General features: G+C 49.2%; 2 protein-coding genes across 2 annotated transcripts in view; one reads left to right on the forward strand and one right to left on the reverse strand.

Moving 5' to 3' along the window:
* Positions 1–247: 247 nt before the first annotated feature.
* Positions 248–29029, reverse strand: C8H8orf74 (chromosome 8 C8orf74 homolog). The gene is made up of 4 exons (XM_052645413.1): positions 28982–29029; positions 27270–27462; positions 1202–1605; positions 248–484 (listed from the first exon to the last, which is right to left on the reverse strand). The coding sequence occupies exons 1-4, from the start codon at positions 29027–29029 to the stop codon at positions 248–250; spliced, it is 882 nt and encodes a 293-aa protein (XP_052501373.1).
* Positions 29030–70154: 41125 nt separating this feature from the next.
* Positions 70155–71250, forward strand: part of RP1L1 (RP1 like 1) — a gene marked incomplete at its 3' end in the record, with an annotated part of 8865 nt that continues 7769 nt past the window's right edge. Inside the window, exon 1 of the mRNA XM_052645235.1 lies at positions 70155–70751. Within this exon, the coding sequence (XP_052501195.1) occupies positions 70155–70751 (597 nt within the window). The remainder of the gene's footprint in view (positions 70752–71250) is intronic.

Here is a 71250-nt window from a genome sequence, read left to right on the forward strand (position 1 = left end):
CCAGCAAGATGATACAGAAAGTGCAATAGATGCTGTGTCTTCCCTGTCCCCACCTCCTTCACCCACGTAACTCAGTTACGCAAGAAACAGACATTCAGCAAGTACTGCAGCCAGGACTTCGGTGTGTTTCTTTTAATCACTAGAAACCTTTGACCTATTGGGTGCTGAGCGCATCACATAATCCTTTCATAACTGAAAATGGCTCTTCCTCAATCAGAGTTTTCAGACCGTAGACATCAGGGGCCTTCTACTTCTTTGCTTTTGCTTTCTTCCCTTTGTTGGTTTTGGACAACTTAAGAGCTTCGTCTTGGCCTGACTGACCAGCAATGGGGACCAAGGGAGGGATGGGAGCGTTGAGGTTTAGAGTCTTCTTCTGAAGTTTCAGGTCCAAAATATCAAAGGTTATCTGTATCTCATACTGCAGCAGCTCCTTGAGGCACTCTATCTGGATGTGAATGGCCTCATTGATGAGTTTCTCTAGCTCCTGCAAGAAACAGAATGTGGCTGGTAAACAGGGTCTGGGGAAAGCTGAGGCCATCTGCAGGCAGAGTCCCACCACAGGTGCCACTTCTCAACCCAGCTGCCTCCTTTCTCAGTGTGCTGGGACCTTCTATCCCCCTGCTCCCCAGACTTACTCTCTGTCCATCTCCACCCTGCTCTATGCCCCAGGAGGCTGACTTTTAAGAGGTGCATCAACCAGCTCCATTGACCTGTCGCTACTGACTGGGTTCAGCCAGTGGGAGGCCCTGGCAGAAGATCAGAAGGCGGGGAGAGGAAGAAACCTCCATGGCCCTTCCTTCATCCCCCAGGCCTCCATGAATGCCAGCTCTGCAGGCAAGCAGGGCACTGTGGGAGTCTATGGTGGTTTGGAACTGGGGGCTCCTCTGGTGGAATCTGTGCTAGAAAGAACTTGGACTTTGGGGTCAACCAGGCCTCAGTCCAAATGTAAACTCGACCACATGCCAGCTTGGGGACCTTGGGTGATCAGTTAAACCCTCTGAGCCTCAGCCATCTCATCACTAAAATGGGGACATGAATTGTATATCTGAGGGATGTTTCATGAGACATGTGCACAAAGCCTGTGCCCTCCTGCGCCCTCCCAGGGGGGAGGACCCCAGGGTCCTGCCCGCAGGTTCTCTTGGCGGGAAGGGACGTAGACTGGGGCAGGAGAGCCGCCCCCTGCCCCACGGGCCCCTCTCACTTCTCTGTTCAGAGTCTGGTGCTGCTGCCCAGGCAGCCTGGAGAACGTCTCCCGCAGCAGGTGCTGCTGCTCTAGGCGCAGGGCCCCCTTCAGCAGCAGCATGTTGGTCCGCTTCTGCACCTCGGCCGTGCTCAGCCCCTCCAGCTGCTGCTCATGCTTCCAGACTTCCCGGTCCTTGCCCTCGGCCAGTGGGAGCGGCTGGGGCGGCGTGCACACCTCCAGGTTAGTAACAGTCAGGTTGACATCCCGGTCCTGGCCCAGGACGTACTGATAGAGTTTGTAGTGGCGGATGAAGGTGTTATGGAAGTAGTCACACAGGGCCAGCAGGTGGGTGGTGTTGAACTGCCCCTGGTAATCTCTGAGCTTGTTTCCCAGGATTGTCACGGCCTCAGTGATGGAGCAACCTGGGGGCACAGAAGGGCCTGGTAGCAAGTATGAACCAGACCAAAGCAGCCAGGATGGCTGATCAATGTGTGCTGACCCCAGAGACCATGTCCTACCAACTGTTGTATGTCACCATTGTTTAGGTTGAGAAAGCCATGGAGTGTATCATGTTTCCCTTTTTCCCTTGGCTCCTGGGAAGCTCAGGGGGCAATTTTATGCAGTAACTTACATTTATCCTATTTTTTTCTTATATGATTATCCCACTCCTTGCCTATATTTTGACATTTAGCTCTTGTTTTAAAGGCTTATTTCAGCTGTGCTTTATGCTATTTCCACTTCAGACCCTTCAGGAAGGAGTGAGAGTATAAAAGGGATTCTGATATGAGTGGAGTGTGAGATGGTTGCAGAGACAGGGACATTATACTGGCCACTTGGGTCACTGACTTAGGCAAGTATTGTTTAGACCATGTAGAGGTCAGCCCTGAAGGTAGCACTGAACAATGCTCCTTGGAGGATAAACCATCCTCTCCCATCTTCTTCCTTTCACATCTCTCTCTTTTTAATTTGTTTACTTTTCAGCCGCACCGTGTGGCATACAGGATCTTAGTTCCCTGACCAGGGATCGAACTCATGGCCCCTGCAATGGAAGTACAGATTCTTAACCACTGAACCACCAGAGAAGTCTGCATTTCACGCCTCTTGCTCACAACTCCATCAGAGGCTCAGGGTAAGAGTGTGGTCAGGAGGGCAGGACTCTCCCCAGCATATGATTGCATCTCAAGACAGAGGTGGTTCAGTAAAGGGTCTTGCTGAGTGAGGTGTGTGGCCTGTGGACAGATCTCTGGCAGGGAGAGGACAGGACAAGTGACAGAGAAGGACCCTGGACCCTCACACAGATGCCACCAGCAGGGGCACCGTGAGCTCAGCCATGTCTCTCTCGCCCCCTGACTCAGTGGCAGCTCTGCAGGACAAAAGCTTGGGCACAGACAGGGGGATTCCACAGCTCCCGCTATGAAGACGGAGACCAGGTGCTGCACACAGGGAGCCTGGCTTTTCTCCTGGGGTGGAGGCCAGCCTGCTTGCAGATCCCCCTCAACCGGTGACCACCTTCTTCAGGCCCTGCCAGAGTGCCCCTGGGCCTTCAGGAGGGGCTGTCTCTGCCTGGCCCATAGGGCTATTTCTCAAGCCCTCCCCACCCACTGATTCTGCCTTCACTTTGGCTCCTCAGTCCTGGCTCTGCGTGAGTGTTATCACCTTAACTCTCCCCAGAGTTTGAGAGCAGGGCTTTACAGAAACGTTAGCACACAGAGCACTGCTCCACCTTGAGCCTCAGTAGAAAGTGCTGTGAAGCGTCACTAGGATGTAGGCTTCAGGCTCCCAGGGGAGATCAAGCCCATCTATTCCAAAGGAAATCAACCCTGAATACTCATTGAAAAGACTGTTGCTGAAGCTGAAGCTCCAATACTTTGGCCACCTGACACGAAGAGCTAACTCACTGGAAAAACCCTGATGCTAGGAAAATTTGAGGGCAGAAGGAGAAGAGGGTGACAGTGGATGAGATGGTTGGATGGCATCACTCATTCAATGGACATGAATTTGTGTAAACTCCAAGAGATAGAGAAGGGCAGGGAAGCCAGGCGTGCTCCAGTCCATGGGGTCAACAGACACAACTGAGCTACTGAACAGCAACTCCTGGGGGAAGGGAGAGCCTCTCCATCCTGCAGAATTAAAGGTTAGTGGGCTGTGTTTTCCCTTCCTTTCAAGGCAAATCAGCAACTCCGAGGTCCAAGATAGTACCCTGTCTCAGCATGGGGTAGGGGAGGGTGCTGGGCCTCGATGATGGACACAGCTCTGTCTCCTCCTAGTTGTGACTCTTGGACCACCATTGCCTCAGATGTAAAATGGGGAATAGTCATGTTTACTTCACAGGATTGTTAGGGGGTCAAATGGGATGGCGTGTCCAAGTGCCTTATACAGAGCCCACTGCAAGGCAGTAGTCAATGAGCTCTAGGAAAAGAAGTGTTTGTTTCTGCACTGTGAGAAAACTCTCCAGGCCACATCTTTGCATCTCTCCATAGGCCTTTCCATTCATCCATCCCTCTCTCCATCCATCTGTCCACCAGCCGAATGTTCACTCATCATCCGTTCATCCATCTCTCCATTCACCTACCGTCCATTCACTCACTATTCCGTCACTCATCTCTCCACCCAACCATCTTTCCATCCATGCGTGTGCGTCCACCCATTTATCCATCCACAATAAGTTTGTCAAGCTGTTACCGAGGGCCTATTAATCACCGTCTATGGGGTCGCATAGAGTCGGACATGACTGAGGCGACTTAGTAGTAGTAGTAGTGTGCTAAGTTCTAGCAACATTAGGATGTTTTATTAGGCACATCTCTTGCCTTCAGAGTTCTCACAGGAGAGATACACAAGCTGATATTGACACGTGTGTAAAAAGGGACAGAATCAGGTGACGGGGAATGCTCCGTTGAGGATATGGGTTCTCCTGGAGAGGACGAGACTTAAGCAGCCTCTCAGAGGCTGAGTGGGACTGAGCCAGGAAAGATTATGGGGGAGGCACGGCGTGGGTGTGGCCTGAGCAAGATCCAAGGGGCAAGGAGCCACATGGCACGGGGCGGGGGGAACAAGACTGCGTTTGTTGTCCTTGGCACCTGTCGGGGGAGGCGGAAAACCGCATGTTGAGTGGAGAGGTGGGAGGAAGGCAGATGGGAGGGCCGTGAGTGCTGTGTTAGAAGCCAGGGCTTTGTACTCCAGGCAGCCCAGGGCCTGCCCAGGGAGACTGTGGTCATGTGGCAGCCTGCGGGGAGACTTCGGCCCAGCCCAGACAGGAGGCGCTGTGGCCCGACAGTGCCAGGTCACCAGGCACGGGCAGCAAGGGCAGACGTGAGCGGCAGGACCGATGGTCGGGTGTGGAGGGGGATGGAGGCCTGCCTGACTCACAGCCTTTTCCTGGGGACCCTTAAGGAGCAGGCGGGCCACCAAGAGGATATGGCACAGGTGGGACGTACCTCTGTTGTGACCCCCGCCCTCAGAGAGCTTCCAGTCTGGGGGAGGAGGAGACAGGTGGGCAGATGACATCCCGTCTTTTTTTTCAGCCCCAGCTCAGCGCTCTGTGCTCAGTGAGGGCCAATACATATCTAGTGAGTAATGGACAAACTGACATGTGGAGTGTAGTAACGGAGCTACTCACTTATCCCTTCAACAAGTGTTCATTAGGGGGCCTTCCTTCCATGGCTCAAGAACTCATCTGTGGTCCAGGAAGGTGGTGGAGTGCTGGGGGAAACACACACAGTATAATCGTGCTCAGGGCTGCTTAGTGCTGGGTGGGCACACCGTGGAAAGAAGGGACTTTCTCAGGGAAGTCAGGGAGCAGGTCCCTGAGGCAGTGGGGAAGGAGCTGGGATGGGCTGTGTCAGAGGGAATCACTGAGCAAAGAAAGGCGGGAAAGGAGGAAGCAGACAGGAGAAGCGGCGTGTACAAAGGCCCAGTGGATGGAGAAGACGCGGCTCATCTGAGGAATGGGAATGCTGAGGACTTGGGACTGGTAGGCTAGAGAGCAGCCAGTGAGGCCCCTGGTTCTCACAGGGGTCTCCCAGACCACCCACCCCACATCCCTTATCAACTGGTTACCTCGCTGTATTAAGCAAAAGTTGAAAGTTAAGTTTACTGAAAATAATCTTAAGGAGTTAATTTTGCCCACTGTTTTCCCAGGAAAATAACAGTTTTGAATGACATTTTAAGAATTGTTTGCATTGCTCTTGTCACGATATATTTATATAAATTTTTCAGTACTCTTGCCTGGAAAATCCCATGGAGGGAGAATCCCTTGGAGGGAGGAGCCTGGTAGGCTACAGTCCATGGGGTTGCAAAGAGTCGGACATGACTGAACGAGTTCACCTCACTTTTCTTTGCTTATATAATTTGACAATTACAAATTAGGTACATAAATAAGCTACATTAAAAGTTACTCAGAAAGTACAATTAAGTTTGATGTTAATCATTTTTCAATTTTTAATTTAATTTTAAAATGTTATTTACTCATCTTTAACCTTGCATTGAATATAAAGAGTAAGCTTTATAATGTATAAAGCGGATATACATATAGAATATAATCAGACATACAGAATACCTATGTTATTGAAATTTGATGAGGTTGGGCAATTAGGGGGAAAAAATCTCTAAAACGGCTTCTCAAAAGGCTCCAGCAATCCCGCTTCAGAGTACACATCCAGAGAAATGAAACCAGGATCGTGAAGCTGTGGCTGTACCCCCACGTTATTCGCAAGAGCCAAGGTATGGAAACAGCCTGTGTCGGGTCAGGTCTGTTGACAGATGAATGGTTAAATAAACTGTGATTCACACACGTACAGTGGAATACTATTCAGCCTTAAAAAAGAAGGGAATCCTGTCATTCGCAACAACATGGATGGACCTGAAGGACATTATGCTAAATGAAATAAGCAAGACGCAGAAGGACAAATATTGCATGATTTCACTCGTATTTGGAGTCTAGAAAGGTGGGACTCGCAGACGCAGAGGGGGACACGCGGAGCTGTGAGTCAAGGACAGAGCTTCAGTTATACAGGACGAGAAAGCACTGGAGATGGGCCACAGAGGACGTCCCCACAGCTAACAACACTGCTCTGTGTATTTGAAATGTGCTGCAAGAGTCTATCCCGAGTGTTCTCACTACAAACGGGAGTGGTGACTCTGTAAGGCGGTGGATGAGGAAATCATGGGGTGTAACTTCAGCACTTATTTCTCAATTATTGACAAACTGATACATTTTAATTTGTCAGGAGACTCAGGTTCGATCCCTGGGTTGGGAAGATCCCCTGGAGAAGGAAATAGCAACCCACTGCAGTATTCTTGCCTGGAGAATCCCATGGACAGAGGAGCCTGGAGAGATATAGTCCATGAGGGTCGCAAAGAGTAGGATATGACTTAGCAACTAAACAACAACCACCCACCCAGAAAAATAAATAAATACGACAGCTTCTCAGGGAAATGATAGTGATAAAACCACGTGGGTGGAGACATAGCTCTGGCAGCTCCAGAGCAATGCACTTTCCTCCCATTTCTAATCGAGCCCCATAGCTTCCCACCTGTGTCACAGAGACCAGTGACCCATGCATTCCTTGGAGTGTCTCTTGTGCCAGGAAATAAGCTGGCTGCTGATCCTGGGGTCCCCTTCACCCCTGAACCTGTGCCCCAGGGACCAGCGGGAGCCCTGGGTTCCATACAGCACCCCCTCCCTCCCTATATACACATGCTCCCAACCATCTCAGAAAAACAGCCCCTGACTCCAGGGTGGGGTCTGGATGAGAACGGCTGCCTGACTTCCGCCAGAGTTACGAGGCAGACTGAGCCAGAGAACTCAGACCTTCACACCCAGAGGCCACCACAGATTGACCAACTGGTAGAAGGCTGGAGCCAAAGCCCCATAACACTCTTCTCTGCCGAGAGACCATGACACCTGGCGCCTGGTCTCTTCCTGCAAAGACATGAGCTTTGCACTGCTCGGATTCGCTGGGCATCTGTTCTACTCTTTTTTGCTTTTGTGGAGGGATGGATAGAAAATGACAGTCTCTGGCTTAGTTCTTTTTCACTTTTTTGACCATAATACTGCACAGCATGTGGGATCGTAGTTCCCCAACCAGGTATCAAACCTGCGCGCCTTGAAGTGGGAGCGTGGTGTCTTAACCAATGGACTGCCAGAATGGAGTCCCTGTTCTTTTTGTATGACACTTGTGTACACGACATAATGACATAGCAAGAACTGAGGATTCCTGCAAAAGCAACATGCGAGCAGGTGCCCAGGCTTAGGGCAAAACCAGGCACCAGGAGAGATGTTCACACGGGGGAAATGTCCTGACCCAGGTTGCTGAGTGTAGGAGCGGGGGAAGCTTTCCTTCAGGGAGGTTGTGGAGTCCAGTGTGGGACAACGAGGAGGAGTTTGGCGGGAGTCGGTGGGAATAGGCAGTCCTGACGGAGGGTCAGCAAGGGCAGAGACCAGAGGCGAGTGGAGTGCACTCTGGACGCGTAAAGGGACCACACCTGGTTTGGAGTTTCTGGGAAGCAAAACTGAAGTCTGAGGGTCTGATCTTGGGGACAGAGGGCTTGAAGGCTTCAGTCTGCAGAGGGCAAGCTGTATAGATCATGTGAGGGCACTGGACTTCACCACAGAAGCTGGGCTCTTGTACTGGAATTCATGAAACGTGAGGACATCCAAGGAAGGCTCTCAGGACTGACCGCGGCCCAGAATTGCATCTGGAATTTTGCATCCATTTTTTTTCTGAGGAGAGTGTCCACAGAGAGAATCGTCAAATTCCTAAAGGAAAGGTTAAGAATCTCAGCTGAGAGCCCCGGGCCACTCGGAGGCCTTAACTTGAGAAGTGAGATGCTGGGTGGGTATTACGGAAGGACAGCGTGTAGGCCACTCAGAGGCCTTAAGTTGAGAAGTGAGATGCTGGGAGGGTATTTCTGAAGGATGGTGTGTGCAGGATGATGGAGAAGGCCAGCGAATGTGTCCCAGAGTGTGGGTAGCAGTGTGAGGTCATTGGTTTCTAATGCTCAAAGCTGGACTTCAGGCCTGTGTGGAGGCACCTGTAGACTTGAGGAGGTGAATTATGGAAGTTTTTCTGGGCTTTGCAGAGCTGAACTTGCCGGAGGGTGCTCTGCTCTCCTCCTGTCTGGCCAGGCAGTACCTGCGTGGAGCTGGGGTCACCCACACCCTCCCGATGGGGGCAGCCATCACTGTCCCATTCAGCCAGGCCAGCAGCCAAGCACGGAGCCCAGGTTTGAAGTGAGAAGTCCTTGGGCCCCGTCGTGCTAACACCCACAGGTGTCCCAGCTGCCTGTCATCCTGGCAGATGCCCTCCTACAGTCTTGGCCATGACCTCAGCCATGAAACGCAAGTGTGGGCCTTGTCCTGGGTGGAATTCTAACTTTCAGTCCCAAGACACTCTTTGGACCAGTTCTGGTTTTTAGCAGAGGTTGTCCAAAGCTGGATTACAAGACACGCTTGGCCCCTGGACCACCCTCCGTTTAGTCTTGAGCCGAGAAGCCCCCGATGGCTCAGAAAGCTAAGGATTAAGTCTCCCGGAGAAGCCTCCGGCTGCCAGGCGGCCAGATCTGTCCTTGCAAGTTGCTCTTCAATTACAGGGAGTGGCTGGCTTCATTTGCATTGGCTGCTGGGAACTTCCTGAAGACGGTCCCCAAGGGCCTGGAGGCCAGCACCTGCACGGAGCTGGTGGGAGTCGGGAGAGGAGCTTGCGGAGAGCGTGGGTGGGATGACAGCCTAGATGCTCCAGAATCAGGGCAAAGGGGCACGGGGCCTGGACCAGGCGGGCTGGGCTCCCTCACTACCTCCCACCCAGACTGTAGGATCTGGGGCTGGGCAAGGGGGAGCACATGGAAGGGGGGGTGGGGTTTGGGAAAGGAGAAGAGGAGCTGCTCCTTTTGGGTGGGCATGAGGGGGAGAATCCAGGTGCCACTGGTGGCCCCTGACAAACCAGTTTGGTTGCCCCCGCCTTGGCTGCGAGGGGAGGAAACCGGTCAGGCTGCAGCCCGACCTGGCTTACAGTTCCCAATACCTGAGCTCCTGCCAGGGCAGCCTGGGACGGTGGGAAAGCGGAGGAAAGCCAGGACCTTCCGCCCCACCCCGATTTGGGGTCCCGAATGCTGCCCCCGACGGCCCCCTTTCTGCCCTTGACAAGGTTCTGCCAAACTCATCCACCCCAGGGTGCTGGTGCCAGCTCAGAAGAGGGTGTGTGTTTTCTTTGGGCAAGAGAGGGCTCTTGTTCAGGGAGTTCCCTTTGTTGGCCCGCATGCCCTGGGTCATCTCAGGCTCTGCCCAAGTCCTCCCGGCAAGGTGAGCAGGTATAACCACCATCCCCACTTTACCTTCGAGAGAAACTGAGGCTCTAAGAGGTCAAGGGATATGCTGCAGGGCACACAGGTGGCCTTAGTGGCAAAGAACCAGCCTGCCAATGCAGGAGACATAAGAAAGGCAAGTTCAGTCCCTGGGTCTGGAAGATCCCCTGGAGGAAGGCATAGAAACTCACTCCAGTATTCTTGCCTGGAGAATCCCATGGACAGAGGAGCCTGGTGGGCTACGGTCCAGAGTGGCAAAGAGTTGAACCCGACTACTGAAGCAACTTAGCACGCATGCACACACACAGCTGGAGGGTTGCAGAGCCGGAGTTCCAACCCCAGCCTGACCTGCGGAGGCCTCTTTCAGCATCCAGGTTGACGTGGCTTGGACTTGCTTAGTAAACCCTGGAGATGGACACTGGAAGGGGCCCCCAACACTCTCGGTCACAGTTTTCCAAAGGTTGTTTTGCAACAGGTATTCCATAGAAATGCGTGGCCTTGAATATAGGTTGGAGCCAGGGAAATTAAACAGGTGTCCTTTATATGCTCATGAGCACAGCAGAGTATGCTAATAAGCTCAGCAAATGGTCAGAAAGGGTTAAGTCTATGCAATATTTCTTAGATTTATTGGAGGCAAACACACACAGATCTTGGACGTATATCGAGTTCAGTTGCAGAGCACTGCAGTGAAGCAAACGTTGCAATAGTGAGTCCCCTGAATTTTTCGGTTTCCCAGCGCTCATGAACGTCATACTTACATTGTCTGTAGTCTTAACTGTACAATAACACTATGTCTAAAAGATAGTGTGCAACCCTTTCTTTAAAAAATATTTACTTCTAAGAATGCTAACCATCACCAGAACCTTCAGCGTGGTGTCATTTTTTTTGCTGGTGGAGGGTCTTGCCTGGACGCTGATGGATGCCACCTGACAGACACCAAGACCACAGTACCCAGGATCCGGTCACACTGCACCTTGCCCGCCACGCGCTCTGTTCTCAGCCACCATGCAGAGTTGCAAGGAGGCCACCCGGGAGCCCAGGGCAGCCCCTGGCCTGAAGATGGCCTTGACGCTGGGGCTGTGCCTCAGAACTTTCTGTGGTTGTAAGAGCAGAGACTGGGAATTCAGGCGGCTGTGGGCTCCTAGCTTGTTTCTGCTTCATAACTACTTGCATGATGTATTTTGCCTCTCTCTGTGGCCATCGGTGTTCTCATCTGTAAAATGGAGGCAGTAAAACCGTTTAACTCGTAGGGTTAGATGTGAGCATAAGGGACGGAGCTCCCACAGTGCTTGGTACACAGTGCGTGCATACTTCACTTCAGTTGTGTCCAGCTCTTTGAGACCCTATGGACTGTAGCCTGACATGCTCCTCTGTCCATGGGATTCTCCCAGGCAAGAACACTGGAGTGGGTTGCCATGCCCGCCTTCAGGGGACCTTCCTGACCCAGGGATCGAACCTGTGTCTCTTACATCTCCTGCATTGTTCTGTACACTGCGCCACCTGGGTACAGCGTGTTCTGTACCACTAATGCCACCTGGGAAACCCTGGTATACAGTGGCACTCAATAAATCATCAGGTTGTCATCATTGTCATCGTGACAATTCCAGGCATCCCCACTCCCCGGGGGCTGTTCCAGGACAAACCTGTCTTCCCCAAGGACTCCGCAGACTCCTAGAGGCTGGTTTTTCTCAATCCACTCTCTCCTAGGTCTTTACCTGGAGACTCTCTCTTCCTTGCTGGGGGTGGGGCATGGGATGCTGATGTGCTTTCTCTCCTAGCCACACCGGCTGCTAAGGGCAAAGGATGGCTGGGAGTTGGCTGTCTCCAGCTAGAGGGTTGCAGAGAACAGAAGAAGAGGCAACCCTTCTGGTCAGACCATGTAGTGAGGACCCAATAGTTCACAGCTCTCCCCAGATCTCTGGAGTGTTCTCTTCTCTCCCTGCTACTGTGAACTTCTCAGTACCTGCTGGAAAGGACTAGATTTCTCATTTCCAAAGGATCTTTCCAAAAAGCTCCGGACATGTAGTTGCTGCCCAGTATTCAGCTCTTAGTAAATAATAATAAAACCAGCCTGCACGGGTGTGCTACTTTATAGATTTAAAGCATTTAATTATCCATCAATTTATTTAATTGGTCACAATCAACATATGAAAGAGGTAATTGCTGCCATTTAATAGATGAGGAAATTGAGGTTTAGTGTTTGCAAGCAGAATCAGGGCTCAAACCCAGGTTCTCCAGCTCCAAGAAGTGTGCCTCCGCTACTGGGGTATTTTTACGGTGAACAGAAGACATGGACTGCAGAGAACTACAGTACTCCCACTAGAACTTCTTGATTTTAATCTTATTGTGGTAAAATACACACAACATAAAATTTGCCTTCTTAACCATTTTTATGTGTACAGTTCAGTGGCATTAAGTCCATTGTCATTGTGGAACGATCACTACCACCCGTCTCCAGGACGTTTTTCATCTTGCAGAACTGAAACTGTATCCATTAAACACTACCTTCCAATTTCCCCTCCTCACAGTCCACCGAAATCCTTTTCTATTTTCTGTCTCTACACATTTGATCACCCTCAGTTCAGTTCAGTTCAGTCGCTCAGTCGTGTCCGACTCTTTGCGACCCCATGAATCGCAGCACGCCAGGCCTCCCTGTCCATCACCAACTCCCGGAGTTCACTCAGGCTCACATCCATCGAGTCGGTGATGCCATCCAGCCATCTCATCCTCGGTCGTCCCCTTTTCCTCCTGCCCCCAATCCCTCCCAGCATCGGAGTCTTTTCCAATGAGTCAACTCTTCAGACCTTCTATAAGTGGAATCATACAGTATTTGTCTTTTTGTGATTGGTTTCTTTCCTTTAGTAGAAGGTCCTTAAAGTTCATCCATACTGAAGCCTGTATCAGAATTTCCTTTCTTTTAAAGGCTGAATAATATTCTATGTTATGTATAGACCACATTTTGTTTATCCATTCGTCTGTTGATGGGTTACTTCCACTGTCTGGCCACTGCTGCTATGAACGTGGGTGTACAAATATCTGTTCCAGTCCCTGCTTTCACTTCTTTTGGATGTATCCCCAGAGTGGAATTGCTGGAACATAGGTAATTCTATGGATGGGGTAATTCTATGTTTAATTTTTTGAGTGAGTGCCTTAATGTTTCCCCCCATTCACTAAATTTTTGTGTTTATCTTAAAGAAAAACCAATAGCCGCATTAAAGGAAAAATCTACCCATACATTAAGATTTAGAAAAGTTTTGTTGTCCTTTTAGAGATTTCTTCCCTGTTCACTTTCTTGCAACTCAAGGAGCAAACACAGGATCAGGTATTTTAAAGATTGTTATGAGCTTTTGCCTAAGCTCTTCTCTTTGTCCATGGTGGTCCTCTTGCCTTTTCTGCTCAGCAAATACATCCTTCACCATCCTTCACCCCTAGTCCTCGAGAAGTTGGCTACTGCTAAACAGCTTTGGCAGGAAGGACAGACTCTGGTGCCAGGCAATCTCAAGGTTAATACTGGTATTATTTTTCGCTGTGTGATGATTTGCAAGTTACCTAACCTCTCTGAACCTCAGTTGCATCATTGTGAAATGGGGACAGTAGTACCCACCCAACCGAGCTCGGTGTGAACATTAAATGAGATGATCCCTGTGGAGAGCCTGCGCATCACGACTGCTGAGTGGTTGCTTGCTCTTCCCCACCCACTGGTGCAGAGCTCTGCCCATGCTGGCTGGAGGATGGCTGAGTGAGCGGAGCAAGGATTAAGCTGACTTGGAAAGGTTCAGAGGTCAGAACAGGAGCCATCAGATGGAAGCCTCGGAGAGACAGATTTCAGTCCAGCAGCAGGGAGAACTTTCTAGAAGTGAGAGCTTTATCAGTGGAGGACTGAGCAGGCAGTTAGCTGGTATGTGGTGGTGGTGGGAGGGAGGGAGGTTTGAATCAGGTGACTTTTGGGATCCTTTTGATTCTAAGCAGCCATGGTGATCTCCACCAAGCTCATAGTCCCACATTCTAGGGTGAGGTGGGGGCCTCCTGCAGCCGCCTCAAGTTTGGTGAAGGGCCGCTGACTTTGGATCTTCATCCTCGTACTCTTCATCACCCCCAAGGTGAAAATGACCATGTAACCTCACTGCCTCAGGGACAGGGCACTGTACCAAGACTAATATTTGGTGACTTCATACCATTCTTTGTCCCCTCTGCCGATGGGGGACTCAGAGACCGACCAAAATCTCCAACCAACCGAGGAAAGCCATGGGAAGTTAGAGGAAGGGCAGGGGATCACTCCAAAGGGCCAGAAGTCTGGTCCCAAGGACACTACTACCCCCCCCCACCCCACACAGGGAGCACGTCCATGCCAGAACACATCAGCTGATGCTGAGGGTGCAGTCTCACTCCTGGACACATACCCCGAGAAAACCATGATTCAAAAAGACACACGCACCCCAATGTTCATCATAGCACTACTTACAACAGCCAAGTCATGGGACAACCTAAATGCCCACTGACAGATGAATGGATAAAGAAAATGTAGTACAGATAAATAACGGCACACTACTCAGCCATAAAGAGGGATGGAACTGGGTCATTTGTAGAGACTTGGATGGACCTAGAGACTGTCACACAGAGTGAAGTAACTCAGAAAGAGAAAAACAAATATCGCACATATGTGGAATCTGAAAAGCGGTACAGATGAACCTTTTTGCAGGCCATGAATAGAGACACAGACGTAGAGACTAGACGTGTGGATTCGGGATGGGGAAAGGTAGGGTGGGATGAATAAGGAGATTAGGATTTACTACAGACACTACCATGTGTAAAACCTAGAGCCAGTGGGAAGCTGCGGCAGAGCCCAGGGAGCTCAGCTCGGTGCTCTGTGATGACCTGGAGGGGTGGGAGGGAGGGAGGTTCAAGAAGGAGGGGATATATGTATATATAGCTGATTCACTTCATTATACAGCAGAAGCTAACAACACTGTAAAGCAATCACACTCCAATTAAAACAAATAATGTCTCTGACACAAGGTCACAGTGAGGCTGACAGATGCTACATGTGAAACCGCTGAGATTTCTGTTCCTTCCTCTGCAGCAGGTGCAGCCTCCCAGGAAATGTTCCAGTGGCACCTTGATTTCTGGCGGGCTGACCGGTTCAGCCCCACCTGGCGGTTTCAGCATCATGGGCTGTATTAACTCAGTGTCTCCCCTACCCCTAGCCATTCGCAGAAGTCCTCACCCCCAGGACCCCAGAATAGGCCTGTACTTGGAGACAGGGTCTTTACAGAGGTAATTAAGTTTAAATGAGGTCATGAGGGTGGCCCTAATCGGCTATGACTGATGTGTTTACAAGAAGAGATTAGGGCACAGACACACACAAGAAAGGCCACGTGCAGTGTATAGTGAGGAGATGGCCATCGGCAAAGCCCGAGAGGCCTTGGAAGAACGCAGTCTTGCTCACCCCTTGACGCTGGACTTCCAACCTCCAGAACTAGAGAAAATACACTTCTGTCGTTGAAGCCGCCAGTGTGCGGAACTTTGTTACAGCAGTCTGAGCAAACGAATACACTCAGGGGAAGATCTCTGGGATAGAGCTGCCCCTTTGGTAGGGAGTTTGAGATGGACATGTACACACTGCTGTATTTAAAATGGATAACCAACAAGAACTTAGTGTATATAGCACAGGGAACTCTGCTCAACATTATGTGGCAGCCTGGATGGGAGGAGGGTTGGGGGAGAAAGGATACATGTGTATGTATGTCTGAGTCCCTTCCCCGTACACCTGAAACTGTCACAACATTATTAATCAACTGTATGCCGATACAAAATAAAAAGTTAAAAGAAACAAGAATTGCCTCTTTGCCCCAAGAGATGGTCTCCTAAGATCTCAATAGTGCCCTCTGTGGGAACGTCCATTCTCCATCAGCAAAGTTGTCTCCAAGGGTTTAGTCCGAGGGGTGTGGTGTTTGGGCTGCCCAGGAGAAAGCCGCTAGACTGACAGGCTCTCCAGAAGGCAGGGGCCACCTGCTCTCTGCAGCGCTGGTCCTGAGTCACTGGAGGTTCCCCCACGTGGGCAGATGCTCAGGGGCTGGCAGGGTGGCTCCTGGGCATGGCTGTGAGTGCGCTGGGAGGAAGCATTCGTGCAGGGAGCTTGGGGGAGTCATTGCCCCCTCCCGCCACCCTACAGCTGCCTGGATGACATTTCCTGGAGAGTCAGGAGTGGCCGTGGGTGGGATCACAGATGCCGGGGCCGTTAACAGTTCACTGGACCCTTGCCTCCACTGACTGGTCATCAAGACCCACTGCCTCCCAGACTCATGACTTGGGGACCAGGTCAGCAGGAAAGAGGTGTTCCCCAGCCCAGATGTGCAGAGGAGGCCGGTGCTCACCAGACGTTGATGATGCCAAGAGGCAGAAGCTGCAAAGTGGCTCCAGGGGTGCTGGGCAGGTGTCCCCAGGTCCCGGGTGAGCTCGGGTGCCTCCAGCCCTCAGTTCCCCGCGGAGCGAAGCCTGAGTCGGAGGAGGCTGCTCCCTGCTCCCCCCCTCTGCTGCTATGGACCCACTGGAGATAGGAAGCTTGGGGTCTCCCCAGCACCCTGCATCTCTGCAGCTCCCTGAGGTCCCCAAATGCCCCAGTATCTCTCCCCACTCCTCTCCTGGAGCTGAGGTAGGGTGTGCAAAATCTGCCACTTCCTGCGGTTTCCTCCCACCGGGCCGGAGCTGGCAGGCTTCTGTCCCTCTGCGCTGAGAGCGGTGACTTCACCCTGGGCCCCAAGGACACGGCAGGATAGGATCTGCCCAGGGCTTCCCGGAGCCTGGTTGAGGATGGGCCAACACAAGGACTCTTTCTTCTGGCTTGGAGCTGAGACCCGAACACGCCGGTGAGCCGTTTGCCGGAGCGGAATCAGCTTCTGCTTTTGAATAAAGGGCCACCCTTTCCCTCTCGATTCTGGGGCCCCGATTGGGCCTGGAGATAAGCTGAGCTGGCGGCCAGCCTGGCGGAGCTCTGAATCACTGTTGTGCAAACATGACCCTCCTTAGAGGCTGCCAGCCAACTTTGTTACCTTGTCTGCAAGCAGAACTCAACCACCACAGCCCCGGATTAACTAAACAAAAACAAACAAAAAAAATCACCCTCAGAGAAGCTACCTTCCAAGAAGAGTGACAGCCCAGTGTGGACTTTAGCTGAAACAGAAGCTTGAAGGTGAGCTGATAGCCAGTGAGAAGCCTGGCTGTTGGCATCTCGCACCCACAACCTGTGATGGGTGGGCCAGGCCTGGGGGCAGGAGGCAGGCAGGAGATGAGATGAGGCACGAGGTGAGAAGGACTATAGCTCATTTGGAATCTGATCTGCCTGCCCCTCACGGCCTGGGTCCCCTAACAAGGGGAATGAGTGGTGAGTACTGGGGTCTCCTCGCCTGTGTGCCGCGGGCAGGGCAGCTGTCTCACAGGCCAGTCTGGACCTCCCTTCCCCCGGCCCCTGACTTGAACCCAGCTGCAGCCCTGCCTGCAGGGAAGGAGGAGACAAGATATGGGCCAGGCAGCAAGCCCCCCACTCTCAGGGGTGGGGATGAGGGGAAGCGTGCAGCAACTTCTGGTCCTGGACCACCAGTCTCTGCTGTGTGACCCGCTTCACCTCCACGCCTGGTTGGGGGGCTGGCCTTTGCCAAGCACTTCCTGTCTGTCACGCTATCATCCTCTGCAGGCCTGTGTCTTTTTCCAACCCCACTGTGAGTTGGAACTCTTATGGCCCTCGTTTTAGAGGTTAGGAACTGCAAGCCCAGAGAGGCAAACTGATGGTTTCAAGGCTGCACAGCAATACATGCTGGAGATGGGCTTGACCCCAGGTGTACGGACTGGAGAGTTCGGTGCCTCCTGGTTCTGCTGCGCGGCCTTTGGCCAGGCCCAGACTGGGCCTGGAGCTGATGCAGAGTGAGAAGGAGTGCCCTGGGGTGGAAGGCACTCCCAGCTTCAGAGGACTGAGGTGCTTGTTCATGCCCTTGAGTGTCCTGGGATGGGGTTCTGGGAGGCAGTACAGACATAGCTGATGTCTGGGCTGGCCTGGCTGCCTTCTGGAGTGGCAGATATCATCTGGTTGGTGCCGTGGCAGGGCTCGAGTGCACGGGCCCAGCTCAGGAGGCAGAGTTGTAGGGTGGCTCCCACCTGTGGGGTTCCCTGCTGCAGCCCACTGTCTGCACCCTCCAAGCCCGGAGCCAGCCAGGTCGACACTCCTGGCGGGTCAGTTACCCGGGGCGGTCTTTTCTGCCTCCTTCCTTGCACCCCCACTTCGGGGGTGAGTCTGCCGTTTGCTTTACTTCAGGTCCTCTGCCCATTGTCCTGCCCCTTTTCTTCTGATGCATCTGAGGAGAAAGGGTCTCGGGGCCATCTCTGCTGCTCCTGAGAAAGGGCTGATGACTTCGGTATGTTTGGAGGCTGATGAGAAGCAGGTTCCGCATGAAGCATGCCTGGCCGCGCTTGATCAGGCCATCTCAGAATCACATCACCCACCTTGAGTCTCTGGGTCTTTGTCCCTGTGGTCCCTCCTGAAAATAAGAGCCAGTCCTCACCGAGCCCCTCCATGTACCAAGAGCCACGCTGGGGGCTTCATCTTCATAACCTCAGTCCTACAAATTGGGTGCTCTTTTTCGTTTTTTCCCTTTTGATGTGTAATCAGAGGCTCAGTGGTGGTGTGGCTGCCTAGGACCACGCGTCCTACAAGGGACTGAACTAGGATTTGAGTCTTCCGTCTGGGCTCGGAGCCTCCAGGTGAATTATAGCTTCAACGAGTCCAATTTCAGGCACTGGGAGCCCTCCCAAGAGCGTGTTCCTACTTGATATTTGTAACAACCAAGTTTCACAAACTTTGAGCGGATTTAAAAGTAAGAGGAAGATCTTGTAAGCTGGATGTCCCAGGATCAAGATTTAAAAGCTGCCAGAAGGAGGAAAAGACGGGTCAACAGTGACAAATGGAATCAGTGGGGATGATTGTTAAGTCCTGCATGTGTATTCCATATCGCCAAGTGCAAGGGCAGGATGGGGAACACGACTATGGGCAGTGCACTGCCTGCCCACTATGACTGTGACATTGATGCTGACAAAGTAAATGTGCCCATAACAGGAGCGTCACCACCAGGATAAGGGTGATGGTAAAATCCCTCATCACTGCACCAGTCAAATCGCAGGTTGTATTGTGTTGGGATCTGGATGCCATATTTTGAGAATGATATTAACAAACACAAGGATGCTCAGAGAAGGGCAGCAAGAGAGGGGGCAGGATGAAGAGGTGGGGTAGAGGAAGGAAAGTGAAAGTGTTAGTCACTCAGTCCTGTCCAACCCTTTGTGACCCCATGGACCGTAGTCCACCAGGCTCCTCTGTCCATGGAATTCTCCAGGTAAGAATACTAGAGTGGGTAGCCATTCCCTTCTCCAGGGGATCTTCCTGACCCACGGATCAAACCCAGGTCTCCTGCATTGCAGGAAGATTCTTTACCATCTGAGACACCGGGGACACCCATGGGGTGGAAGGGTCTATAGACATGACATCGTGGTAAGAATGATAAAAATGATAAAATGCACTTGGGGTTGTCCAGTAGACATGTGAAGACACGATGATCAGAGTATATGAAGGCCATTAAGTATTTGCAGGGCCCACCCACTGCTTCTAGAGGACAGGCTTTGGGCATGTGAGTATTAATAGAAGGTGTCCGAGGAGGGTGTCACTAGATATGAGGGGGAATTTCTAATAACGAGAGTGGCTGTACAAAGGAATGAACTTCCTCAGAAGGAAGGAGCTCCCTGTTGCTTTACAGTGCCATCAGAAGCTAGGAAAGCCTTGCTGGCTTGTTGAGGGGGAGTCCCTTCCATAGAGGGAGATGAGTTTTCTGATCACTAAGTCTCCTAGTAACTCTGAGGTTTAGGAGTCTAGAGACATAGATAGATCATGTATTGGCAAGGTATACATTAGCCAGAAACACTGCAAGCGCCAGAGCGATCTAATCTCCTTGGTTTGAAGTCGGGTTTGCATCATCGTCGACTGTTTCTCAAGGGCTCAGCCTGTGGAAGGCTCTGATGGAAACTTGAAAGAGCCCGAGTTCCCACCTGCTCGGGGCTGACATTCTTCTCCTGCTCATCACTGTTTGTTCTGGCCTTGAGCCACGGCAGAGCTCAAACCACAAGGCTGAACCTGGTACCCAGGCATTGCTGTGAGCAGCGGGGAGGGGGATCCAGAGGGATGCCAGGACGGCTCCAAAGGGCGGGGGGTTGTCTGCGGTGGGATGAAATTTCCTAAGGATCCCTGAAACCAGCCCCCGAGCGCTGCACGTCTTGCTTCAGCCTTTGGGCTGTGATCACTGGGTTGGAATGCTGGCCTGGAGGACAGACACGGAAGGGTGCCCACCTGACAGCCCCAGAAATAAAAAGAAAGGGCTGCATCAAGTGCACGTAAGATATTCCATAGGGAACACTGAGTGGCTTGAAGTGGAGGAGTGATGGGATTTTATTTGTGTCTGAAAAGAATCACGGTGCGGTTTGGTGAACGGATGCACGATGTGAAAGCAGTGAGCTGGTTGAGAGATGGAGATAGGTTAGGAAGGGTGGTGGACAAGGAGGCGGTGAAGAGAGGCTAGGATGCTGAGGTGCAAGACATCCTTCAGTAGGTGAATGGACACATCAGCTGTGATACATCCAGACAATGGAATATTATTCAGTCCTTAAATGAACTATCCTGCCATGTAAAGACATGGAGGAAACTAAAATGCGTATTACTTGTGAAAGTTGTCAGTCTGCAAAGGTGACAGACTGTAGGATTCCAACTAAATGACAAAAGGCAAAACCTACAGAGGCAGAGGAAACATCTACTTTCTACTGGTTGAGGGGGAGGGAAGGAGAATGACTGGACTTGGAGAATTCCTAGGGTAGTGAAAGCATTCTCCATGATACTGTAATGATGGATACTTGCCACGACACATCTGTCAAAACCTGAGAATGCATAACACCAGTTCAGTTCAGTTCAGTTGCTCAGTTGTGTCTGACTCTGCGGCCCCAGAAACTGCAGCACACCAGGCCTCCCTGTCCATCACCAACTCCCGGAGTCCACCCAAACGCATGTCCACCGAGTCGGTGATACCATCCAACCATCTGTCATCCCCTTCTCTTCCTGCCTTCAATCTTTCCAGCATCAGGGTCTTTTCCAATGAGTCAGTTCTTCGCATCAAGTGGCGAAAGTATTGGAGTTTCAGCTTCAACATCAGTCCTTCCAATGAACACCCTGGACTGATCTCCTTTAGGATGGACTGGTTGGATCTCCTTGCAGTCCAAGGGACTCTCAAGAGTCTTCTCCAACACCAGAGTTCAAAAGCATCAGTTCTTGGGCACTCAGCTTTCTTCACAGTCCAACTCTCACATCCACACATGACCTCTGGAAAAACCATAGCCTTGACTAGATGGACCTTTGTTGGCAAAGTAATGTCTCTGCTTTTTAATATGCTATCTAGGTTGGTCATAACTTTCCTTTCAAGCAGTAAGCGTTTTTTAATTTCATGGCTGCAATCACCATCTGCAGTGATTTTGGAGCCCCCCAAAATAAAGTCAGCCACTGTGTCCACTATTTCCCCATCTATTTGCCATGAAGTGATGGGACCAGATGCCATGATCTTCGTTTTCTGAATGTTGAGCTTTAAGCCAACTTTGTCACTCTCCTCTTTCACTTTCATCAAGAGGCTCTTTAGTTCTTCACTTTCTGCCACAAGGGCTGTGTCATCTACATATGTGAATTTCATCAAATCCTGAAAGATGACGCTGTGAAAGTGCTGCACTCAATATGCCAGCAAATTTGGAAAACTCAGCAGTGGCCACAGGACTGGAAAAGGTCAGTTTTCATTCCAATCCCAAAGAAAGGCAATGCCAAAGAATGCTCAAACTACTACTACAATTGCACTCATCTCACATGCTAGTAAAGTAATGCTCAAAATTCTCCAAGCCAGGCTTCAGCAATACGTGAACCATGAACTTCCAGATGTTCAAGCTGGTTTTAGAAAAGGCAGAGGAACCAGAGATCAAACTGCCAACATCCAATGGATCACTGAAAAAGCAAGAGAGTTCCAGAAAAACATCTATTTCTGCTTTATTGACTATGCCAAAGCCTTTGACTGTCTGGATCACAATAAACTGGAAAATTCTTCAAGAGATGGGAATACCAGACCACCTGACCTGCCTCTTGAGAAACCTGTATGCAGGTCAGGAAGCAACAGTTAGAACTGGACATGGAACAACAGACTGGTTCCAAATAGGAAAAGGAGTACGTCAAGGCTGTATATTGTCCCCCTGCTTATTTAACTTCTATGCAGAGGACATCATGAGAAACGCTGGGCTGGAGGGAGCACAAGCTGGAATCAAGATTGCCGGGAGAAGTAACACCAGGTGCGAGCCGCAATGTAAAGCATGAGCTTGAAGTGATAATCACGTATCAATGCCGGCTCATCAGTTAGAACACACGTACCCTCTCTGGCGGGGGGTGTTGGTCATGGGAAATGCTGTGAGTGTGGGTTGGGGAAGGCAGGGTTTCTGTGGGGAATCTCTGTACCCTCTGCTCTATTTTACTAGGAACATAAAACTACTCTAAAAAGAACGTCTATTAAAAAATAGTACAACCTGAAATCATAAAACTCCTAAAAGAAAACAGGTGAAAGCTCCTTGACATTAATCTTAACAAATAATTTTTGGGGTATGATACCTAAAGTAAAGGCAACAAGAGCAAAAACCAACGAGGGGGACTACATCAAACTGAAAGCTTCTGCACGGTAAAAGAAATGACCAACAAAATGAAAAGGGCCACCTAAAGAGACTTCCCTGATGGTCCAGTGGTTAAGACTTTGTGCTTTCAATGCAGGGGGCATGGGTTTGATTCCTGGCTGGGGAACTAAGATCCGCCAAAAAAAAAAAAAAGCCAATATCATCACAATAAATATTTAAATAAATAAAAGCAACATACAGAATGGGAAAAATATTTGCAAATCATATGTCTGATAAGGAGTTAGTACCTGAAATATATTGAGAAATCATACAATTCAACAGTAAACACTCAAATAATCCAAGTAAAAATGGGGAAAGTACCTGAATATACTTTTTCCAAAGAAAACATACAGGTGGACGACAGGTACATGAACAGATGTTCAGCATACCTACCATCAGTCAGTTCAGTCAGTTCAGTTGCTCAGTCGTGTCCAACTCTTTGCAACCCCATGAACCACAGCACACCAGGCCTCCCTGTCCATCACCAACTCCTGGAGTTTACTCAAACTCATGTCCGCTGAGTCGGTGATGCCATCCAACCATTTCATCCTCTGTCCCGTTCTCTTCCCACCTTCAATCTTTCCAGCATCAGGGTCTTTTCAAATGAGTCAGTTCTTCACATCAGGTGGCCAAAGTATTGGAGTTTCAGCTTCAGCATCAGTTCTTCCAATGAACACCCAGGACTGATTTCCTTTAGGATGGATTGGTTGGATCTCCTTGCAGTCCAAGGGACTCTCGAGAGTCTCCTCCAACACCACAGTTCAAAAGTATCAATTCTTCAGCACTCAGATTTCTTTATAGTCCAACTCTCACATCCATACAAAACTACTGGAAAAACCATAGCTTTGACAAGATGGACTTTTGTTGACAAAGCAATGTCTCTGCTTTTTAATATGCTGTCTAGGTTGGTCATAACTTTCCTTCCAAAGAGCAAGTGTCTTTTAATTTCATGGCTGCAGTCACCATCTGCAGTGATTTTGGAGCCCCCCAAAATAAAGTCAGCCACTGTGTCCACTGTTTCCCCATCTATTTGCCATGAAGTGATGGGACCAGATGCCATGATCTTAGTTTCCTGAACGTTGAGCTTTAAGTCAACTTTTTCACTCTCCTCTTTCACTTTCATCAAGAGGCTCTTTAGTTCTTCCTCTATTTCTGCCATAAAGGTGGTGTCATCTGCATATGTGAGGTTAGTGATATTTCTCCTGGCAATCTAGATTCCAGCATGAGCTTCCTCCAGCCCAGCGTTTCTCATGATGTACTCTGCATAGAAGTTAAATAAGCAGGGTGACAATATACACCCTTGACGTACTCCTTTCCTGATTTGGAAGCAGTCCATTTTCCATGTCCAGTTCTAACTGTTGCTTCTTGACTTGCATATACATTTCTCAGGAAGCAGGTCAGGTGGTCTGGTATCCCCATCTTTTTAGAGTTTGTTGTGATCTACACAGTCAAAGGCTTTGGCATAGTTAATAAAGCAGAAATAGATGTTTTTCTGGAGCTCTCTTGCTTTTTTTATGATCCAATGGATGTTGACAATTAGATCTCTGGTTCCTCTGCCTTTTCTAAAACCAGCTTGAACACCTGGAATTTCTTGATTCATGTACTGTTGAAGCCTGGCTTGGAGAATTTTGAGCATTACTTTGCTAGCATGTGAGATGAGTGCAATGTGAGGTAGTTTGAACATACTTTGACATTGCCTTTCTTTGGGATTGGAATGAAAACTGACATTTTCCACTCCCGTGCCCACTGCTGATTTTTCCAAATTTGCTGGCATATTGAGTGCAGCACTTTCACAGCACCATCTTTCAGGAGTTGAAATAGCTCAACTGGGATTCCATCACCTCCTCTATCTTTGTTCGTAGTGATGCTTCCTAAGGCCCACTTGACTTCACATTCCAGGATGTCTGGCTCTAGGTGAGTGATCACACCATCATGATTATCTGGGTCATGAAGATCTTTTTGTATGCTTTTTCTGTGTATTCTTGCCACCTCTTCTTAATATCTTCTGCTTCTCTTAGGTGCATATCATTTCTGTCCTTTATTGTGCCCATATTTGCATGAAATGTTCCCTTGGTATCTCTAATTTTCTTGAAGAGATATCTAGTGTTTCTTATTCTACTATTTTCCTCTATTTCTTTGCATTGATCGGCTTTCTTATTTCTCCTGTTATTCCTTGGAACTCTGCATTCAAATGTGTATATCTTTCTTTTTCTCCTTTGCTTTTCGCTTCTCTTCTTTTCACAGCTATTGATAAGGCCTCCTCATACAGCCATTTTGCTTTTTTGCATTTCTTTTTCTTGGGGATGGTCTTGATCCCTGTCTCCTGTACAATGTCATGAACCTCCATCCATAGTTCTTCAGGCACTCTATCTATCAGATCTAATCCCTTGAATCTATTCTTCAACAAATTAGAAATAAAGGTACCACATGATACAATGGTCCTATTTCTGGGTACATAGTCAAAGGAAATGAAATCACTCTCGAAGAGATATCTGACGCCCATGTTTGCTGTGGGCTTCCCTGGTGGCTCAGATGGTAAAGAAGCTGCCTGCAATGCAGGAGACCTGAGTTCAATTCCTGGATCAGGAAGATCCCCTGGAGAAGGGAATGACTACCCACTCCAATATTCTTGCCTGGAAAATTCTGCAGAATCACCTGGTGGGCTACCGTCCATGGGGTAGCAAAGAGTTGGACATGATTGAGTGACTAACACTAACACATATTCGCTGCGGCATTATTCACAGTAGCCAAGATACAGAAATAACCCATGCATCAAATGACAGACAAATAGATAAAGAAAATGTGAATATACACTATATATATGTGGGTGTATATACATATTTGCATACATAGGTATACATGCATGCACATACATAAACGAATATTGTTCAGCCATAAAAGAAGGAAATCATAGCATTTGTAACAACGTGATGAACTTTGAGGTCATTATGTGTCAAGTGAGAAAAGTCGGAAAAAGACAAATACGGTGATTCCACTTACATGTGGAATCAAAAAAGCCCTGAACTTCATCATGGAAATAGTAAAGATAAGTGGTTGCCAGAAGCCATGGGTTGGCGCATGGGTGAAATAGGTGGAGGTGGCCCAAGGCACAAACGTCCAGTTATAAGATAACTAAGACCTGAGGATATAATGTAAACCATGAGGACTATAATTAACAACATCATATTGTGTATTGGAACGTTGCCAAGAGAGTAGACCTTAAAAAGTCTCATCCCAAGAAAAAAAACTAGGTGAGGTGGTGTTCATTAAACTTTTTGTGCCAATTATTTCACAATATATACATCTATCAAACCATGTTGCATACCTTATACAATATTGTATGTCAATTATATCTCAATGAAGCTAGAAAAAACTAGTACAAAGAAAAATTTCCTGAACTACTTAAAAAACAAGTGATCCACTTAATGCCCCATCAACCAGGATCTTTTTGTGTCCATTTCCTACACAAGGACATTCACAACCACCACCACCAGAGTCCAGAGATCACCCTCAGCACAACACTAGTGTCCAATACCCAGACCTGACCCAAGGTTCTCCCGTTGTCCCCACGACATTTTTTACAGCAAAAGGACCCAAATCGGGTCCACCTGTCATGTTTAGTGGACACGTGCCCTCAGTGTCTTTCAGTTTGGAGCAGTTCCTCTGTCTTTCCTTGGTTCTCATGCCCTCTGTGCTTTGAAGCTTACGGGAGAGGGACTTTGTGTAGTGCTCTTAATTGGAAGTTTTTTCCGATGATGTCAGGCCCTGTGTCTCTGCTAGAACATCACAGAAGGATGCTGGCTGCTTCTTTTGCATCCCATTGGGTGGCTCGATAATCTGTGTCCTCTTACTGATAGAACATTGATTAAGGAGGTGTCCACCAGGCTCCCTCACCCTAAAAGTATTCTTTTCCCCTTTGCCATCAGTAATGACGTTGTGGGGAGACTTCCTCAGAGTAATATCCTATTTCCCATCGAGCATTCAGCCACTGACTTTAGCACCTACTGATGATTCTTGGTTGAATATTACTACAGTGGTGGTTATGGAGGGGATGCTCCATGTATCTGCTTAATGAATGAATCTGCATCTCAGACGAGGAGTGGGACGTTGTGGCCACACCGCCTCGTGCTGTGGATCACAGCGAGAGATGCTTACCCTCTTCTTCTGAAGCCCAGCACAGGGTAGGGGTGGGAGAGATGCTCTTTCCACAACCTGACTCTGGTTCCCCCATCCCTGCCAGCAAGCTGACATCTATAGAGGATTCCTCCAAGACATTCAGCAGAGCAAAAACGGATGCTGGGAACAATTTGCAGTCTCTCAGGAGTACAATGGAAATTCAGTGAAGGATTTTAAACAGAATAGTGACACATTTAAGTTAAGCAAGACCAAAACAAAAATTCTGAGTTATTATTATTCCTTCTCTCTTTTCTAAAACAAAAATTGACTTCTCTTTGACCCTACTCTCAACTAGCTGCCCCAGAGATATGGGTTTAATGATGAAGTTCATTGTTGTTGTTTATTTGTTAAGTGGTAACTGACTCTTTGCAACCCCATGGACTGTAGCCCGCCAGGCTCCTCTGTCCATGGGATTTCCCAGGCAAGAATACTGGACTGGCTTGAAACTTCTGTCTGCAGGAGTCTTCCCAACTCAAGGATCGAACCTGTGTCTCTTATGTTTCTTGCATTGGCAGGTGGATTCTTTACCACTGAGCCTCCTGGGAAACCCAATGTAGTTCATACTAAAGTGTAAATGACTGACCGAAAAAACAAACACCCCTGGTTGTTTTGTGAATAGCTTGGCGTGGGGCAAGAGTTTCCACCAGAGTGATCAGGACCAAGACTCAGCAAGGACATTCTGTTTGTTCCACTTTCCAGAAAGTCTGGACAGGGCCCTCTTTTGGGCCATATCAAGAGGCTAATGCCAGAGAAAGAAAGCAAGTAGCTTCAGGCTCTTTGGAGGGCCCCTAGGGCTGTGAGCCCTCCCCAGGCCTCACTGACTCCTGCCCTGTACCTTTGGTTTCCTTGAGCAGCTCTTCCGTGAACTTGACCACCTGCGCCACCTCCCCCCATGGGAAGCCTTTGCCCACAGCGAAGATGATGCTTTCATAGAGGGTGTCCAGCAGGATGCTTCTGCGGGAGTCCCTGAGCTCGTCAAACTCTTCCCAGTTCAGCAGTCTCCGCAGGTGCTCACGACCTTCTGGTTTCTGCAGGGTGTGATATGAGGGGTGAAGGGTGAGACTGAGGAATTGGGACATCATCATCACTGGGAGCCCATGCTGCACCCCCAGATCCTGAAGAGTGACCAGGACTAGGGGTACACTTGGGCAGAATTAGTCTTTCATTTCTGGACAGCTTTCCCTCACCTTTCTAGCCCTGCTCCTTCCTCTGGGAGTTTTCATCCTAGCAGCTGCAGCTCCAGGTTTCTACCCCGCCAGCAGCCCTCAAGTCCTGAATTAGTATGATCCTCTTCCCTCAAACAAAATTTGACTTCCCTCTGAGACTGCTCTGGAGATAGTGATGTGACCATGAAATTCATACTAAAGTGTAAATGACTAGCCAAGAAGAAGCTGGATGAAGCAATGCTTCAGCAGAAGGAATGCATCTTGCTTGGTGAAGCTAGGACATCAAGACTGGTTAAGGTACCTTTTATTCCTTTCTTTAGGTTAGAATTCGTTTTACTTGAGAGTTCACCTGGCCTTTCTAGAAAGTTTCTTAGAGATCACCAACACATGTAGGAGAATCAAGTCCCTTTCAAGGAGGGAGTAAGAAAAGGTGTGGCATGAATGGGGATTCACTGAACACAGGCGTGTTGCTCCCCTGTGGGCAGGAGAGTGGGGAAGTGATGGCAGACAGTGCTTGAGAGAAGCCCAGAGCCTTGTCTCAGCCCCGGGGAATCCTCTCCCCTCCCCCACAGCCCTTGTGGACCCCTAGGTCAGCATCTGAAAGGACAGCTGGCTGGAAAATCCAGGAAAGATGATGAAAGCACCCATCCTGGGCCGGGGAGGGAAGCCTCAGCCGGGGGCGCCTTGCCCGCTGCCTCCCATCAGCTCGAGACTGCCGGTCAGAGGCTGACCTGTGCACGCCGCTGGCCCAGGGTGGTCTTACCTGAGTTCTACAGCAGAGCCTCTGTGGACGGACTGGAGGCCCAGGCCCTGCAGGCTAGATTCTCCTCCGTCCACAGGTGTTCACATTGCTCATGCATTTTGGCCTCAGAAACAATTCTGAGCAGCCGTTGAAATCTGCCCCCTTCTCTGCCCAAAAGACACAGACCCCCGCCCCCCACTCCAGCTCCCACCACACCCACAACCACACACATATTCCCTCCACACATTGGCCTATGATCCTGACGGGCTCACAGGGCCCGAGGGCTCTGGTGAAGGTGGCACCCCTGTGACCGGCTGCAGGGGCCTCCCAGGCCCTCCCTGGAGTGTAGGTGGGCACAGCACCTCCACGCCCACCTCCTCTGTCCTTCCACTCGGGCTCTGCTGCATCAGGGGCTGTCACTGCAGGCCTGGAAGACAGCCCTCCAGCTCCAAAGACTGGGCCAACTTTGGCCTGGCACACACCTGGCACGCACATTCCCTGGGCACACACCCGCCTGTCTTGGGCCTCCAAGCTGATATGCGGGGACAGGAGAGCTGTCCAGGGGTCCCTGGGAGGACACCCCTCCCTCTTAGACCAATCGGAGCACACGCTCTCTTAAAAGTCGTGTGTTCTCTTCACCTGAAGTTGGAAGACTCTTTTCACTCCCTGGGCTGTTAAGAGTGCCATGGCCCTGCATCCAGTTGCTAGGAGACCTAGCCAGGACTGCCTTGGAGCTTCGGGAACGCCGGGCTGAGGATGCCTGCTTTGTGAGGTCACGAAGACCCACCTGGGGGTGGCCCTCCCAGCTTCCCTCCTCTGGTCCCTCTTCTCCAGCGGGCTCTGGGTCTCAGCCCCCAACAGCTGCTCAGCGACCTGGAGCCCTTTCCTATTTCTAGCCCCGCTCCTTGAAAGTAGTTCTCCTTCAGGCAGGGAGCCTTCTCAGGCTTTCCTGTACACACACACATGGCCCCTCAGGTGCTACATCTTTCTAACCCAAGCCCGACTTTTCTCCTTCCTTCCATAGTCGGGGATTTTTCTCCATGGAGAAGCTGGCTTCCTCACCGACTCCTCGTCCCGCCAGGATCTGGTTTCTACCCACTTCTGCGCTGGCCAGCGGAATTGTGACTTTCAGTTTTGTGCAACCCAGTTTTGGGTACAGAAAACAGCTCCGTAGGGGTGTCCCTGTGTACTGCCCAAACACCCCACATGTGGAGACCTGTGGGGATCCAGTCTCTTTCCTGGTTAGCCTCCTGGAAGCCCAGCTGGTGACCCGCGGGTCGAGTCCTGCTCCCCGCTGCCCCCGCCTCCCTGCCTGTAAGCCCTGACTCCGTGCACAGGAGCATCCTGGGGAAAGCCTGGGATGCTGTGGGAAGTTGGTGGTTGAGCCCTCAGGTCCTGGGGCCACCCCCACTGGTACCTGCCCAGTTCCCTTGGCTCTTTGGGGGCTGAGAGGGGGTCTTGGCCAGACGTGAGTGCTCCCAAAGGTCCCAACCACACAGAGCCATCATCCCCTTTGGCTATGTGACTCCACCTTCCTTGACCTTGTGGGCAACTCCCTTAGGATCTCTGAGTATTTTATGTGAGTTATATTGACTCCTCTCTCTGCACACACAGATACACATACACTTAAACATTAACTATGTCACAAATATTCAGGCAATTGTTTATGAGTATATAGATAGATGGAAAGATAATTGATAGATAATATGAAATTACTTAATTAAAATTGAACATTTTTTAAAAATTTTAAAAATTTAAATAGGGTCATACTGTCCATGCTTTTAAAATTCTATTCTTTCTTATTTTTACTGATACACAATTTCAAAATGCAATTAAACATTTATATCAGTGGGGAAAAAATGGACTACATCAGTTTCTTGCTTCAAAACCTTCCATGGTTGTTCGTGGAGCAGCCCCTTCTAGGAGACTACATGGGGCTTACAAGGCCCTCTGTGATTTGAGCCATTCCTTCTCCTCCAGCCCCTACCTCTCCCCCTTCCAGAACTTTACAGTTACTGCTTCTTTTCCTGGAAGCTCTTCTAACCTCTCTCTGCCTTCATCCTTGAAGTGCCTCGGGTCTCAGCTTAATCATCTCTTTCCCAGGAAAACCTTTCCGGGTCCGTGTAACAGGGTCCACAGCCCTGAATGAATCAGCAGCAGCACTTCACACTTCGTAAGTGTTCACTTAATCCTTCTGATGATTTGTTCTGATGCCTGTTTCCTCTAGGTTGTGAGGCACGAGGGCATTTCCTCTTATCGATGACTTTCACTTACCACTTAACATGCATGGTATGGTCCACTGTATGCTGAATGCCTGTGACTGTCTTTATCATGACCCTATCATGTGTCATTTCACCTTAAAAATATATGTTTATCTATTTGGCTTCACTGGGTCTTGGCTATGGCCTGTAGCTCTTAGACGCAGCATGTGGGATCTAGTTCCCTGACCAGGGGTTGAACCCAGGCCCCTGGCATTGGGAGTGTGCAGTCTTAGCCACTGGACCACCAGAGAAGTTGCTGAGTGGCTGTGGCTATCTTTATCAGGACGCTATGATGTGACATTTCACCTTTCTACTGAATGCATGCCTCCCTGTCCAGCCTACTTGTCCCTTGAGGGTGTGGACAATGTCTTCTTCACCCCTGGGGCCCTGGGGCCTAGTGGACAGCCTGGATGGTGTCTGGCACTCAGTAAATTTTTGCTAGGTGAGTAATTGGAAGCATCATAAAGTGATATCGATAGAATGAAGACAAGCTATGGACAGAGTCTACCTAGGCACTTGATTCATTTTGCCCACACCCAGGAGGCTTCCCTTGTGGCTCAAACAGTAAAGAATCTGCCTGCAATGTGGGAGACTCGAGTTCAATCCCTGAGTCAGGAAGATCCCCTGGAGAAGGGCATAGCAACCCACTCCAGTATTCTTGCCTGGAGAATTCCATGGACAGAAGAAACTGGCGGACTACAGTTCATGAGGTCACAACGAATCAGACAGGAATGAGCGACTAGCACCTTCAGGGTTTTTTTTTTATTAAAATGGACATCCTTGAATCTTGCTAGAGATCCATACAAAAGCCACATAGTCTGGCTTTGAACTTATTAACCTTTAAGGTGTCTTTTTTATTTACCATTTGTGGAATGAATATATATATATCTCAGCTTACTTATCCTAAAGGCCTGTTTAGTCATAGAAACAAAACAAAAATCTCATAGGATTACCAAATAATGCTAAAGAGTGTTTTTAGTTAGTAAATATTGTAAGTTATATTCCAGGAGTTTTAAATACATTATCTCTTTTAATCCTCACAACAATTCCATGAGACAGATATAATAATGATTATCATTCCCATTTGACATACGAGAAGACTGGGTCCTAGTGCGATTATGTATCTTGCATAAGATCGCAAAACTGCTGCTGGAAGCTTGGTCTTAACAACTGGCCATAATGGGGCTTCCCTGGTGGTTCAGTGGGTAAGACTGTGCTTCCGCTGCAGAGGCTGCTGGTTGGATCCCTGGTAGGGGAACTGAGATCCATGTACAGTGCAGCCCCCAAAAAGAAAACCATAGTTGGCCATACTAAATGCTGCTGCAGACTTCAAGAGTCTTCTAGATAAGTTCAGAACATTCAGGCTTCATAGACTCTAGTTAATGCTCAAGTAGAACTGACTTAACTGCTTGCTTCAGTCTCCAGTATACACAATCACCACCAAGAGATTTCTGACTATCCTTGAATGATTCAGGGCAGATTTGGCCATTACTGTTTCTTCTTTATCCTTTATCAGCATCATCAACCTTGATTTTATTTTTCTATGTTTTATTTTACCGTCACCATTAGACTCTCAGAACTTATTCATCATACAGCTTAAAGTCTGAACCCTTTGACCAACCTCTCCCTGTCTCCCCCACTCCCCAGCCCCTGCTAACACTTCCTGTTCTCTGTTTCTATGAGTCTGACTTTCTTTTTAGGTCCCACGTATAAGTAGATTCCACGCAATGTTTGTCTTTCTCTGGCTGTCTGATGTCACTTAGCACAACGCCCATAAATTCTGTCTGTGTAGTCATAAATGGCAGGATTTTCTTCTTCCTAATGGCTGAATAATATTTCATTGTGTGTACGTAACACTGATGGACACTTAGTTTCTTTCCGTATCTTGGCAGTTGTGAAAAATGCTGCCGTGAACATAGGAGAACATAAATACCTCTTCAAAATCCTGTTCTCATTTCCTCTGGGTACAGATCCGGAGGTAGGATGGCTGGATCATATGGTAGTACTATTTCTTAATTGTTTTGAGGAACTCAGAAACATACTCCATAACATTGATTCTCATCAACTTCATTTTTATCATCTTAGTCATCGGAATTGAACCCCTACTAAGACATGAGTTTGGATGCAAGACATATACAAGAGTACACGCTCAGCTCAGCTCAGTTCAGTCACCCAGTCATGTCTTTCGACCCCACAGACTGCAGCACGCCAGGCTTCCCTGTCCATCACCAACTCCTGGAGCTTGCTCGAACTCATGTCCATTGAGTCGGTGATGCTATCCAATCATCTCATCCTCTTTCGCCTCCTTCTCTTCCTGCCTTCAATCATTCCCAGCATCAGGGTCTTTACCAAGGAGTCAGTTCTTCGCATCAGGTGGCCAAATTATTGGAGTTTCAGCTTCCAGTGAATATTTAGGACTGATTTCCTTTAGGATTGACTGATTTGATGATCTTGCAGTCCAGGGGACTCTCAAGAGTCTTCTCCAACACCATAGTTCAAAAGCATCAATTCTTTGGTGCTCAGCTTTCTTTATGGTCCAACTCTCACATCCATATGTGACTACTGGAAAAGCCATAGTTTGACTAGATGGACCTTTGTTGGCAAAGTAATATTTCTGCTTTTCAATATGATGTCTAGGTTGGTCATAGGTTTTCTTCCAAGGAGCAAGCGTCTTTTAATTTCATGGCTGCAGTCACCATCCACAGTGATTTTGGAGCCCAAGAAAATAAAGTCTGTCATTGTTTCCCCATCTATTAGCCATGAAGTGAGGGGACTGGATGCTATCATCTTCATTTTTTGAATGTTGAGTTTTAAGCCAGCTTTTTCACTCTGCTCTTTCACTTACATCAAAAGGCTCTTTAGTTCCTTTCCGCTTTCTGCCATAAGGGTGGTATTATCTGCACATCTGAGGTTATTGATATTCCTCCTGGAAATCTTGATTCCAGCTTGTGCTTCATTCAGCCCAGCAGTTTGCATGATGTACTTTGCATATAAATTAAATAAGCAGGGGGACAATATACAGCCTTGACCTACTCCTTTCCCAATTTGGAACCAGTCTATTGTTCCATGTCCGGTTCTAACTGTTATTTCTTGACCTGCATACAGGTTTCTCAGGGCCAGATAAGGTGGTCTGGTTATTCCCATCTCTTTAAGAATTTTCCACAGTTTGTTGTGATTGACACAGTTAAAGGCTTTAGTAAAGCAGAAGTAAATGTTTTTCAGGAACTCTCTTGCTTTTTCTATGATCCAGCGGATGTTGGCAATTTGATCTCTGGTTCCTCTGCCTTTTCTAAATTCAGCTTGAACATCTGGAGTTTCTTGGGTCATGTACTGTTGAACCCTCACTTGGAGAATTTTGAACATTACTTTGCTAGCATGTGAGATGAGTGCAATTGTGTGGTAGTTTGAAAATTCTTTGGCATTGCCTTTCTTTGGGAAAGGAATGAAACTGATCTTTTCCAGTCCTGTGGCCTTTGCTGAGTTTTCCAAATTTGCTAGCATATTGAGTGCAGCACTTTCAAAGCATCATCTTTTAGGATTTGAAATAGCTCAATGGGAATTCCATCACCTCCACTAGCTTTGTTTGTAGTAATGCTTCCTAAGGACCACTTGTCTTCGCACTCCAGGATGTCTGGCTCTAGGTGAGTGACCACACTATCGTGGTTATCTGGGTCATGAAGATCTTTTTTGCATAGTTCTTCTGTGTGTTCTTTCCACCTCTTCTTAATATCTTCTGCTTCTGTTAGGTTCATACAGTTTCTGTCCTTTATTGTGCCCATCTTTGCATGAAATGTTTCCTTGTTATTTCTAATTTTCTTGAAGAGATCTCTAGTCTTTCCCATTCTATCGTTTTCCACATTTCTTTGCATTGATCACTTAGGAGGCTTTCTATCTCTCCTTGCTATTCTTTGGAACTCTGCATTGAAATGGGTGTCCCTTTCTTTTTCTCCTTTGTCTTTATCTTCTCTTCTTTTCTCAGCTATTTGTAAGGCCTCTTCAGACAACCATTCTGCCTTTTTGCATTTCTTTTTCTTGGGGATGGTCTTGATCACCACGTCCTATACAATGTCATGAACCTGTGTCCATAGTTCTTCAGGCACTCTCTCAATCAGATCTAATCTCTTAAATCTATTTGTCACTTCCACTGTATAATTGTAAGGGATTTGATTTAGGTCATATGTGAATGGTTGAATGGTTTTCTCTTCTTTCTTCTATTTATGTCTGAATTTGGCAATAAGGAGTTCACAATCTGAGCCACAGTCAGCTCCTGGTCTTGTTTTTGCTGCCTGTATAGAGCTTCTCCATCTTCTGCTGCAGAGAATATAATCAATATGATTTCGGTGTGGACCATCTGGTGATGTCCATGCGTAGTGTCATCTCTTGTGTTGTTGGAAGAGGGTGTTTGCTATGACCAGTGTGTTCTCTTGACAAAACTCTGTTAGCCCTTGCCCTGCTTCATTTTGTACTCCAAGGCCAAACTTGCCTGTTACCCCAGGTATCTCTTGACTTCCTATTTTTACATTTAGTCCCCTATGATGAAAAGGACATCTTTTTTTTTGGTGTTCATTCTAGAAGGTCTTGTCAATTTCAGCTTCTTTGGCATTAGTTGTTGGGGCATAGACTTGGATTACTGTGATATTGAATGGTTTGCCTTGGAAAGGGACAGAGATCACTCTGTCGTTTTTGAGATTGCACCCAAGAACTGCACTTTGGACTCTTTTGTTGACTATAATGGCTCCTCCTTTTCTTCTACAGGATTCTTGCCCACAGTAGTAGATATAATGGTCATCTGAGTTAAATTCGTTTTCATCCATTTTGGGTCACTGATTCCCAAAGTGTTGACGTTCATTCTTGCCATCTCTTGTGTGACCACTTCCAACTTACCTTGATTCGTGGAGCTAACCCTCCAGGTTCCTATGCCATAGTTGTTCTCTACAGCATCCGACTTTACTCGCATCACCAGTCACATCCACAGCTGGGTATTGTTTTGCTTTGGCTCCGTCTCGTCATTCTTTCTGGAGTTATTTCTGCACTCTTCTCTAGTAGCCTATTGGGCCCCTGTGACCTGGGGCATTCATCTTTCAGTGTCATATGGTTTTGCCTTTTCATACTGTTCATGGGGTTCTTAAGGCAAGAATACTGAAGTGGCTTGCCATTCCTTTCTCCAAGGAACCACATTCTGTCAGACCTCTCCACCATGACCCGTCCATCTTGGGTGGCCCTACATGGCATGGCTCATTGGGTCCTGCATTGAATGTGGATTCTTTACCAGCTGAGCCACCAGGGAAACCTGTTTATCTATTTAGCTATCATTTAATCTGTCAGCCGTCTGTCAAATTACCCATCAATCATCTGTCAAATTACCCATCAATCATCTGTCAATCTAATAAATACCTACCATCTGTCTGTCTGTCCCCTACCTACCCCTCTGTTATCTATCTGTCTTCTTGGTTCTGATTCCCTGAAGGCTCCTGACTGATGACACTGCCGTAAAAGGACTTCCATGGCATACATAGCTTTCTGTTCACATATATGTTGTTGCTGTTTGTTTTTAAGTCACTCAGTCGTGTCTGACTTTGTGACCCTTTGGACTGTAGCTCGCTAGGCTCCTCTGTCCGTGAGATTTCCCAGGCAAGAATACTGGAGTGGGTTGACATTTCTTCCTCTACAGGATCTTTCTGATCCAGAGATAGAACCCACATCTCCCGCTTGACAGGTGGATTCTTTATCACTTGCCAAGGCAGGAGATGTGGGTTTGATCCCTGGGCCTGGAAGATCCCTTGGAGAAGGAAATGGCAATCCACTCCAGTATATTCTTGCCTGGGATAAACCCATGGACAGAGGAGCCTGGCAGGCTGCAGTCCATGGGGTCACAAGAGTTGGACACAATTTAGCGACTCAACAACAGCCACTGGGTCTCACAACACCTGCAGTCATGTTACAAGCACATGGGTGGGAATCCCATCCTGGGGTCCCTGGTGGTACAGCTGAGGTCTGTTGCACCAGCCACTGGCCACTGACCTCAGGACTTCTTGGATGTGAGAGGAAAAACCACCCACATCTTGGTTAAGCCACTGTTACTTGGGCTTAGAGTTACAGGTAGCTATATTCAGTCTCTCAGTGTATGGAGACTGATTTCTGAGCTCTAGTTGGGTCAAGCCAGGTCATAAGATAGACCAGGCAGAGAAACGTTGTTCACAGAAGTAAAGTGATCTGCCAGAACCAGGAAGTGGGGGCGTTCTGGTTGCCGGATATGTCCCCTGGTCACCAAAGTGAGCTGCACGTCCAACTTCCTGGCAGGGCCTTGAGAAAGGGACAGTTTGGGGAGACTTTTCCAGGGCTGGAGAGGGTGGGAAGTCTGCTCATTAATAGAAAAGGAGCCCCATGGAGGCCAAATCATGCTGATGAAACAGGAGTCTACCCTACTGTGGACACTTCTCTGAAGGCAGATTTAAGCCTTTTAAGTATGCAGCCCTTCGACAGATGGGAACCCTTGGTTTCCCGGGGGAGGACCCTGAAGGGGTGGGCAGATACACAGATGACAGAGGCATTTTTAAGACACCTCAGCCCGTGAGTGAACCTCCATATGATTCCAAGTTCAGTTCATTCATTTACTCCAAGACTGAACGGAGCACAGAGGAGCGCCAGCCTGCTAAAGTACGAGATGCAGACACAGCCTCCAAAGTTGGCCCTAACGCGGCTCCTGCCTCCCTCTCCCATCCTGTCTGCGCTCCCTCTCCTTTACTTTATATGCACTGCTGGTCTCTCTAGGCCTCGGTCATGTTCCTTCTCAGGGCTTTTGTATTTTTCTTGCCCGTCCTGGGGGGTGGGGGGCAGCTCATTTCCTAGCTGCCTGTTTGGCCAGCTCACTTCACTCTGGCCTTAACCACAGGTCACAGCCCCAGAGATGCACCCTTTGACCCCGCCTATAGAAGGCCCGCCCACCTCCCACCCTGCTCTCTCTAGCCTCTGTACCGTGCTCTGCTTAATTAGTCACTTGTGTCTGACCCTTTGTGACACCGTGGACTGTAGCCCTCCAGGGTCTTCTGTCCATGGGGATACTTCAGGCAGGAGTACTGGAGTGGATTGCCGTGCCCTCTTCCAGGGCATCTTTCCAGCCAAGGAATCAAACCCAGGTCTCCCACATTGCAGGCTGATTCTTTACCACCCAAACCACCAGGGAAGCCCATGAATACTGGAGTGGGTAGCCTGTCCCTTCCCCAGGGGATCTTCCCAACCCAGGAATTGAACCAGGGTCTCCTGCATTGCAGGTGAATTTTTTACCAGCTGAACCACCAGGGAAGCCCTTCTAGCCTCTGGTCCTGCTTTATTTTCCTTCCCAGCAATTACAACCACCTAACGCGTATGGATTTACTCTGCTTTCTCCCACAAGAACGTAACCTCCATGATGGCAGGGTCTTTGCTCTGTTAGGACCCAGTGCCTAGAACAGGGTCTGTCATGTGGGGGACACTCCATGCATATTTGTTGGAGGAATGGAGTCAGGCCTTACCTGCAGATGCTTCCTGTCTTGGGCAAGAGTGGACCAAGAGGGTGACTAAAGCCATGCCCTGAGGGCACTAGACTGGTGCAGAGAGTTCTCAAGCGAGGAGGGATTGACGGGATTGGGGAGGGTGGCTATAGTTGGCTAAGGGTGAAGAATGGAGGTGGCGGGAGAGGAAAGCCAGCGCAAGACTGCCGGACCGAGATTCACCCCACAGGTCGAGGCTTCCAGAGTTGAGTCTGGAATGAGGGCCAAGTCCTGGGCAGCGAGCTGGTGATGTGGGGTGCAGACGCAGGGGGTTGAGTCAAAGGAACATGAGGCCAGGTTGTGGGCTGGGCGCCACGCGCATCCCAGTCTCATGGGATGGTGGCAGGACTGGAGGGCAGCAGGGATCTCTGCCACAGGTGCCCACCGGGGGACTTCCCTGGTGGCCCAGGGCTAAGACTCCACGCTCCCAGTGCAGGGGGCCAGGGTTTGATCCCTGGTTAGGGGGTTAGATCCCACATGCCACAATGAAAAAAATTTTTTTTTCCCTCATACCGCAATTAAGACCTGGCACAGCCAAATAGATAGATACATAATTTTCTTTCTCTCTCTCTCTTTTTTTTTTTTTTTTTATAAAATGTGCCTAAGGGGACTGAGAAAGAGAGCACACAAGTCTGGACAGGCTAGGTGGTAAACTCCCCAAAGGGACAAGGGACTTTGCATCTGGAGGCTGCAATTTTGTGGGAGACCAGTTGGTCCCTCGGAAGGCGCGGGGTGGGGGGTAACATGGGGGTCCCCTCGAGGATATCAGGAGGGCAGGGCTACAGTGACAGCGAGGAAGTGGAGGGCTCGTGCCACAAGAGTGGGCAGTGCAGGAGAGCTGACCTCAGAGAGCACTGTGCTTGGGGCCCAGCACACTCAGGCTCAGCAGTTTCTACAGATGGCTCATCAACCCGATTGGTTTCCAGTGAGGAAAACGCCATGCTTCTGATCACACGGTTATCCCTGCCTGCAGGCAACCCCAGACCACCTAAACACGGTATTTTAAGAAAGAATCAATTTCTGCCCTCAGAGTGTATTTGAGAATGCTAGGTTTCCCCCAAACTGCTGCCAACATAAAACCCAAATGATCAATTTACTCTAAAATAGTAAGAATAGTCCTCCCAGGGGAAACTGGTTACTCAGTGTTGGTAGAGAAAACAGCTGATGGGTGGGTTAACTTGTTAGCTGGTTCTTTCAGGGCTCCGTGTACATTAAGTCCCCACATCTGAACGAGTTCTGTTGTAAGAGCATGTTTGTAAACCCAATTTGTTTGTAGATCCAACACCATTTACCACTGAACCACCTGGGAAACCCTAACCCATGCCTGTACTCTTGCTTGGAAAATCCCACGGACAGAGGAGCCTGGTTGGCTGCAGTCCAAGGGGTTGCAAAAGAGTTGGGCACAACTTAGTGACTAAACAACAAGAAACAAAACCCAACAACATTAGCCTAGGTGCCCAGTCAACACAGTCGGCTATGTAGTACTGTTCTGTCATTGGTTTAGGATACTTTTCACACAAATGCTACATTAAAAAACAAACACACAAAATAAACACTTTTAATCTTACAGTACAGTACCTTGAAAAGTTCGGTAGTACTTACAGCAGGCATACAGGGGCTGGCATCGAGTGAATGGCCAAGAAGAGTTACTGACTGGAGGAAGGAGAGGAGGTGGGAGATGGTAGAACTGAAGGGGCATCAGCCATGTGAGACAAAGGGCAAGCCGCGCTCTCACTCGTGCCTGACGCTGACGCGCTTTGCAAGCTCTCAACTTGAAGGTTCACATCTAGGGGACTTAATGTACCTAATTCCTATCTCGTGTATGGCAACCAGCCAGCTACCTCATCCCCCAGTGTCCCCCACTCAGGACTGGTGTTTCCGTGGGGTGGGTGTCCTGTGCCCTTTGCCAGCACAGGCTGCTTGTGGCCCATGCAGGCAACTGGAATCAGGGCCGAGGGGAGCCCCTGTTAGCCCCGGTGCTTGGTGGGCTCCCCTACAAGCCTGTGTTTAACTGTCTTGAAGAGTGTACCCTTGGGCAGAGGGCCAGGAACAGTCTGTGTAGCCTGCTAAGCTAATTACTCTCTCTGCAGATGGCGTCCCTCTAATCCTCCTTGGGTTTGTTGTAATCCAGCTCTGTTCTGGGGAGGGATGCTGGGTGTCTGGCCTCAGTGCAAATGGGCAGAGGAGACCAGGTACCTGCTCTCTGGGGCTGGGACTCTGGGTTCTGGAGACAAGGAGAGCAGCCCTGAGTATGCCAGCCCTGCGGCCCCAGGAGGCTGAACCACGGCAGGGAGAGAGGCGTGACTTCCCTCCGCTGGATGTTACCCCCACCCCAGGGGCCTCAGAGGACTCAGGGGAGCTGGCCTGCCCTTGTGCTCTCCCAGAGGATGGTGAGTCCGTGTCACGGGGTCGGTCAGCCCAGGGGAAGAGTATCTGGGGTCTGGGCAAGAGCCAACAGGGAAGTGCTTTTGCCCGAGACTGTGGGACAGACGTCCTGAGCGAGATGCTTGCATGACAGAAGGCCGGGTCTCTTCCCCCGCTGGCCGGGCTGTGTGCTAGAGGGTCACGTTGCAACACGGTGTTGCTGAGATGCAGGTTCCTGCTCGTTGACGTACAGGTTGCTAGTATCAGAGCCTGGACCTGGAGAGGGAACGAGACAGTCGCTAGAGCCTGAGAGGGAGAAATCTCTTCTGAGGACCCTCCTCGGGCTCCTGGAGGAGGGAGACTGCCCCCCCCACACCTACAGGAGAGCAGATCCGCTGTGTGGGGGGTTGGGGCACGTTTGCTTTTCGGAGGACCCAGAGCCAGGGCGACAGAAAGAATGGCAAGGAGTGGGTCGGGGTCCCTAGGCATCGCCTCTTTGCATTTTCTGGCTTTAAGGCTAGCATCGCTGAGCCTGTTTCTACAGAAGAGGAAAGGGTGGCGCCGAAGGATTAAGTTATGGAAAGGCCACCAAGCCCAGCCCATATCTGCCTGTGAGCTCTTTCCTCCCTGTTCTCATATTCATGTTCATCCCTGGGTGGGGCAAGTGCCATCCTCCTGTCCCAGGTTTGCCTACAGAGAGACCAAGGCCAGGGGACCAGGGTGATTGGCAGAAGGCGTTCAAGCAGTGAGGACCAAGCCCAGCGTGACTGCCCCTAAGTGTGCCTGAAGCCTGGCCTGCATCCTCTTCGTGCCCCCACCCACCCCGATGGCTCCTTCCATGGAGGAGGAATCTGCTCCACAGTCATGGGAAAGGGCACAAGCCATTGCCTCCCGGCAGTGTGACTGTGGAGGAGGCCCTGGGCGGGCATTTGGCCCTTCCTTCAGCCAAAAGAACCACGTAGACAGTGCGAACATCCCCGCTTGGGGCAGCCTCCAAAGAAGTATAACCTAAGTTGTTCCCTGTGTGCCTCTAAGATGCGTCAGCATCATCACAGATTCCTATCGGTTCCGGTGACCTGGGAAGGGCCTTGGCTAACCTTGGGGAAACAGAAGAGCTGGCTGCCATTTTCAACACCTAGGTGCTCAAATGCATGTCTGCATGTGTGTGTGTGGGGTTGAGGGGACGGGGTGTGCAAGCCTTCACGTGTGTGTGTATGTGCCGGGGTGTCCTTGTGTTTGTGTATATGCACATGTGTGGGCGAGAGAGACCTGGCACTGGGGAGATACGGTTGCCACCAGCAGCCACAATGCCCAGCCCTGCTCTGGCTGCTTGTGTGGTACCCGTGCTCTCTGGGGCCTGGCTCCCAGGTGGGAAGAGGCTTGGTTAGGCATAACCAGCCATCATTTCTTTCCAACAAGATGGCCTGTACATGCAGTGTTCATCAGCTTCTCAGCTCCAAGTTAAATAACCCTTGTCCCTATAACCTTTCCCTGTAAAGCACATTTTCCAATCCTTTAATCAACTTGGTTATTTTCCTCTGAACTCCCTCCAAGACACCGATGTCATTGGATAAGTATGTCGTATAAATTAGTCAGTAAATCAATCTGTCAACAATATCTCTTGAGCAACCACCCTGTGGCTTGCAGGAGGTACCGGGCTGATACAAACCAACCACACAGGAACACAAAGAATGTTCACTCTGGCTCAGATCCTGGGTGCACATGTCTGGTTGTGGCCACAGGCACCAGGGTCATGCTGGGTGGACATTGTTCCTTTTAATGAAGAACCCCCAAAGAGCAGGACCTTCCCTCAGCTTCAGTGTCTGAAAATATTATAAGAAATCATCGAATGAATCACTGCAAGGGTTCCAGAGTGGAGGGCGTGGAAGCAAAGAGGGCTTAAAGACGGTCCTCACTGGGGACCAAGCCAGCCTCGAGGTTGCAGACGAGACGTTGGTGCTGGGCTGCTTTGGAAGGTTTTCTCCCAAATGCAGCATGATCAATAATAAAGTGAAGCAGCAAAAAAAAAAAAATAAATTTAAGAATCTGGAGAAAACCAGACCTTTATTTGAATAGTGATTTCACCATTCATTAACTGAGTGAGTCTTGGGTGAGTTATTTAAGCTTTCTGAGCCCCAGGTACTTTAAGCATAGCGTGGCAGGACTATACCTACCAGGAAGGATTGTTTAGGCTTAGATGACATCACATTTGTAAATGGCTGGTGATCTGTATCTAGTATCTCTTCCCCACACCGAATTACGGATCTGTTTCCAAAGAGTGTCCGGCTCTTCTGGGTGGCTATTCTGAGACACTGTTGGCCGTCGCACTAGCTGGATTCCGTCTGTCATTTGTGTGGCGTATGCAATGGCACTGCCTCTGCTTTTTGATTTGAGACAGTTTTCTTCAAGGTTGAAAGACAATCCTCTTCAGTACAGTGTATGCTTCATAATTTTACAGTCTCAGGTCAGCAGCTGCGAATTTAGCTTTTATCTTCTGGTTTGGGATCCAACTTCCTTTTTGAGTTTAGCCTGAGTTTTCCGTGCTGGGCTTTCCTGGTGGCTCAGCTGGTAAAAAATGTGCCTGAAATACAGGAGACCTGCGTTCGATCCCTGGGTTGGGAAGATCCCCTGGAGAAGGGAAAGGCTACCCACTCCAGTATTCTGGCCTGGAGAATTCCATGGACTGTATAATCCATGGGGTTGCAAAGAGTCGGACACGACTAAATGACTTTCACTTTCACTTTCTGTGCTAGAAAGAGCACGCCGCCTTAACTGAGACCCCCGTCTCACTGAGCAGGGCAACTTTGGACCAATCAGCGAAGAGAAACTTGAAGCTACGAAGCAAACGTTTCTCACATGTCAGTGTGCATCAGAGTCATCTGGAGGTCTTAGCAGAGGAGATGGCTGGGCTCCACCCTGGAGGTTCTGATTCAGTCAGTCTGGGTGGAACCCAATAATTTGCATTTCTAAGACGTTCTCTGGTGATGCTGAGGCTGTCTGTCCTGGGCCTGCACCGTGAGAACTACTGATGTAGGAAGAACAGCCTGGAGCTTAGTGGAGCTCGGCCAAGTGAGCCGACCCTCCGAGCCTGCCTCTTCGTCTATAAAATGCCACCTTAGAGACGGGATTTAAAGGTAATAATTAGAGAAATGATGATGTGCAAAGCACTTTATAAACTAGAGAACACAAAGCATTTGTTAATGGTTTAATATCCCCCATCAGCTTTAGCTTACTCACCTATAATATGAGGATAATAATAGTCATTTTTGTAAAGACTAAGTGTGATGATCTATATAAAAGCGATTTGTGAAATATAAAGAACCATGGATTCTTGTCCTTATAATTTCCCCGAGCCTCATTTCCTCATCTGTCGTGTGACAGGATGGCCTCCAGGTTCATGGTGTGCGCCAGTGCTGGTCACGCGGCAGTTCACTGCTCTGGGTGTAGATAATGGAAGTTCGTGTTTGATATCCTGGCTGATGCCACCCTGGGTCCTTGGGTCCCTTTGGTCAAAACTGCATGTTGGGCCACTGTTGCAAGTTAGGATGCTTCTGCCTGCAAGAAATAGAATTTCGGCTAAAAGTAGCTTTCAGATATGGCGTTTGTTGTCTAACCCCATATCATCTGAGCAGAAGTCCAGAGGAGGGTAGTTTCAAGGTTGCTTCTTTCAATGGCTTGACCAAGTTAAGACTTTGGAATTCTTTCTTTTTAAGCTTAATTTATTTATGTAGCTGTTCTGGATCTTCACTGTAGTGTGGGCTGCTCTTTCGTTTCAGGCCCAGTGGGGGCTACTCTCTAGCTGCGGAGTGCGGGCTTCTCACGGCAGTGGCTTCTCCGGCGGCAGAGCACGGGCTCAGGTGCTCGGGCTTCAGTAGTTGTGGCACAAGAGCCCATCCCCGCAAAGGGGAGAGAAAGAAGCAGGATGGGCAGGAGGAGCTAGGTTGCCATGGAGTCTCAATGGCAACTCAGCCAACTTCACAGGGAGTCTGAAGGCAGGACAGCTCTTCAGTGCAGCCCCACTGGGAGCAGGAGGACAGGACTTCAGAGCCAGGGAGTGGGCCTGTCATTGGCTGTGCTCCTTTGCAAGCGTGGCCGTGGACTACGCTGCCTTCCACGGAAGCCAGCTCTAAGGTGGTGACAGCTGAGAGCTGTTATCTGAAAAAAAAAAAAAAGATGCAAAGTGCCTAAGAGCAGGGGTGCACCACAGGCTTTTCCTACCCATTTCTGTCTTTACTGTAGCAGTCCCCGAGGCAAGCAGCGTCTCCTGGCTTTGTATGCAAGGCACCCTGGGTGAAGTCACTTGCACGGCCTCAGAGCTAGGGAGTAGCTGAACTGCTTTAGAAGTCCCATCTCACCGTCTGAGCCCAGGGCTCTGCCCATGCCTTCCACCCTGAGGCACCAGCAACAGAGGCTCTGCCTTGGGCCCTGGACATTTGAGGGGCTATCTCCGGCCTTCATCTATCTACACCCCTTCCTGGGGATGGGGAGTCCAGAGGGACAAGGGGATGCGCTCCACCTGGACTTCACATCTTTCCCTCCCTTCCTGACCAGGCACTGGGAACATGGAATTTGTGGGAAGTTTCTAGGGCTTGCATCACCTCTTCTCTGGGTCCATCCTCCCCAGGGCCCTGGTAAGGTACGTAAAGTAAAATCCTTCGATGGCTCTTGAATAAAAGACAAGGCGTAAACAGAGCACAGAGGGCACTTATTCAGAAAACCAGCATTGCTCTCCTCACTTTCTGGTTCCAACCCCAACTTCATTCCTCAGTTGTCGCCTGCCTCCGGGTAATTTCAGTCTCCCAGCCTCCACTTCCTCCGTCATCCCGAGGATACAAACGGATGCTGAGGTTGTGAGATCAGTATCATAGCAGACTCTCAGCAACATTTCAGGGTCTGTCTGTACTGTTCACGTGGCACCTTTTGCTGTTCCCATCACAGCCCGGCCCTCGTCTCTCTCCCAGACTAGACCCCAAGCTCCAGGTGCAAGGGAGGTTTCTATCGTGTTTCTGCGGTGGCCCAGTGCCGAGTCTGGGGCTCAGTCTGTGTCTGTTGAGTGGAGGGATGAAGATGGGGCAGGAGAGTCTGCAGCGGGCTGAGGGAACCTGGCTTTCTGAGTGAGATGAGGGCCTGAGCCAGTGCGGGTGCGGGGAGAGTGGGGAGCCAGCCAAAGCCAGCAACAGCATGGAATCTGAGTCTACCAGCAGCCTCCACTCAGGCCAGCTGTGACAGGGCTTCAAGACGTGTCTGCGTGCTTGCATGTGCTAAGTTGCGTGTCCGACTCTTTGTGACCCCAGGGGGCTGTAGCCCGCTAGGCTCCCCTGTCCATAGGATTTCCCGGGCAAGAATACTGGAGTGGGTGGAAAGGCCCTCCTCCACAGGACCTTCCCAACCCAGGGATCGAACCCATGCCTCTTACATCTCCTGCACTGGCAGGTGGGTTCTTTACCACCGGTGCCACCTGGGAAGCCTGCGAGATGGGAGCTGCACTGTAGTAAACTACCTGTTGGCTGAGACTCCGAGCGCCACCAGAACCCATCTTTTACAGGATCTCATTTCCCAGGTGGAAACACGAAGGCTCAGGTAGCAGAACCCGAAGGCTCAAAGCCACACAACTTCGTCCCTTCCAGGAGGCCCTCTTTCCCGGCAGGATGTACCCATCCCAGAAGGTGTTGGCAGAGGTTCTCCAGCCTGGCTGAGCTTCAGAACCACCTGGACCAATGGCTCAGACCCCTTCCCCACTCAGAGGTTTGCATTCATTCTGTGGACTGGGGTTTGGAAAACCTGTAACTTCAACCAGAACCTCTGGTGGTTTAGATACACATTTAGTCTTGAAGACTGATGATTGGGAGCCACTGGTTTGAGATCTTTATAGAGATTGATTTTGTTTTTTCTATTTGTTTATTTCCTCATTTCCAGGAGAATCTGAAGAATTGTAGTCACTCGGTGTTATGTGAAACAATGTTAACATATGCAATCATTAGGAGAGAAATGGGGTCAAACTGGTGGTGGTTGTTCAGTCGCTCAGTTGTGTCTGACTCTTTGCGACCCTGCAAACTGCAGCACGCTAGGCTTCCCTGTCCTTCGCTGTCTCCTGGAGTTTGCTCAAACTCATGTCCACTGAATTGTTGATGCCATCTGATCATTTCATCATCTGTAGCCCCCTTCTCCTCTGCCCTCGATCTTTCCCAGCCCATCGTGGTCTTTTCCCAAGGAGGTGGCTCTTCACATGAGGCGGCCAAAGTATTGGAGCTTCAGCTTCACTATCACTCCTTCCAATGAATATTCAGGATTGATTTCCTTTAGGATTGACTGGTTTGATCTCCTTGCTGTCCAAGGGACTCTCAAACATCTTCTCCAGCTTAGTTTTATATAAACTAAATAATTGCTTGACTGAAATTTCATCTTTATGGGCGTTAATAGCCCCTGCATTTACACAGAGTTGAAGAAAAGTATTTCCTTGGCTGTACATTACGATTGTACATTGGGAAAGGGCCAGTTTGGTAGGGGTCTCTGAGGAGGCTCTGGGTGAATGCTAACACACAGCCGAGTGTGAGAACTGCTGCTCTGGCATCGACAGAGCTCCCACCATCACCAGCTTCATAACATCCTCAGAGCAAGCCTGTGAAATAGGCAGGAACTTTGTTTTTATTTTATTGATGAAAAAACTAAGGTCCAGATAGTGAATGGGCCAGCTAAAAGCTAAACAGGGAAAGGGCAGGTACTGTGTCTCTCTTGGACGATATGGTAACCTCACCTTGACCTAGTCAGCTCTTAGCCACCATAGCTCTTTGTGTAGTGGAGAGCAGGGGTGAATTGGGCTCATGTAGCTTCATGGACCAGAGAAGGCAATGGCACCCCACTCCAGTACTCTTGCCTGGAAAATCCCATGGAAGGAGGGCCTGGTGGGCTGTAGTCCATGGGGTCGCTAAGAGTCGGACACGACTGAGCGACTTCACTTTCACTTTTCACTTTCATGCATTGGAGAAGGAAATGGTAAACCACTCCAGTGTTCTTGCTTGGAGAATCCCAGGGACAGGGGAGCCTGGTGGGCTGCCGTCTATGGGATTGCACAGAGTCAGAAACGACTGAAGCGACTTAGCAGCAGCAGCAGCAGCTTCATGGACGCCTTCTAAGGACAGGGTGTGGCAGGGATGGATGGCCACCGCTGAACGTTCCCCTACAGCTCAGGAGAGCCACTGGCTTCCTGCAGAAACACATACTGAAGATGGCCAAGATTTTTAGGGACCATGTTGTCCAGTCTCATCACTTTTTGGAGAAGAAATAAGAAGTCCAGAGATGTGGTTTGAAGTCCCTGAGCCCTTACTGCCTCAGGGAGACAGCATCAGGGTCACTGACCCCCGGACCTGAGCATTCTCTCTATGGTGCCAGTTGCCAGCCCTTGAATGCAGCTTTGGTCCTCTGGGAGAAGAGAGGCAGGAGCAGCCAAGTTTTCCCAGAAGGCAGAACGAGGCTGGGTGCTCTTGGAACCCAACAGGGCCTCCCCAAATCCTAAACCAGTTCCTGGCAACACTCGCCCTTGCTGACAGATGCTGGAACATGCTGCTACCCTCCCTGACTCCCTCCCACTCTCCTTCCACACGCCCCTGCCATGTGTGCCAGAATGACACACAGAGTATCCAGTTTTATTGCTCTGGTCTTGTAAATCAGTTTCTCGTAAACTTCCACTTGCTTCCATCCTCTGAATTTCCATGGATCTATCAACATGCTCCTGGAACAGGAGGCTTTGCCACATACCATCACCTGCCCAGGTGAAAGGTAGCCGGCAAGCCCCAGGGCGAGCAAGGACCATCTTTCCACCGCCCACGTTAGGCCTAGGTCATTGGCTGAACCTGGGGCTTCTCTTTCTTGGTGCAAGGATTGGCTTTTCTCTCCCAGGCAGGAAAGACCACATTCCAGCTTTTTCCAAACTCTGTTACCTGGCAAGAGAAACAGATGGAAAGACAGGGCTTCTCCCTACCTCCCTCAAGACATTCCTATAAATGCTTTCTCCTCCTTTCTGAGAAGCTGAGAATGTGTCCCTCAAGTTATCAGGTGTGAGATTCCAGAGGTTGGGGACCCCTGCCCTAAAAGGAGGGAAATGCCCCACGGCCTTTGCCCATGCCATGCCTTTTACTCAAAATGCTTTTCGTTTCATCTCTGCCAAGTTAAATGCCCTTCATCTTCTGCATTTGTTGTCTGGGGATATTTTGATGGTTTGGTAGAGAAAGTAGTATTTAGCCAAGCTTTCCCAGGAGTCGTGAAATAGAAAGGCTTATATCTTACAGTAAGCTGCTCAGATAGCACAGTTTATTAAATAAATTGAAAACAGCAACAAGAAGCCAAAGGAAAGAGATGGGACACGCCTAGGATAGAACTGCTTTAGCTGAATCCTGGATTACAAAATTTCTCCAATCTCTCTCTCTCCCCCCTTCACTCTCTCCTCTCTCCGCTACATCAACTTTCCTGATGATAATGGAGTAACGGGGACCAGAACTGGAGATAATCCAAGGGCCTCAGCAGAAATGACACGTGCCTGTTCTATCAGAGAGCGGAGGAGCTGAGAATGACTGGCCCCAAGTGCCCATGTGTGTTTCCTCCATCAGTCTGTGGAACAATTAACAGGTTTTATCTGCATTTCTCAATCTGGTGAACCTTCTCATTTGTCCTCAGCTCTGGTCCCAATAGTACAACCCTCGAAAAATTTGAGCAGAAAGTTTGCTTTAATTTTGTGAGAAAACAAAAAATCAAGGCAATGTATTATTGCAGTTCTTTCTTCAATCCTTTTCCTACGTGAAACAGTCTCAAATTCTTGTGGAAGCCCCAAGCATCCAGGGAAAATCCCTACTTCATCCTTCCATTTTTACATTTGCCTTCAAGGTTAACCACATTGCTTTAGTACTGGGTAGAACTCGGTAGAGCGTCACAAATGCCTGTGGACAAATGGAAATGTGTCGGAATGTATTCACTTGGCACAGGCAAGCTGAGCCAATAGTTTTGTGTCCACGTATAGCACTGACATAAGCGATACCTGAAAGTAACAAAACATTACAAAGCAGGTGCTTTTTAGATGTTGTTTCTTGTTGTGGATTTAGGGATTTTTCCAGGTCTGGGTTTGTGCCACCTAAGCTGCTCATCGGCTCTGGCAGGGGGTGCATCGCTTGCTCTCGCTCTGGAGGGGACCTGGCCCTGGGGCTTCAGACAGGAGGGTGGGGCCATCCCAAGAACTAGTTTCTTATCAAGAGGATACAGAGTCCTGAAAATCCCCCCACCCCTGGAGCTTGTATTTCCTTTTGGGTCTCTGAGCATCTTTTGATCTTGAAACTAATCCATTTTTCCTCTCTCTCTTCCTATTCCGCCCCCCCCTTTCCTCTGCTGTCTCAACCAATTTAGGGAAATAAGTGACCACAAATAACAGCTCCATTAACCCCTTCCCTACAGAAAAGCTCAGCTGAGCTGTAATTAACTGGAGCACGTAGTATACACCTAGTGGGTTGCCTGACTAAATGGGGAGCTCTTTCAAGTATATACATACTTTTTAATTGATACTTATTTCTTGTTTAAGGAGACAATAAATTTCTTATTTCTCTATTTAAGGGCTTCTGTGGCGGCTCAGTGGTAAAGAATCCATCTGCCAATGCAGGAGACATGGGTTCGATCCCTGGGTCGGGACGATCCCCTGGAGAAGGAAATGGCAGCGCACTCCAGTATTTTTTTTATTTTTATTTTTTGCTGGACTCCAGTATTTTTGCCTGGGAAATCCCATGGGCAGAGGAGCCTGGTAGACTATTGTCCATGGGGTCGCAAAGAGTTGGACACGACTTAGCGGCTAAACAACAGCATAATTCCTCCAATTAATGCCACAAAGGCCTGGAGGACTCTTCTGGTCCCCTCACAACGTCACACACAGTAAGTGTGCCTTTAATGTGTCCCCTAACTGGCTTGATTTCAGTCATTAGGGAAACACTGAAGGAAACTGTGAGCTCCACTCAGGGGCAGACTCTGTGATAAGCCTGGAGGGGCCCAGGCTTCTGACCATCTGAGTCCAGAAATCTGGTCCAGAAGGCTCTGCTCTCTCCTTACCTGAGCTGTGGACCTTCAGTAGACGTGTCTAATCTCTGGGCCCCAGGTTCTCTCCCTCTAAACGCTCTGCCTATCTCCCTTATGAAGTAGTTGCAAGGAACAGCTGAGAGTGGGTGAAAGTGCTTTGCATATTGCAAAGGGCCTCCCTTGAGCAAGGTCTTTGTCGTGACCTCAGGTTCCGAGGCTGGGCTGCCTGGGGAGCTGTCTCAGGGAGCCGTGTGCATGGGCTGACCCTTGTCCTGGTCACTGTTTGGGCATCTGACATCTTCCCTGCTGAGAGGCATCTATGCCCAGGTCATTCCCCTTGTCATTAAGGATGGGTTGGTTCCGACCTGCTGCGGGCATCAAGCCCAGCTCTGAATTACCTAATCCCAGCTAAAAGCACTTCTGATTGCTTGACCACTGACCTCCTGCAGCTGGATTATCAGATGTGGCTTTGGGGAATAGGCTTGTTTATAATGCTGGAGACAATGGGAGGAAACGCAGAGCAGTTAAAACAACAGTCCTTCCTGTTGCCCCAGCGCCTTTCATCCAAGGAGGTCATTATGAAGCAGGCTCCTCGGGGCTGGCGGGGTGGGGGTGGGGGTGCTGAGATGCTATTCGAGGAGGGAAGGGGAAGAGGGAAGGCACTGCGTGGGCAGGGAGGGCTCAGGGAATCCCCAACAGAGCCCTGAGGGCAGGTGCTGACATCACCACTTCATACAGGAGAGGTGACCAGGTGCAGACAGGTTCATTCTTTAGCCCAAGTTCAAGGTTTTACAGCTACCAAAGGGTAGCCCTGTAACTTTGAGGGGTTGTGGCTGACCTTCCTGCTTCTCTCCTTTTTGCCTTCTTTATGCTGGACAAAGTTAGCCTTAACCTTACTGCAAAAGTCCCCAGCATCCCTCTTCAAGGACCAGACGTGAGATGGCCTAGAGCCTTCGTTATGGGTTCAGAAAGGGTGAGCATTAGAAAGACCCACAAGCATTACTGAATCCAAATAACTCATTTTACAGATGAGGAAACCAAGACCTAGAAAGGAAAGGCAATTTATCCACACCCACACAGCACTTACCACCATACCTGGTAGCAGGCAGGTCATCCACGGAAAGCTGTTGAATAAAGGATGGAGTTAGCGGCAAAGCTGGACAGGAGCCCAAGCCCGTCCCCCAGCCTGTGCTTCCATGGGAACAGTTCTGTTCACGGGTCAGTGCAATGGCCTCACCGGGGAGGGGAGCATCTTCTCATGTCTGCTGCCTCCACCCACTGGTCTCCACCTGATCCCAAGTCCATACTGCTTGTGCTCTTTAAGTGACCAACACTTAATTTGAAGAACTTCCAAAGCTACAGAAAAGTTTTGAGAACAGTACAAGGAGCTCCCACAACCTCTGCCTTCTCCACACATGCCCCATCACCCTCATCAGGTGCTTCCCTGAAAGATACTTTGTGCCAGGAGGGGAAGGGAAGAGAAAACCAGAGGAGATGGGATGCTCGTTGTGTTGTTTTCAATCAAAGAGCTCCCAGTTGCCTGGAGAGCAGAACCTTAAAGAACTCCTCTGTCATGAGAAGTCGCCTGGCCCTTCTCGACAAAGCCCAGGATATAGTAGGTCTTCAGGAAGTCACTGCCCAGTGAAGGCATGAATTGGTCTCATAGGATGACGTCAGTTCTCCCAGTCACATTCTTTTAGGACGCTCAAGAGAGGGTAGAAAGCATATGAAGCTTTGGGTTTCTAAGGTGGGTGGGGATGATAAGGTTTGGAGTCCCACCTGTTGTTCTAGGTTGATAACAGATTCAAGAAAGATTTAAAAAAAAAAAAAAAAAGATGTCATTTGGCTTCTCTCCCAAGACTGTGGACTCCTCTGGGCCGGCTTCTGATTCCCCAGTGTCTGGCCGGTAGTAGAGTTACGGAGCATGTTTATGGAGCCAAAATGCACTCAGAGTCTTAGATGACCCTGCCCAAGGCTTCCTTTGGCTGGAAGCTGATCTCATTTGGGGTGTTTGGCTTGTTAAATCTCCATCTGCCCTTCCTGATTCATGCTTAGTCCTTTGACCTAGGAGTTGACCTCCATGGTTTACCTCTTGGGTTCCCTCGTCCTCTGGCTTCCGGTTGGGTTTGACCAGTGGGAAGCACCAGCAGGAGATGAGAGGGAAAGAGGAGCGAGAGGTTGGGATATTTCATTCCCCTTCCCTGCCAGGTAATAGCTCAGGCAATGTCTGCGCTCTTTTACTCAAAGCCAGGTGGTGGCTGCTCCATAGCTTCAGCTCTCGCTGGTTCAGCAGAGCTATCTTCTCCCTGGTGCCCCTTGAGGCACAGCTTCCCACTGACACTGTCTCCTAGGCACATCCCTGTCCCTTGTTGGACACAGGGTGTTAGACATGCTCCCCCTTGTTTATTCCCTGCGCACTTAGTTACTCAGTTGTGTCGACTCTTTGTGACCCCCGGATTACAGCCTGCCAGGTTCCTCTGTCCATGATATTTCTCCGGTGAGGCTACTGGTGTCGGTTGCCATTTCCTACTCCAGGGGATCTTCCCAACCTAGGAATCGACCTCAACCCTTGTTTCTGAGTTGCAGGCAGATTTGTTACTACTGAGTAAAGACTCGGGGAAGTCCTGTTTCTTCCCTAAACACCCTTGGACTGGGCCCTGTGTTTCCCATGGGGACCCTGAATGTCACAGGTATGCACAGCTTATTTCTCCTACTGCACTAGGAGAAGGTTGGGGCTGAGAACTAGGACATTTATTGTGGGGTCCTCAGTGCATGGCACCTTGGAGGTACTGAGCAACTGAATGAGTAAATGATGAGCACTCATTGGACAGAATGGCCTGTAATTCTCCATCTGAGATTGACCTGATAGAGAATGAGTGAGGTCAAAGTTAGGGTACTTCAGAGGCTGAGCCTCTCTCTCGGAGTGGCACTTGGGATTCAGTGGCCCCAGGCCCTGAGTTGAGGGGGCTGGTGAGGGCAGCTAAGCATAACAGATAAACCAGGGCAGTGGCTTGGGTACCACTCAAACAGCACAGCCTCAGCCCAAAGAGCAGACGGTAGAAACTGATGTCTCTGATGGATGAACCAAGCAGTCTCAGAGGGTAGGACATTCTTGGTTCCAAATAGTGCCAGAACCATCAAAGGGTCCTCGAATGCTTCGAAATCCCAATGCTGACCTCACTGACCCTGTATCGGGTCAACCTCAGGTAGAGATTCATAGGCCATTCTGTCCAATGGTCATTCATCCGTTACTCATGTGGATACTCAGCACATATTTCCTGAGCAAACATGCTGCATGGTGCCACGCACTGGGGACCCCCAAACAAATGCCTGATTCTCACCCCACCCCCTTTAATACAGCAGGAGAAATAAGCTGCGCACACGCATGCACACACACACGTAACAGCTACACAGTCAGCAGGAGAATGAGACAGGAAGTGCTAAAGGAGCTCAGGGCAGAAACAGGAAATCAGGATAAGACAGGGCATCTCCTCTCCTGAATCTTGGGTGGAGATAGTCACATACATCGATTGGGTAAGTTGAATTGCATAGCTAAGAATTATTTACCAATGAGCTAAACCGAAAGGGAGACCTAATCTTTACTGATGTCCTACTATGTGCCAGGTGCTTCGTAACATCATCTCCAACTTCCTGGTAAACACTGTTGTCCCCACCACACAGGGGAGGAAACAGCTTTGAAGGTTGGACGATTGCCCAGCAAGCTCCAGATTCAAGGCCTGTCTCCCCGCAGCCCCTTCCACCTCCAGACTTCACACACAAACTGCTCCCATCTATTGTCCAGAAGAGAAAAGACTCAAGTAGCATGTTCTGCCTCCATCCCACTGAAGGGTTATGAGTGGAGTGCTGGCCGGGTGTACCTCAACCTGAACAGGGGACGGGGATTTCCCACTGTATTTTTTTTTTTTTTTTTGATGTGGGCTATAATTAAAGTCTTTACTGAATTTGTTACAATATTGTTTCTGTTTTACATATTGGATTTTTGGCCACGAGGCATGTGGGGTCTTAGCTTCCCGACCAAGATCGAACCTGCACTCCCTGCATTGGAAGGCGAAGTCTTAACCACTAGACAGCTAGAGAGGTCCCTCTCCACTATTCTCGCACCCCGTGGCTTCCCCAGGTTATTTTATGTCATTTGTTAGAACCAGTGTGTGATGGTTTATTTTATGTGTCAACTTGATAAGGTCAATGTGTGCCCAGTTAGCGATTAAGACATTATTTCTGAGTGTGTGTTTGTGAGGGTGTTTCTGGAAGAGATTAACATTTGAATCATCAGCTGAGTAAAGAAGATGGTCTTCACCGACGGGGTGGGCACCATCGAGGGCCCAGAGAGGACAAAAAGGCTGAGGAAGGAGAATCTCTTACTGCTTGCGCTGGGACAGCCCTTGTCTGCCTTTGGACACCCAGCTCCCGGCGCTGGGCCTTCTGCCGCTACCAGGACTTGTAACTGGTGCTCAGGCCTGCGGATGTCTGATCAGATCGCACCCCTGGCACTCCTGGCCCTCCAACTTGCAAACAGCAGACTGTGGGACTTCTCAGCCTCCATCATTGCCTGCCCCAACCCCTCATGATGAATCTCTTTCTGTGAATCTGTATATATCCCACGGGTTCTGTTCCTCTAGAGAACCCGGACTAACACAGAGATAGGACTGTGATCTCAGAGCCACCCCCACCCCGCCCCCCGCCAAGCCTGCACTCCGCGACCTCCCCCGGGGCTGGATACCCCCATCTTCTCTGCCTTTCCTTCCTCAGCAGCATCTGGCTCAAGGTGACCCCTCCCCTGCTGCTTCTCCCTCCCCTTACCTCTCCCCCAGGACCTCCCCCTTTGCCCCCCTGCTGTGAGAAGCCTGATGACAAAATGACAGAAACATTTCCAAGGAAACAAGCTGCCCTGCTCATGGAGGCCACCGCGAGTGTCAGAGAAAGCAGGATTAGGAGTGATTCATTCCACTTCCATGGAACGGTTCCAAATCGGCCCTGCGCTGGTTTCCCCCTTCCTGTTTTTGAATCCGGACACTTGTGGTCACAGTATCTTTCCCTCGGTGGGTGCAGAATCGTTTAAGGGCCAGGGGTCCTTGGTTTCCACTTTGTCAAGAATAGGCAGCTTCTCTTTTGCTTTCTACCAGCCCTCATGGACGGGTGGAGGCCTTGCTAGGGATGAGAAGGCAGGCTGAGGGAAGCTTCCCAGGGTGCCCACAACCTCGGGGCCAAGAACAGGCAGACCCTGGCACTCTGCCCGTCCAGTTTCTCCTTTGTTCAGGGGGCTTTCCCGGCCCCTGCTCTCTGTGTAGGTCATTGCAGGAGCAATGAGATAACACTTGTGTGTATATATTTATATTATATAAATGCTATTATATTTATATATGATTTCAAGATAATTCTATAAATAAATATTAACTTACTTGTATGTATTTATAGATTTATGGATACAGTCACTTTGTAAGCTAAAAAGAGCTTTATGCATGTTGGTTTTAAGAGTTCTTTGAAAAATCTTTTGTGTTTACAAGGCTATTTATTTCAGTGTCGTCTATAATGACCTCACAGGGAAATGCCCACCCATAGAATATTGGTTGCATATTTGTGATAAATCTCTTCAATGGGACATCATGGAGTTTCTTTTAAAAACTTTTATTTTGTGTTGGGGTGTAACCGAGTAACAAACTATGCTGTGATAGTTTAAGGTGAACTGTGAAGGGACTCAGCCATTCATATGTATGTACCCACTCTCTCCCAAACTCCCCTCCCATCCAGGCTGCCACTCATGAAGCCTTTTCAAAAATTAAACTTCAGGGACTTCCCTGGTTGTCCAGAGGTTAAGACGGCGCCTTCCAATGCAGGTGGCGTTGTTTCAATCCCTGGTCGTGTAGCTGAGATACCACATGCCTCTCAGTGTGGCCCAAAAAAATAAAACAAAATTTTGTTTTTGTTGAAATACAACATACATACAGAAAAGCATATAAGTTGGGAGTAGAGAGCTGGATGTATTAACACTTAGCAAGCCAATACAACCAACACACAGATCAATAGTCAGAACATCACCAACACGATACTGTAATTCAATGATACTTCAACTTTAAAAAACCTAAAATTAAAAAAAAAAAAAAAAGAACAAGAACATCACCAATATTCCAGAGCGGTCTTCAGTGTGCTTGCAACCTTCAGTCCTTCCCTCTGCCTTGAATAGGGCTGCTATCCTCTCCTCTAACTTTGCCTGCAAAGGTCCGTATAGTCAAAACTATGGTTTTTCCAGTAGTCATGTATGGGACATGAGAGCGGGACAATAAAAAAGGCTGAGTGCCAAAGAACTGATGCCTTTGGATTGTGGTGCTTGAGAAGACTCTTGAGAGTCCTTGGATTGCAAGGAGATCAAACCACTCAATCCTAATGGAAATCAACCCTGAATATTCATTGGAAGGACTGATGCTGAAGCTGAAACTCCAGTACTTTGGCCACCTGATGCCAAGAGCGAGCTCATTGGAAAAGACCCTGGTGCTGGAAAAGACTGAGGGCAGGATGAGAAGGAGGCGACGGAAAACGAGATGACTGGATGGCATCGCCGACTCAATGGACATGAGTTTGAATAAACTCCAGGAGATGGTGAAGGACAGCGAGGCCTGGCGTGCTGCAGTCCATGGGGTAGCAAAGAGTCGGACACAACTGAGCGACTGAACAACAACCACCTCTCTTTTATTTATTATTATTTTTAAAATATTTATTCATTTGGCTGTGCTAGGTCTTAGTTGCAGCATGTCGGATCTAGTTCCCTGACCAGGGACTGAACCTAAGCCCCCGCATCAGGAGCACAGAGTCCCAGCTACTGGGCCGCCAGGGAAGTCCCTCTCTTTTAACAACATGGATGCATCATTGCTATTTTGAACTAGGATTTCTTATGTCCAGTTAAGAATTCTTTAGGTTTTGTGAACTCCTTCTGAATTGTGGTTCAGATTCCCCGAGTGCTCTGAAGAAGTGCCCGTCCCCCGTGTGTGTGTGTGTGTGTGTGTGTGTGTGTGTGTGTGTGTGTGTGTGAGAGGTACTGTTGCCATGGAAACATCCCCACCTGGGTGTTACACTACACAGGCCCTCCACCCTATCCTGTTCGTTGATCTTGGGCGATCACCATATTTACGACATCTCGCCCCGCTCAGAAGCCTACCATGGCTCCCAGCTGCAGTGTCTGCTTCCTCTTTCCCCTCTTGCCCAAGCCAGGCAATGCCACCCTCCTGAGAGGCATGCATTCGCTCTATCAAGCAAGGCCCTGCTTGCAAAGCTGCTGCAGGCCCCACCCTGCTCTGGCAATGGACATCTTCCCATCCCCCCAACCCACTGGAAAATCTTTGTCAAAGTCTCTGGTTGTGTCGGCCAGACGCTCCTTCTACGAACCTCTGTTGTATTGTACTTGGACTTCACCTCATCGCGTGGGCTGGCACGCTATTGGCATCGTATCGCGTCCGGCTGTTACTTTAGCTTAGGGGTGTTCCAATCAGCTGGGAAACTTCAAAAAAGAAACTGAAAACACTTTTAAGGACTAAAAGCTAATTTGGGCCTCTGGTCAAACCCAGTCTCTGGATCTCTGAAGGTGGAGTGTGGATGTCGGTACTTTGAAAACCTTTCCCGGAGGTATGGGCTTAATTGCATACTCCCCGCCTGGCTCCCCACTACAGTCATATTCTGAAGCGCTAACCGCAGGGCACTCTGAGGAATGCGACTGTATTTGGAGACAGGGCTTTTCAAGAGGTAATTGAGTTAAACGAGGTGATTAATTAGGGTGGGCACTAATCCAATAGGACTCTGTCTGGATAAGAAGAGGAGATTAGGACACAGACACACAGACAGAAGGCTGTGTGAAGACATGAGAAGATGGCTGTCTACACACCAAGGAGAGAGGCCTCGCGAGAAATCAACCCTGTTAACTCCTTGGTCTTGGGCTGCCAGCCTCAAGAACTGTGAGAATGTGCCTGTGTGTGTGTGTGCACCCAGTCATGTCCGACTCTTTGCAACGCGATGGATTGGAGCCTTCCAGACTCCTCTGTCCATGGAATTTTCCAGGCAAGAATACTGACGTGGGTAGCCATTTCTTTTTCCAGGGGATCTTTCCGACCCTGGGATTGCACTAGCGTCTCCCGCACTGGCAGGCAGATTCTTTACCACTGAGCCACCTGGGAAGCCTCCTAGATTCCACGTTCTAGATCAAAGAACTAAGATCAAAGAACTCACCCCACTCTTACCACTGCACGGCCTTCCAAGCATCATTTATTCTGCAGAGATGGGTCAAGCACTTACGATGCGCCAAGCACTGCCTGGGACAAGAAGGCCACAGCCACAACACTTCCTGCCTGCAGGGAGCTCAGCTGTCCCACACTGCAGTTTAAGCTCTGTAAATCCAAGCCTTCTCATTAGCCGAATTCCTTGTTGATAAACTGTCTAGAGAGTATTAGCAAGTGTGTGGGGAGCGGGGCAGGAAGATACTCTAACGCTGGTGGGGTGTTTTTTTTTTAAAGACTTTTCCTAGGATTTTCCTTCCTGCTTCAATATCAGATATCTGGGTTCTTCCAGCCCTGAGTCTCTCTTCCTGAGTTGCCATGAATGTGTTGGCATGTGTATGTCTTTCCATTATCACCAGGAGACCCATCTTTGGGAAAACTTTTCTCAGGAGCCATAGGTTAAACAAGTAGGTTTCTATTCACAGACATAGCCTCTTTTTAAGCCACACCATCCGTGTATACTGGGAAACCGGCGCTCCGCGTTTTTTCTCTCTATTGTTCCTCCTCTCCGTGGTTTCCTCGTCTTCAAGGACTACATCAAAGGTTCTTTTCCATTGTTGTTGTTGCAAACATTTAAGTTCTATTCTCTTAGCAAATTTCAGTTATACAATGCAGTGTCAACTATAGTCACCATGTTATACGTTAAATCCTTAGACTTAGATCAAAGGTTTGTAACTTGGGCTTTGTGATCTCTGGCGGCTTTCTGTGGGTGGGTTTAGATGCCCACGTCCCCTGAAATTGTATACAGTATTTTGCACATATGGGAATGTGCTCATTATTTAGAAGAAGGTCACTGTTCATGGTTTTACTGGAATTTTGAAAGGGTAAGGTATTACCTGGAAATTTTTTATTTTTATTATTTTGTTTTTAATATTTATTCTATTTGGCTGTGCCAGGTCTTAGTCGCAGCATGCAGAATCTTTAGTTGCAGCATGCAAACCCTTAGCTATAGCCTGTGGGATTATGTTCCCTGACCAGGGATCAAGCCCAGGATTCCTGCACTGGGAGCTCGGGGTCTTAGCCACTGGACCATCAGGGAAGTCCCTCACTTGGAAACATTTTAAAAACAAATGCCTTTGATATTTTTCTCAACAGGTCTTCCATCAAGGGTAATCGTTTTTAGCACAGTGTCATCTGCTATCTTTTCCCATAAACTCCTAAGTGTAAACTCAGCGGCCCTTTGGTTTAGCATCTTCATTTTAGGATTAAAGTAACGGAAACTCCCAGAAGTCAAGTAGCTTGCCCACAGTGATCAGCTAGTTACTGGCAGAGTCAAGGTAGGCTCTTGATCCTGTGATCGCCTGGAAGCGGTGGGGACATTCATGGGCCAAAGAAGGACTCAGGTGCAGATTTCCTGGATTTTAAATTTCGTGAGGCACAAGCCCACCTCAGAACATTGAGCCTAATTCTCTGTGTCTAACACGTTTCTAGCACATTATAGCTATCAATATAGGCTGCAAGATTACTTTATACCTGTTAAGTAAGTTCTACTCTTGTTAGAACTTTGTTCACTAGAACTCTGTTTATTTTCTTCCTGAATCCTCCACTCAGAACCTTGAGTATAGGAAGTCATGTAATTTATTTTAGATTTGACCACACAGAATTTTACCAGCTGAGCTACTGGCCCCCCTGGTGGCTCAGCTGGTAAAGAATCCGCCTGCAATCCAGGAGACCCTGGTTTGACTCCTGGGTCGGGAAGATCCGCTGGAGAAGGGATGGGCTACCCACTCAAGCGTTCTTGTAGCTCAGATGGTAAAAAGAATCTGCCTGCAGTGCGGGAGACTGGGTTCGATCCCTGGGTTGGGAAGATCCCCTGGAGAAGGGATCAGCTACCCACTCCAGTAGTCTGGCCTGGAGAATTCCATGGACAGAGGCACCTGGCAGGCTACAGTCCATTGGGTTGCAAAGAGTCAGACATGACTGAGTGACTTTCACATCACTCAAAAATTATGTAGTGTCAAATATTCTCAAAAATATATCTCTATATACACAAAATAACTAAATGGCAAGCATTTTGTGGGGAAAAAAGCCTCCAATTCTTTTTGAATAATGCTATCAAAGACATGAATGCAAGCACCATACTAAGGATTTTCGCAATTTTTGTTCAAGAGAGCAATGACTAACACAGGCTTGCACATACACTGCTTCACAAGTTACACAATAATCACAAAGTAAAACACTTCAGTGAACCCATTTTCACATGCTAAATTTATACGTGACTCTCCAGGAAGGAGACGTTACTATGACATATTTGTTTCAAGAAATATTTTTGCAAGGCTGTATTAGCGTGAATCCCTTGGTCCAATATTTGCTTTTCTCTTTCTGACTTACTTCACTCTGTATGACAGACTCTGGATCCATCGACATCTCTAGAGATGGCCCTGTTTCCTTCCTTTTAGTGGCTGAGTAATATTCTATTTTATTTATGCACCACATCTTTTTAATCCGTTCATCTGTCGATGAGACATTTAGGTTGTCAAAGGACACACGTTCTCTTGTAAGCTGTGAAGCCGTATATGTCCTCTTCACAAGAGCCAGGACAGAAGCAGCTTCAGACTGGGTCTTTCTCTCGGATCTGCGTGCAGTCTGCGTTCAGCTCCGTGTCCTGCTATGACTCACTGACTTTAAAACGCTGATTTCCTGTGCCCCTCCTGCTGCCATGTTTAAATATCCCTGCAATCAGGATGCACCTTGCAATGAAAAGCCCGTCTCCGTCTGTCACCAATTTTTCTTTCTTTCTTCTTGACTCATAAAATAACAGCAAATTCGGGGCACTGAAAGGTGGTGTTGAAAGTGTCTCCAGACTCCAAACAGCCTGTGTAGACCACGCAGTACTGGAAGACCCCAGTGGGGGCTTCGGTGCCTCTGATCACTGGCAGTTCTCCTTAAAGGCTACATGCGTGCTGCAAGCGTTTTTCTGTTCACATCATCCTCACTCCTTGCAGTTGTTTATTTGTAACATCACTCAATCCACCTTCAAGGCTTTTCCACAGTGACAACCACCCCCCAGCTCCCACCCCTTCCTGCTCCCTCCCTCTTAGGTCGGCTTTAGTGTCTTTGCCACTGAAGTTTTCTGTCTGCCAAGCTGGCCCTCCATCCTGCCTGGAGACTTCTTTCACCCTATTTATTCTCTTCCTGAATCCATCACTCTTGCCGCCTGCCCTGCCCCAAGCCCCTCACCCTAGCCCCCTGGAAGGACTGCCGACAAGACCATTTCCTCCCTTGCAAGCCCACTCTGCCCAATTCCTCCACCAGGGCTGGCACCTTTCTGAACATTTCCTGAGACTTCTATTTTTTTTTCCCCCTTTTGCCCCTTAATCTGTTTTTCTCCACTTCCCTCCCCAACCCACACACAGCTGGAAGTCCTCCTTGGCTGGCTGTCTTCCTCCTGAAATCCCCTGGCACCCACCCCCATCCTTTGCTGCCCCAAACCAGTCCCAACATTGCTAGGATGTGGTACTGTGGGTCTGGGTTTTGCTGGGACCTATGAAGGCTGAGTGCTGAAGAATTGATGCTTTCTAACTGTGGTGCTGGAGAAGACTCTTGAGAGTCCCTTGGACTGCAAGGAGATCAAACCAGTCAATCCTAAAGGAAATCAAGCCTGAATATTCACTGGAAGGACTGATGCTGAAGGACTGATGCTCCAGTACTTTGACCACCTGATGAAAAGAGCTGACACATTGGAAAAGACCTTGATGCTAGGACAGATTGAAGGCAGCAGGAGAAGGGGGCAACAGAGGATGAGATGGTTGGATGGCATCGTCGACTCAATGGACATGAGTTTGAGCAAACTCCAGAAGATAGTGAGGGACAGGGAAGCCTGGTGTGCTGTGGTCTCCAGGGTCACAGTCAGACACGCCTGAGTGGCTGAACAGCAGCAACAGCACTGAGCACCAGTGATTTGCCCTCCAGTTTGTGGGTTGACCGAGCCTACTCACCACAGCCTAACAGCCGGACCCTGGGGAAGCCCCAGGGGGTTCAGGAAAGCTCGCCATCAGAGCCTCCTCCAGTCTGCTCAGCCCAACACACCCTGAGGCTCTGTCCCGAGTGGGAGGGGGTTGGGGGGTTCAAAAGGAGGTGCCCTTCAGGGCTCAGTCACGGGCGTAGCTGGGCAGAAGCCACGTGCTATCGGAGCGTCTCTCACCTTATCCAGACATTTCTCGTCCACCACTGGTCTCCCCCAAGTGACCCTAACTGGGGGACATCCTTGCTGTTCCCCAGCTCTGCCCTCATCATCTCAGAAGAGTCAGGCTCCCCACTTCCTCCACAGCCTTCTCCATCCTCCACCCCCCACCCTCACTGTGAGTTAATGGGGGAAGGACTGTGAGGAGGGTCTCCTCACCATGTGGCCCTCCTGGGTCATACGTGGTAAAGAAGAGATACATGGACCCTCCACCTGGGCCAGATCTGGTACCCTACCTGTCTTGTCTTGTTAAAGAGATCAACTCCTTCCACTCCTGCTGAGAGAAGAGAAAGTGAAAGTCACTCAGTCCTGTCTGACTCTTTGCGACCCCATGGACTATATACAGTCCATGGATTCTCCAGGCCAGAATACTGGAGTGGGTAGCCTTTCCCTTCTCCAGGGCAACTTTCCAACCCAGGGATTGAACCCAGGTCTCCCGCATTGCAGGCAGATTCTTTACCAGCTGAGCCACCAGGGAAGAGGGAAAGAATCAAGAGAGAGAAACATTTTGATTTTGAAAGGAAGACAGTGACAATGAGAGATAACCCCATACAAGTGACTCTGCATATCAGCTGAGCAGTAACCCTTTTCCCCACCTTTGAGAGCCTGTGTGACTCTTCCCCTTCCCCCATCAGGGCATGTAGGAATATGGGACAGTTGTCTCCAACCCTTAAAAGAAAATGTAGTAGCCCTCATAGTCAACAAAGGAGTCCGAAATGCAATACTTGGATGCGATCTTAAAAGTGACAGAATGATCTCTGTTCATTTCCAAGGCAAACCATTCAGTATCACCATAATTCAAATCTATGCTCTGACCACTAATGCTGAAGAAGCTGAAGTTGAACTATTCTATAAAGACCTACAAGACCTTCTAGAACTAAAACCAAAAAAATGTCCTTTTCATTATAGGGGACTGGAATGCAAAAGTAGGAAGTCAAGAAACACCTGGAGGAATAGGCAAATTTTGTCTTGGAATGCAGAATGAAGCAGGGCAAAGAATAATAGAGTTTTGCCAAAAGAAAGCACTGGTCATAGCAAACACCCTCTTCCAACAACACAAGAGAAGACTCTACACATGGACATCACCAAATTGTCAATGCTGAAATCAGATTGATTATATTCTTTGCAGCCAAAGATGGAGAAGCTCTATACAGTCAGCAAAAAGAAGACCGGGAGCTGACTGTGGCTCGGATCGTGAACTCCTTATTGCCAAATTCAGACTTAAATTGAAGAAAGCAGGGAAAACCACTAGACCATTCAGGGATGACCTACATCAAATCCCTTAAGATTATACAGTGGAAGTGAGAAATAGATTAAAGGGATTTTATCTGATAGACAGAGTGCCTGAAGAACTATGGGCAGAGGTTTGTGACATTGTACAGGAGGCAGCGATCAAGACCATCCCCATGGAAAAGAAATGCAAAAAGGCAAAATGGCTGCCTGAAGAGGCTTTACAAATAGCTGGGAAAAGCAGAGAAGCAAAAGGCAAAGAAGAAAAGGAAAGATATACACATCTGAATGCAGAGTTCCAAAGAATAGCAAGGAGAGATAAGAAAGCCTTCCTCAATGATCAGCGAAAAGAACCAGAGGAAAACAGTAGAATAGGAAAGACTAGAGGTCTCTTCAAGAAAATTAGAGATACCAAGGGAACATTTCATGCAAATATGGGCTCGATAAAGGACAGAAATTGTCTGGACCTAACAGAAGCAGAAGATATTAAGAAGAGGTGGCAAGAATACACAGAACTATACAAAAAAGATCTTCATGACCCATATAACCATGATGGTGTGATCACTCACCTAGAGCCAGACATCCTGGAATGTGAAGTCAAGTGGGCCTTAGAAAGCACCACTAGGAACAAAGCTAGTGGAGGTGATGGAATTCCAGTTGAGCTGTTTCAAATCCTAAAAGATGATGCTGTGAAAGTGCTGCACTCAATATGCCAGCAAATTTGGAAAACTCAGCAGTGGCCACAGGACTAGAAAAGGTCAGTTTTCATTCCAATCCCTAAGAAAGGCAATGCCAAAGAATGCTCAAACTACCATACTATTGCACTCATCTCACATGCTAACAAAGTAATGCTCAAAATTCTCCAAGCCAGGCTTCAACAGTACGTGTACCATGAACTTCCAGATGTTCAAGCTGGATTTAGAAAAGGCAGAGGAAGCAGAGATGAAATTGCCAACATCCGCTGGATCACCGATAAGACAAGAGAATTCCAGAAAAACAGCTACTTCTTCTTTATTGACTGTTCCAAAGCCTTTGACTGTCTGGATCACAACAAACTGTGGAAAGTTCTTCAAGAGATGGGGATACCAGACCACCTGACCTGCCTCTTGAGAAACCTGTATGCAGGTCAGGAAGCAACAGTTAGAGCTGGACATGGAACAACAGACTGGTTCCAAATAAGAAAAGGAGTACATCAAGGCTGTATATTGTCACCCTGCTTATTTAACTTCTATGCAGAGTACATCATGAGAAACGCTGGGCTGGAAGAAGCACAAGCTGGAATCAAGATTGCCGGGAGAAATATCAATAGCCTCACATATGCAGATGACACCACCCTTATGGCAGAAAGTGAAGAAGAACTAAAGAGCCTCTTGATGAAAGTGAAAGAGAAGAGTGAAAAAGTTGGCTTAAAGCTCAACATTCAGAAAGCTAAGCTCATAGCATCCAGTCCCATCTCTTCATGGGAAATAGATGGGGAAACAGCAGAAACAGTGTCAGACTTTATTTTTTGGGCTCCAAAATCACTGCAGATGGTGAGTGCAGCTGTGAAATCAATAGACGCTTGCTCCTTGGAAGAAAAGTTATGACCAACCTAGACAGCATATTAAAAAGCAGAGATATTACTTTGCCAACAAAGGTCCATCTAGTCAAGGCTATGGTTTTTCCAGTAATCATTTATGGATGTGAGAGTTGAACGATAAAGAAAGCTGAGCACCGAAGAATTGATGCTTTTGAACTGTGATGATGGAGAAGATTCTTGAGAGTCCCTTGGACTGCAAGAAGAGCCAACCAGTCCATCCTAAAGGGAATCAGTCCTGAATATTCATTGGAAGGACTGATGCTGAAGCTGAAATTCCAACGATTTGGCCACCTGATGCAAAGAACTGACTCATTGGGAAAGACCCTGATGCTGGTGGCAAAGATTGAGGGCAGGAGGAGAAGGGGACGACAGAGGATGAGATGGCTGGATGGCATCACTGACAATGGACATGAGTTTGAGGAAACTTCGGGAGTTGGTGATGGACAGGGAGGCCTGGCGTGCTGCAGTCCATAGAGTCACAAAGAGTCAGACACGACTGAGCAGCTGAACTGAACTGAACTGATCTCCGTCCCTGGGGACCTAGTGGGAGGATCTGGGAGGGGCCTCAGACCCATGCCCTCCCACCCACAGGGGTCCCCTAGCTCAGAAATCCAGCTTTGGAATTTGGGAAATGCTGAGTGTTCACTGATGCTGCTCCCTGGAGGATCCGTGTCCCTTTCTGTTTCAAATGACAGAAACTCCAGCTCGAATTCCTTAAGCTAAGGGGAGAATTGCCAGCTGGCATATCTGAAGAGAACAGTTTTCCAGTTTGGGTGCTGGGTTCAGGGGCTTCCCTGGTGGTTAGATGGTAAAGAAGCAACCTACAATGCAAGAGACACGGATTCGATCCCTGGGTCAGGAAGATCCCCTGACGAAGGAAATGGCACCACACTCCAGTATCTGCCTCATGGACAGAGGCGCCTGAGGAGTCGGACTCGACTGAGGGACTGACACTCACTTCACTTTCAGGGCCCAAACTGAGTGCACCCAGGGGGGCAGCCAGGTCGTTAAGACTTGGTTTCCCATCCTCGGTGGTGGCATCTTTATCCAGCTGCACGAGGCAATCTGCTCTTCTTGGCCTCACTGCCAACTGGGCCAGTGCCAGGAAGAGGCCCACCTGATCCTGGGAATCTATCAGGGGGCCTGGGGTGGCAGGGGAGTGAGGGGTTGCAGCACCAAGGCCCTTCAGTGCCAAAGCAGGAGCAGTCCAGGTAAACTCAGCCTGCAGTGACGCTTGCTTATTTCTCCTCTGCTTTTTTAAAAAAATTAATTAATTTATTTTTAATTGGAGGATAATTGCTTTGCAATGTTTTGTTGGTTTCTGCCCTACAACTACGTGCATCAGCCATACGTATACCTATATCCCTTCCGTTTTGACTCTTCTTTCCATCCCGCCCCAACCCCTCTAGGTCATCACGAGCACCAGACTGAGCTTCCTTTGTCATACAGCAACTTTCCACTAGCTTTCGCGAGACTCAGTGACCATCCCCTTCTTCCATACTTACCTGTTTGGGATCAGAGGGAGGACTCCCTGAGTTGGCTTTCGCCAACATCTCAGATTTCAGTGGGGAAGGGCTCTGTGTTCTGCTATTGTAGATCTAGGGGCCAGAGCTGATCTTACAGACAGTGCCGTTCCACCCCCCGGGAGCCTCTGTCCGCTCTCAATAGAGCCTGTCAGATGCTCTGCGTCCATCCACTAAAGGCCCTCCCAGAACATCCAGTCTTTCTCTTTGCACCTCATGTTTGCACATAGGCCCCTGCCCTGACTGCTGGGAGCAGAGCAGGGATGGGAAGGCCAGGCACTGTGCGGCCCATCTGCCCTGACGCTGTGTCTGCATTGCCATCTGGTCACAGCACACACAAAGCCTGGTGCCTCCTCCGCCCACCCTGCCAGCCTACCCAGCAGGTCAGAGTTGGCACCAAGGCCGTATCTATTTGCCACGCTGGTGCTAACTTCCTTCTTCTCTGGCTAATCCTCGAGTTGTCCTGCAGGTCTCTGCTCAGGAACTCGGCACGTCACCTCCTTCAGGAAGTCTTCCTTGACTTGCATTCCCCTTGATCTGCTTTCAGTCACACCCTGTTTATAATACATCTGTATCTGTATCTCCATCTCAGAACATGTCTCATGCCGCATCTTAAGTATCTCCTATTTGCCACAGTAGAATTGGAGAAGGACACGGCAACCCACTCCAGTGTTCTTGCCTGGAGAATCCCACGGATGGAGGAGCCTGGTGGGCTGCCGTCTACGGGGTTGCACAGAGTCGGACACAGCTGAAGTGACTTAGCAGCAGCAGCAGTGCCACAGCAGAGTGGGACGTTTTTGAAGATGAGTGCCACGTCTCAGTAATCTTTGTATTTCCAGGGCCCAGCGTAGAGGCTGGCACATAACTGAAGCTCAAAAATCTTTGTTGGGTACACAGATGAGTGAATGAAGGAGTGACCGAATGAATGAATATCCTGGCCAGGATACTTTGAAGGTGAAAGAATCAAAAGATCATTGTCTTTTTGAAAAAGAAAATCGATTGGCTTCTCCCTTCCCTGTGGCTGAGGAGGAGGTGGCAGTTCTCAGTGACTCACCGTGCACAGGGAAGCAGAGGCTGTTTGTCTCTGCCAAAGAGGCTGGAGAGTAAGAAGTTAGCCCTAGAATTTTCTAGAGGGATGTCAGAGGGAAGGGGCCGTCGGCACCGGAGCGCGCTGACCGCAACGTCTCCATGAGACTCTTGGGCTCGAGTCTTCCGGGAGCCGGCACGACCTCTGCCATCATGGTCTCTCCCATCCCTGCAGAGCTGCTGTTGGGAGGTGTGGAGGAGGGCTCTCTATTCAGGAGTAGACTGTGAGGAGCAGTCCTTGGAGGTGGTGGGGACACTGGAAGACACGGACACTGAAGGACAGACTGACAGACTGCAGTGATCCTGGGGGCATAGCGATGCTGGGGATACGGTGATTATGGGGGACGTGGTGATGCTGGGGCGCATGGCCACACTGAAGGGTAACATGGTGGCACGGGGGCACGATGACACTGGGGGACACGGTCCCATTGGGGACATGCTGACTATAAGGATATAGTGAAAATGAAAGACACAGTGACCCTGGAGGGACGGTGATGTGGTGATACGGGGGTACGCAATGGCACTGGGAATACAGTGATGTCGGGGGACACGGTGGTGACTACAGGAGCCAAGAGGATGTTCATGGTCACAAGTGAAACCACCAATCAAGCAGGAAGCAAAGTAGCCCTCTGGGAGGTGTGCCTGAGGCGCAGTGCCTGGCAGCTACAGGGATGTGCTGCGTGGGGGGTGGGGGGCTGCTGAGAAAGCAGCTTAGAGGGCTTAGCTGGGAGGGAGGAGGCTGAAGAAGCTAATTATAAAGTTCGTGCAGAGATGAGAGATGATTACAAGTGCTCTTGTGCACCAAGATTTTGAAAATGAGAGCAGAGCTCTTTCCCCGAAAATGAATGGGGGTACATGGTGAGTCAAGGTGAAAAGGAGGTGTGGCCGCTGGCTGGACCGTGAGTGAGGAGAGACGGCTGCGGCAGGGGAGACTGGTCGCCTGCCATGTGCGTGGCAACGCAGGTCCTGCTAGGTCTGAACCCGTGCAATCAGGGGAGACCCCTCACTGGATCCTGACTGTGTGCATGGCGGTGATTGGCAGGCCTGGGCTCTGTGAGGCAGCTTGTGAAGTCTGGGCGTCATCAATCACTAGTATTTCTTGGGTCCCTGCTGTCTCTAGCAGGGGGCTGGGTGCCCTGAGGGTTAAGATTCTGTGCCCCATTCCTTTGAGCTATTGATGCTTGCTTTGCATTCGTAAATCCATTGAATTGTGTGGTTCAGATGAATATGGCTGCATTTTACCGAAACTGCAGACTAGTTACCAACCTCTTGGGTTGCACAGGCAGTAAGTGGGAGGTGGGGGATGGGATTTTAATTCATGTCTTCTGATGCCAAACCTTTGCTCTTCCTTCTACTCACCAAACGGCTTTCAGGGTGGCTCAGTGGTAAAGAATCCACTTGCAGTGCGGGAGATGCAAGAGACAGGGGTTCGATCCTTGGGTCGGGAAGATCCCCTGGAGAAGGTAACCCGCTCCAGTACTCGTGCCTGGGATATACCAAGGACAGAGGCGCTTGGCGGGCTACAGTCCACGGGGTCATAAAGAGTCGGATGTGGCTGAGCCATAGTAGCTGCTCATCAGAGTGAACGCACGTGCCTCTCCAAGACAGGGTCGGGAAGATCTGGGGTGGAAAGGGGGTACCTCTGGGCCAACGTCAGGAGGAAACGCGCAGACCCTCAGGTTGCTGACTTTCCTTTCTCCAATCCCTTTCAGCTGCCTGGTCCTCCCCACCATGAACAGCACTCCAAGGGACGCCCCGGCCCCCGGCCACTGCGAGGGCCTCCTGCCCTCTGTGGCCCGGACCCCCTCTGTCACCCAGGTCACGCCGGCCAAGAAGATAACCTTCCTCAAGCGAGGGGATCCCCGGTTTGCTGGGGTCCGCCTGGCTGTTCACCAGCGCGCCTTCAGGAGCTTTGGGGCCCTGATGGACGAGCTTTCTCAGCGGGTACCACTCTCTTTTGGGGTGCGCTCGGTCACCACACCCCGGGGTCTGCACGGCCTCAGCACCCTGGAGCAGCTGCAGGATGGTGGCTGCTATCTCTGCTCTGATAAGAAGCCCCCCAGGACCCCCTGTGGGCTGGGCCAGCCCCAGGGGAGAAGCCCTTCCGCTCAGCACTTGAGGGAATTTGAAGCACCGGGAACAGCCTCTACCAGCAAAGGTCTCAAAGCCTCGAGGAGGATCACACTGGTTAAGAATGGGGACCCTCGACTCCAGCAGACAGTGGTGCTCAGCCACAGAAACACCAGGAACCTGACGGCCTTTCTCAGCAAAGCATCGGACCTACTGCACTTTCCTGTGAAGCATGTATACACGACCAGTGGGAAAAGGGTAGGCTGTCCAGGATACTGTTTCCTTAAAAAGTTGTCCAGATCTCAGCTCAAAACACTTAGATGGAACCAGGCGGTTATTCCTTTAAAAGAGGCACTGACACAATTGATGTGTGTGTGTGTGTGTATGTGTGTGTAATGTGTGTGTGTGTGTGTGTGTGTGTGTGTGTGTGTATTAGTTGTTCAGTCATGTCTGACTCTTTGCGACCCCATGGACTGTAGCCTGCCAGGCTCCTCTGTCCAAGGGGCAAGAATACTGGAGTGAGTTTCCATTTCCTCCTCCAGGATATCTGCCCGATCTAAGTATCAAACTCAGGTCTCTTGTATTGCAGGCAGATTCTTTACCATCTGAGGCACCAGAGAAGCCATCAGACACAACTGATACCATGTATTAAATAGATGACTAATGAGGACCTACTGGCACCCCACTCCAGTACCCTTGCCTGGAAAATCCCATGGATGGAGAAGCCTGGTAGGCTATAGTCCATGGGGTCGCAAAG

Source organism: Budorcas taxicolor, chromosome 8 (genome assembly GCF_023091745.1).
Source record: "Budorcas taxicolor isolate Tak-1 chromosome 8, Takin1.1, whole genome shotgun sequence".
NCBI classification, from domain to species: Eukaryota; Metazoa; Chordata; class Mammalia; order Artiodactyla; family Bovidae; genus Budorcas; species Budorcas taxicolor.

Coding starts and splice junctions, on each gene's coding strand:
- C8H8orf74 (XM_052645413.1), bottom strand. CDS start 29,029: ATGGCACTCTTAACAGCCCAGGGAGTGAAAAGAGTCTTCCAACTTCAG. Junction 27,463..28,981: donor AAAGAGTCTTCCAACTTCAG/GTGAAGAGAACA, acceptor CACACCCTGCAG/AAACCAGAAGGTCGTGAGCA. Junction 1,606..27,269: donor GCTGCTCAAGGAAACCAAAG/GTACAGGGCAGG, acceptor CTGTGCCCCCAG/GTTGCTCCATCACTGAGGCC.